Source organism: Aedes albopictus, chromosome 3 (assembly GCF_035046485.1).
Source record: "Aedes albopictus strain Foshan chromosome 3, AalbF5, whole genome shotgun sequence".
In the NCBI taxonomy this organism is placed as follows: domain Eukaryota; kingdom Metazoa; phylum Arthropoda; class Insecta; order Diptera; family Culicidae; genus Aedes; species Aedes albopictus.
The window spans coordinates 190918369-190974821 of record NC_085138.1 but is presented as its reverse complement, the minus strand read 5'-3'; the positions used below and the strand labels follow the sequence as shown (position 1 = coordinate 190974821).

Here is a 56453-nt window from a genome sequence, read left to right as displayed (position 1 = left end):
ATTGCATTCCCTCCGTCCAGTTAGTAATTATGCATTGCATCGGAGATATTAACCCTTTCCTTCCCACGACTTTGAACGACTGTTTCTATGCCAAGAAAGCGTTTCCGAAGAAAGTGCTGGAACAAAAGTAATTGCAAATTGCCCAATTTTTTCGAAATCAACGAAAAAAAAAATTAGTTGTAAATCAATAGTATTTTGATTGTTTATCAATAGTTCCATTATCGAAACAAGTAGTTGGGAGTTGGGTTTACCTAATGAGATTACAATCATATTCTAAAAACTATTGCATCATATTTATCTGATTCCGGTTGTCTCAAGTTCGTCGAAAATCGATGGTGCTCTAGAGCAACCATGGGAAGTAGAGGGTTAAGGTTTGGTTTCGGCTAGCAGTTTCGCCACTCAAGGGATATTTGACGTTTGAGCGGTGCCGACACCGCTCAAACTTCAAATTTCGTGTGAGAGTAAGCAGTCCATAATATATTCGTGCAGTGGACCATACAGCAAATCTGCCTTTAAAACAGTAGTCAAAATTTGCCAAAAATATTTAATATGAGCAACCACAAGTTAGACAAAAAGAAATATGTCTGTGTGCCATATATCTTAAGTTATAAGAATAGAAATTCAAAATATCGAAAGGCTAAAAGACAAAAAGTCGGAACAGGCAACAAATAATCAAACATAATATTCTGGGTTAAAATTCTCTCTTCTTTTAAAATATGTAGGTAAGACCTTTTGTCCCTAATAATTTAACTTTTCTTCGACCTATTGTCGTTCATTTTTTATTTCATTCCTGGAGCAACATTTGAAAAGGGTCCAACAGGTTGTCGAAATCGCTTCGAGGGCCTAACAGCAGCCCACCCACGCAAATGAACACCGTTATCCAAAAGATCGATGTTTGCTCTATCTGAAAACTGTCTTAGTATGTGTGAATAAGTTGATGGGGGCTCAGGAGCGACTTGTGAAGTCATTGTTTACCAATGCTTGTATGCCCTTTTCAAATGTTGCTCTAGATTTGTACGATTTATCTTTTAAGCTTCAGCATTTCAGAAGGGCGTAACTGGTTGATGATACGGCTCCTTCTTCTATGGATGTAGATTGCATGTCACCCCTCTAATGTAAGCCATCGGAGGAGGAGCATTTTTTTTTTGTCTAGAAGTGCTACGCCACAGCTTTGAAAAAAAAGGTGTTGTTTTGGCAAGCAGTTATGCGCTCTTGAAATGCTGAGGCTGAGAAGACAAAACGTAGATATGCAAAAAAAATCGAAGACAATATTGCGCGTTTCGCCGTACATTATCGCACAAAAATGTTCAAAATCGCTAATAGATCGTCGCAAGTACATCATATCGTGTTCGTGTCTTCTACAATAAATGCGGAAAATAGCTAATGATTGACCAAGCAGAAGACGCCGAAACGATTAAATGTAACCGCGCATATCTATTTACATTTTTGCATAACTTTGCGCGATATTTTTGTGTAATGTATAATAGGTTGAAAAAAAAATAAAATTAGTAGGGATAAAACGTCTTACCTACCTACATATCAAAAAAAAAAGAATTTTCATGCAGCAATTTATGTGTGATTATTTGAAGCCTGATTCGACTTTTTGTCTTTTGGCCTTTCAATGTTTCGGTTTTCTATACTTTTAACTTAAGCCGTTTGGCACACAGCATATTTCTTTTTGTTTACCTTGTGGTTGCCCACAGGGGTGGTATTTCCTACCCTCTACGCCCACCCAAACATGACCACCTGCGCGCCATCTGCTGTTGGTTCTAATTTTTAAACATCTTTTGTTTAGTTGTTTATAAACATCAACAATAGTAAAAACATGAGCGTTTTTCTCTTCCTTTCGGTGCTGGTGCTCAGTTTTTTAGGTAATTATCGAAATTTCTTGAGTTGTAGTGTTAAATTACCCTCATATCAAAGCACCAGAACCGCTCTGGGAGTTTTCAATTTTCAACCGTTTCCAAACAAAACGAAAACAGAAACAAGCGAAAGTATAGGCAAATATTTCATAATGGCGAAAACAAAACACTGATTTTTTTGGAATATTTTTTTTTTCAATATAATCTAAATAAAATGTGTGGGATTATGCTTGAATCACATGCTGACTTGCTTTTAGCATAATAAAACGGTGTTAAAATCAATTTTGCGAACGAAAATAGATATTTTATTGGTTGGCCGTTACGTCCTTGTAATGGTACTAAAATTGAATAGAGGGTAGGCGCAATTTGTTCCCAGTTGACAGCCAGCTTACTCCCCTGGGCCCTGGTTGCCCATACATGACTACCCAAGTAACCACAAGCATTATATCGTCCCCTTAATGCTAGAACTAGGTAACTCGAAATTTGACGTTTTTGAGTTGAATATACCATTATATCGAGCTTTTTGAGCTCTATAATATATCCAAAGACCAATGAAATACGATTATAAACGACGAAAATATTCACCATTTTCAAAACTAGGTATCTCAGTGTAGAATACATGAACTGAGTGCTATAACTAGGTAACTGAGAAAATCAAATCTATTTCCAACCGCACAGGTTAAAATCTATCGGACGCTTGGACGTGGAAATGTTACTGGTCATTCTTTTGTTAGTAGATTGAAAATCTACTACTGTTTTTCATCTTAGGCTTGAAATCTTAAAATATTTTACTTGCATTGATTTAGCTAAAAACTGTGATTGTTCGTAGACGATTGTTTTATGAACATTTTGAGGTGTCATGTGGTGATATAGCAGGCATCTTAGCAAATTCAGTAATTACACGTTAATTTCAATATGTAAACCCTTTTAAATTTGCATACTGAAACAAGAAAACTGAAAAGAATGATATCAATAGTGGTAAAAACTAGGTATCTCAGAACATCTTCTCCATTATTTATGTTGCATTTTGAGTGCTATAACTAGGTAACTCGACAATTTTTCAACCATTTATTATTTTTATCAAAGGTTTAAACCAAAATAGTTCAAATGTTTTTCTTGTAGCAGAAAGAGTAGAAGCTAAATTAGCATTCAAAACCAAAAAAAGTGTTGTTTTAAGGCTCCATACCTCTGAAACAACTGCATGAAAAAATGTAAAATTTTCAAAGTCGTTTTTCTCGAAACTATGATTTTCGAGTTACCTAGTTCTAGCATTAAGGGGACGATATCATAACATTAATTCAATCGTATTATAGTTTAGCTAATGCAACATAACTTTTATTTTACATCTGCCAAGTAATGAAGCGTTTAATCTACATTATGAAAGCATTGAAGCATTACGAGATTTTGACAGTTCTGTATAGTTCTATAAAGCCGTTGTTAAATGCTTCATTACATTACCATGTTAAAAGCTTTATAGCAATCAATAATGCAAGCATTTATTACTTTATGTATGCCTTTACTAAAGCTTCCATCTTTGTTAACAGAAAAATATCGCTCAGTTCGAAAAAAAAAAACTGTAAAACACTTTTAGAAACAGAACCATTCAAAACAAAAGAAAAGCAAACCAAAATTTTTATGGATTGCTGCGTAGCACTTAGATTATCATGCTCAGATGTTGCTGTTTGAAAATTTATATTATGTATGGTTTTTTGGGTTTCTGGTTGGGACATGAAAACAATCAAATGCTGAGGGAACAAAAAGTATGTGGGGTACAGGTTTCCTTATTTAACATAACGCCTCGATTTCAGAAAAGGAAGGATTAAAGCGCCGTCTGTGTTGTTTCTTATTTATTGTATTTTAGATAGAAGTGAGCACATATGTATGAAAACAAAAAAAAAACAGAATCAACACAGACGAATTTATATTCGAGAGTAACAGAACTGATGGCATTCCGACCCCAGCACACTCAATAATGCACGAGCTAAGTATACTTTACTTTATGTTGCACATTTTTCCAGGTGCAAAATACATGGTATCGTAGCACACAGAGCGTTAGCGCGTCCGAGTTTCATCGTGGTTCAGTTTCAGCAGTCTAGGTTCAATTCCCGAAATACAATAAAAAACATCAAAGTGAGAGTATCGGAAGATAAAAATAGATAGAAAAATGAAAAAAATACTTTTTTTCTTTTTTGACATGATGCATTAAGTATGCATTCCATACGATTTAATTGCATTAGCTATAAGGTACAAGCATTTTATATGCTTTAGCAATCACCACAGTAAAGCTTGCTTTAAATCAACAATAGTAGCGCCACTTTTGACTTTAAACCTACTTTAATGGAGCCTATATGACAAAACAACTTTATATCGCATGTCATATAATACACTATAACACGAAATTAATGCTCTATATACAGCGTCATGGTTACTTGGGTATTGTTTTTAAAGCAGATTTTCTGTATAGAGAGTGTATGCTCTTCATATATCGGTGCTAACATTTCAAAATGGCGAAACTGCTTGCCGAAACCAAATCTTTGTCTCTCCGTTGTAATGTACAACCACTACTGGAGGAAGGAAATGCAATTCTTTCCGATAGTGGTTGTTGGTGTCCTGGGAAAGATGAGATACGATCTACAGCTATGGGAGAAGATATTGTTTAAAAGATCAGTTACGTCCTTTTGAAATGTTGGTGCTGAAATGCATGTGAATAATTTCGCTATGACTGACAGTAATATGAACATCTATTGACATGTGGAATCACAATACAATATACTTTTAATTGCAAGTGTTACACCAATGTAATGTTTGCTTTCTATAGGCCCTAAGAACTTCTACCGTATATTGACGTAATGACAAATTTTGATACAAAATTCGCTCCACCGATATTCATACGGATGCATACTACCAAATTTCAATGTTGTCCATGATAATTGCTGTAAGGAGTGTATCGTAAAGTAGTTTAAAATAGCCTCAAAAATAGTTTAATACAACTTTTAAGTAATTTTATTTTTGGAGATACTGTATAAATCCTTGAAAAAAGAAATGGCTTTTATGATTTTCTAAAAATGTTCTTTTAACTGGGTTTTTAAACTAGATTACTGAAGGCATGTTTTTAAATTTTTGCACACCTTCTAAAAAAATCAAAATGCGAAAAAAGTTCGATAATGTTCGAAAATTGCTAACTTTTTTGTGCAAATATAATTAGCTCCAGAATCCTCATGATATAGGCAAATTATTTTTTTCAGGAAAAATCTCCACTGCATTTAGGCGCAATTCTTAAAAATGAAAAAAAGGCCATTTTTGAGGAACCCTTTTTTTACGCATGTTTACGCAAATAAAAAATACATAAAATGAAAAATTCGCATTTTTTTTAATAGGGTATGTTTTTTAATATAAGAACGAGTTAGTTAGAGCAAAAAATAGAATTTTATAACCTTTTAAGATATTAAAGCTGAACTTCAAAGTTTTACCAAAAAATAGACGTTTTTTGGAGTGGACCATTTTGTAGATATAGGAGATTTTTCTATCGAAAATATTAATTTCAAAACTCAGTGTTGAATGATATGTTATGTGTACATAACTGTTAACAAGCATCAATATTTTCCAGATTTTTTATCGTACAAATTTTACTCGCTACAGATTTTTGAAATGTTGAAAAATCTTAACAAAATTGCATTTTGTGCAGATTTTTATTTTGTGAGGTGTTTTCATTTAACCATATTTTCAATAATACTAAACATTTTCCAAATTTTTCCAAGGTATTCTAAACTTAACTATATTGCGAAGATTTCATAGAAGAACCGACATGAAAAGACCAACCCAGCTTCGAGATAGAGCATTCTGAACATTTTCAACTACTTTCCGATACACTCCTTAATTGATGCCTTTAATTCATGATTCTGTTATGAAATGTGGTGTTATTCTACTCGATTTTTCAGAGGTTAGGCCCTTTAAAAGGGCGTAACTTAAAATTTCGCCCAACGATGATTTTAAAAATTTGTCCAGAGGTGTAGGATAGATAAATAAAGAGAATGGCGTTTCAGGTTTTGATGGTATATTTTATTTTATAATAACGGTAAATGGAGCACCGTGACAGTAGAATGCGAGCAATTGAATTTTGTACAGCCCCTGGTTTAGCTTTTAGCGCTGTAACTTTTGAATTTGATAAAGGAAATGGTTGAAATTTTGAACACAAACACAAAATTTCAAAAAAATCGATGCACTATCAACAATTTTATAGAAACATATATTGGGGCTGACCGTGATTTTAGCCCCACCAACAACAATTAGTGAGTACCCCTTATTATATCGATTGTATTGTTGAAAGTACTACACCAATAATCATCAAATTTTGCAGGCATAATATACACATAATCAACAACCTTCAGTGAAAATTTCATGAAAATTGGCAGAGACATTCAAAAGTTATGAATGACCAAATATCGAACATGAAAAACATGAAACATTTTCACTAACACTATCCCCTATCAACACCAGTAACTTTCAATCCAAATGATAAAAGTTGATGAAATTTTGCAAGAATGTGTCTCTATAAGTATCATAACTGCTTACGAAATTTCATAATTATCCTCACAGAACTTTGAATTGTGGCAGATGATTGTACAAAATCTTAAAAACCACGTCTGTTTGTTTCTCATCCACAGTTAAAAGTAATGCATCGATTTTTATGAAATTTTGCACAAATAATAAACATACATCAAAGAGTTCTCAGTTAATTTTAGGCCAATTTTTATTGATTCACTACAGAGTTACTGCCGTAATTCTATGTCCCAAATATTGCGGATACAGGCTTTACTCCGCAAGCGCTTCAAAGTCAATACGACGGTAGTTCAAGCGTCGCATCTCACCATGACCAAGAGAAGTGCGCCGAATACGAGGGGCTGCAGCTGCAACCTCCAACGGAGAATGACAAGGATCGATGGTCAACAAAGGACAAATTTCTCTCGTTATGCTGATATCCCTCACACCTGAAAGTACACCAAGTCGAGAACTCTTCGAAGGTGGTTGTTTTCGAACCGAAGCCATAAACTAGTGCGGCAGTTGCAGGAGGCAGCAAGGTAGATCTATTGAAACGAATACCCTTATCCACCCTAGACCATTTTAAGCGTTGCTGATTGTAATCCCCACAGACGATAACGATATCATTAGATGACCCCTTCTCACGGAGCTTTTGGACAGAAGCAATGTGTGCGTTAATTGTCGAAACATCTTTACTACGATCTGGCGGAATGTAGACGATGCGCTGACTTGTTGTAGTGATTGGCTACAGCAATGAGAACACTTCCTAAACGCGATTTACGACCGTTCACACATTGTAGGAGTTACCGAAGATCTGCAGAGAAGTGATGTATTCATCTAGCCCAGTTCAAGCAAAGGCGCGACGGTGCTTGGTGGATTGGGGCCTTCTATAATGCTTGCTGTAGTGTGCCCCGTATATATTTCAGCAATGGTATTTGGTGAACGATGGCACAATTCCCTAAGTTGAGTGTTACTACGACATGATTTTATTTCAGGGTGGTTCATCACTGCATTCACACATCCGGAGTTTTCGTCGATGTTGCGGTCAGTTTTATAACCGATGGTTTTCGTTTTTTTCTGCGCAGAATGGCCAGAGAGGACCTGATGCCTGTTGACCAAACTATCTACCCTATCCAAAAAGTTGAGGATGGTGCTTTCGAGCGAGCACGTCCCCTGCAGTATTGAGTAACATATTGGACTATATGCCGAAGGGTTATCGGGTGGTTTCCCCGTCTTTGACAATAGGACCAGCCTCAGCCGCTTCCAAACCTCTGGGAAGACTTGCTCGTCTAGACATTTTTGCATAGAAAATCTGAACATCCCAAGAGCTTCTGCAATAATGGCTATCTTTAAGACCAGGTTCGGAACTCCGTTCGGACCTGGAGTCTTACTTAAGCTTAAAGGATTTCGCAATCCCCGTAAGTTTCTCATCATAGGGGCCATTACACCAGTTGTCTTGGTCATCACGACCCCGTAGACATCACCCCAGGGGTTCATATTGGCATTCTGATAGAGACCCTCATTGCAGACCTTTGAGCCTGTCCTTATCGCGGTCTTAAGTGCGATTTTTGAACGCCATCTGTCGCTCATTTCATCAGTATGCCGGTAGTCTCCCATTTCTTGGGTGGTTTATCCTATACGATAGCCATGGTAGCACCGAATGCGTACCTCATAGCAAAAAGGTATACCTATCATCACAGAAAAATAGACGTTACACTTTTAAAAACGGCTTGGCACATGCATTTAACGATCAATTCAAATTTCATTTGAGGGGGTTAGAAGCAAAGGGGTGTAAGTGACAAAAACCCACTTTCGAGTAAATGAGGTTTAAAGTTTTTGACCAAGTTTTCATCACATACAAAATGTATGGAGCACCAAAATCAACCCTATTTTCTTCGATTTATTGTAATTTTTCCAATCATCGCAGAAACAATCTTAAAAAAGTTCCTGAAAGCTTGAAATCTGAAGAATTTCATAATATGCTTAGCTCAAAATCGACAAAATGGTAACTTACACCCCGTTGATTCTGGGCCCCTCATTTGTTTTCCGCGATCCTTCCACCAGAGGCGCTGGTGTTTGATCGCTTTGACTTTTGCCAGTGTACACGTTGCTGAATGATGCAAACGAAAATTACAGTCGATTTGTGTAGTAATGTGCGTGATAGACAAACGTCAAATCGAAATCCATCATGGCTGACAGTGTCTCGCGCGGTCACTGTCGACTTTAAAACGGATAACAGCTACATAAAAAGACCCCAGCGTTGATTTTGGCGACCACGAAATTCTCATTAGATAGGTATATGTAGACACCAACTCAACCAACCAAACCATCAATAAGGCAATCCATGACGACTTTTAGCGAAAAGTGTAAACACAGTGTGGGTACAACTTGACAAAGTTTCTTCAAGTGTCATCGGTGCTTAACAAATTCTTTTGTGTTCAACTGTCACCCCGATCATTGAATGTCAAAAATCCTTGGTAAACAAAAAAAAATCAGCTGATTACATCTGTCTCGTGGATTGCCTTATGCTTAGATAATGCAGCTCGACAAAATTAAAAAAAAATCTGAAATTAAAAATTAAATTAGGTAAAGGAATCTTACATATTTTAGGCATAGTGCTTCCATTTTCATCCTTCTTAATATAAAGGTATTAAACCATTTGTTTTGCTTGGTTTTTAAATATGTTTTGCAATATTTATTAGGAGTGAGCACGCATGATACCAAAAATACCCTTAATGAGCATTAGAATGCATTATATTTGTAAACGTAGGCTTGGCAGCAATTGTCATAAATAAAAAAAAAAAGAAAATAAAAGCAAGCAATTCTTACTTCAGCAATTCGCCATTCGATTCTCATCTTTCAGCGGTTTTCCGTTCGATCTTCAATCACGAAGGAGAACAGTCCCAGACGATGAATTTCTTTCTTTCTGCTGACGTAGGACGTTTACCGAGTGGACGCCAAACTGAAAGATCGTTAGCTACACGTAGATATGTTATTTCGTTGCTCTTGGTACTTATTGCTGAAAGCGCATAGTCGACGGACGTTGGCTGATTGAGTTTTGAAAATATAAATAAACTTTGATTGGATGTTTCTGTATCGCGTGTACACTTCTTGGTAACGCTGCCAAGCCAACAGATGCTTTTCGCGTCTTTTCGAACGCCGTCGCATCGGTAGGAGGAAGGTAGGTAGGTGTGGGAAATAGCAAGTTATACACTTGAAGGTCCCAATAATATGTATCGAATTTGTTTTGTTTTCTATGCCAATGCGTCGTCCCCGCCGTTGTCAGTAATCACGAGTGGGTAGTAGTTGATAATCAATTACCGAAGGAAACCGAATGGTTTGAGTATGTTTAGACATTGAGTTTAAGTTCAAAGTTGTATTAGATTTTCGAGTGTCAATGCTATAGCATATAGTGAGTCAGTACACTACTCTACAATTTCTATCGGTTCAACTGACTTATCTTACCAGGTTGCATGTTACCCAACTCTCCGAACAGGGTCATTATAATTTCCAAACATGTAGCTGCGTTACAAGGTCCAAGGAAAGAAGGCACAGTTTTAAGACTCATCCAAAATTTTGGACGTTATTTCGTATTAAAATCTGCCAGGAGGAGCAGATGAAAAGCAGGCAGGCATTGTCCCAGTGAAGACGTTACGCCAAGAAACGAGGAACCAACAGAAACAGCCCAAGCGAACAAAAAAGAATTTGTGATTGGAAACTCGGAGCTTGGCACTGCCGATCTCTCAACTTCATATGGAGCACCCGCATACTCGCCAAACTAGTGAAGGACTGCAGATTCGGAATCGTAGTGCTGCAAAAGGTGTGTTGGACAAGATCCATGGTGAGAACGTTGAGAAGTTTTCATACCATCTACCAGAGCTGCGACAACACTCGAGAACTGAGAAGAGCTTTCATCGCCATGCAGAGGCGCGTAAAGACGAAAAGATCAAGGGCCGATTCTTCAACCTCAGCATAATCAACGTGGACGCATTCTACGTGCAACTCGAACGCGAATACGACCGTTGCCCTAGTCATGACGTCAAGATTATAGAAGCAGGAGCTTACCAGCTCACCAACGAAAAAGGCCTACTCGTCGATTTCGCCGCCTCCAAGAATATGACCATTTGTAGCACATTTCCAACACAGCCTTTTTTATTTAAACGTTACACCTGAAGATCACTACGACAGAGGGAATTGCAAATCAACCACGTTTTATCGATGGACGGCACTTCTCCAACATTACCGACATCAGGACCTATCGTGACCACTATCTGGTATGGTTAAACTGCGTCAAAATTTGTCCGTCATCTTTTTTTTATAAATGTTGTACAATGTGTCTAATGGCAAGAGATTGCTCAAACATTTCCATCATAAATGATACCAAAACTCTCTTAAAAATTCAAGGGTCCGATTCGTAATTGCCCAGACCGACATGATTCTTTCTCGATTTGCTTCCAGGATTTTTCCTTATATTTCTACTGCAATCTCTGAAAAATCCTTCGCTTTTTTGGTAATCTGATTGTTGTAGGCGAATGATTGGACAACGGTGTGTCCTTTACAGAGGTTCATTTCAGAATAATGTTAGCTTGTCATTTTGTTAGAGTTATAGCCTATGTAGGGTGGGGCGGGGCAAGATGGGTCACCTAAGGATGGATCATCATAACTTTGTAAATACAAATCGTACTGATTTGTATTCGACCGCTACTCTTTAACCCTTTGAAGCCGGAGGGGTCAATATGACCCCGACGATGAAACCGAGCATAACAAACGTATTCAAGGCCAGCGAGGTTGCGGCAGCAGTGGCGAAACTATCCGGCTCTAAAGGGTTAATACACTAGTTAGCTATGCTAAAAGTCGATAGAAAGTTTATTAAATACAAAATATGATGTTGAACAAGCAGTTTTGAAAAGTGATCGATTTGGCGCCGTGAAAAAAGTGCGGGGCAAGATGGGTCACCTTTTAAGTAATTCACATTTAATACGATTTTAAAGTTTAAAAAAAAAAAAAATCATAATTTTGTGTTATAATTTTGAGCGTTCATTCCGCTTGATTGAAGTCATTTATTAAGAGACGAACCAGCCAAGGGCTGAAAGTCTCTCTAATAAAGACAAATCAATCAAAATGAAGTCATTTATGAGATAGGTAGTCTTGTAATAAAAAATAAATAACTTTTGAATGCTCCAAAAATACGATCAGAATTGAAGGTGACCCATCTTGCCCGCGACCGTTTATATAGAGATTAGATGGAATGTATCGCATAAGAAAAATGGCTAAAAACCATTTTATTTTTTATTTCCAATGAGAGTGAATAATTTTTCAATCGATGCCCCAAACTTTTGTATATTCATGCTGGTCATCTAACAAAATTAATAATATAATCAAAACATGAGTAATGCGTTCGAAAATGGCACTGATCCATCTTGCCCCGCGACCCATCTTGCCCCGCCCCACCCTACTTAAATAAGTCTACGCTCCATACAAATTTCGAAAATTTTGTGTGAACAAAAGCCTACGGAGGGGGAGGGGTGGGTCTGAGATGGCCCAAAATGAGTCTACGGTAGTTTATGGACAGCACCTATCAGTAATAGTTCCTGCAGAAATCCTAAAGGCACTCCGTAAAAAAAATGTTATGCGAAAGTTCAGGGTAAATTAAGAAGAACTCTGAGAGATATCCCAGGACCAACACCGGAAGGAATCTTCTGAGCGTAGTCCTGGGAGAAACTCCGAGAAAAATAAAAACTACTGAAACTTTAAAAGAAATCCCCCGAGAAATGCCGCGACAACATCAACGATTATAATGAGAGACACTCTTGCGCAGATCTTGGGATAAATCCTGGCACAAATCCCACAATAATCATTGGGCAATACTCAGGAAGAACTCCAGGAGAAATCGATCGTTTTTCAGGAATTCTAGAAAATTCTCAAGAAAGAATCCCGTAAATAAAGTTTGAAAAAATGCTAGTAGAAATCTGATGACTCTTCGGAAGCAATTCAAAAAGGAATACCAATAAATATGACATGAACATATACGGAAGGCACGGTAAAGGCTGGGTATGCTGCGCAATACAGATCCCATTGCGATCCACTAGCCTCTTCCCAGCAACTCCTATCCCTACCACCTCGTGGTACCGGCCGGAAACTACGAGCAACCTTAGGGAAAATCGGGTAACCAACCCCGGTGGGAACTTTAGTCGTAGGCTGACAGAGAAGAGGGGGTTTGCTTCTGCAAACCTGAGCATCTGTTCTCCAGGAGGAGCGGCTCACAACAGCGTCTGATCCCCATGTTAGGGGCGGCTGATCAACGTCCAAGTGCCAGGGAAGGACTCTAAGCTCAACTGTGCACTATGGTCCTCCGGAAAGTAGGGGGTTGGTGTCAGGCCCTACGAGCCAGCCGTAAAAAACCATTGTAACGGAAAATCAGCAACAGAATAATACGAACCGAGACCAACGGCAACGACCCCAGCGAACAAAAAGGACTTGAGATTGGAAACTCGGTACGTGGAACTGCCGATCTCTCATCTTCATTGGGAGCACCCGCATACTTGCCGATCTACTAAAGGACCGCGGGTTCGGCATCGTAGCGCTGGAAGAGGTGTGTTGGACAGGATCCATGGTGCGAAGGTTTAGAGGTAATCTTACCATCTACCAGAGCTGCGGCAACACACACGAGCTGGGAACAGCTTTCATCGTGATGGGTAATATACAGACTGCAGAGGCGCGTGATCGGTTGGTGGCCGATCCACGAAAGAATGTGCAGGTTGAGGATCAAGGGCCGATTCTTCAACTTCAGCATAATAAACGTGCACAGCCCACACTCCGGAAGTACTGATGATGGCAAGAACGCATTTTACGCGCAGCTCGAGCGCGAGTACGACCGCTGCCCAAGACACGACGTCAAGATCATCATAGGAGATTTAAACGCTCAGGTAGGCCAGGAGGGGGAATTCAGACCCACGATTGGAAAGTTCAGCGCGCACCAGCAGACGAACGAAAACGGCTTACGACGCTTTGATTTCGTCGCCTCCAAAAACAGGACCATACGTAGCACCTTTTTCCAGCAGACGGAATCTCAAATCGACCACGTTCTGATTGACGGACGGCACTTCTCCGACATTATCGACGTTAGGACCTATCGTGGCGCCAACATCGACTCCCGACCACTATCTGGTGATTGTCAAACTGCGTCCAAAACTCTCCGTCATCAACAATGTATGATACCGGCGACCGCCACAGTACAACCTAGAGCGGCTGAAGTAACCGAATGTCGCCTCAGCATACGCGCAACGCATCCTGCAACGGCTTCGTGCCGCGAGCCGAAATGTGCAGGGATAAGGACTGAGGTCTCTTGACGGACGGACGTGAGGGGATCGAAATGTGGAAGCAGTACTTCGATCAGCACCTGAATGGCGTGGGGAACGTAGGCACGGAAGACCACGACGACGGAGGAAACGACGACACCAGTGCAGCGGAGGACGGAAATGAACCAACTCCCACGCTGAAGGAAGTTAAGGATGCCATTAATCAGCTCAAAACTAACAAAGCAGCTGTTAATAATGGTATCGCAACTGAACTCATCAAGATGGGCCCAGAAAAGTTGGCCACCAGTCTGCACCAGCTGATAGTCAGGATCTGGGAAACCGAACAGCTACCAAAGGAGTGTAAGGAAGAGGTAATCTGCCCCATTCACAAGAAAGGCGACCATTTGGAATGTGAGAACTTCAGAGCAATCACTATTATGAATGCTGCCTAGAAAGTGCTACCCAGATCATCTTCTGTCGTCTTTCACCTAAAACGAATGAGTTCGTGGGAAGTCATCAAGCTGGCTTCATCGACGGCCGGTCGACAACGGACCAGATCTTCACCGTACGGCAAATCCTCCAGAAATGCCGTGAATATCAGGTCCCAACGCATCACCTGCTCATCGACTTCAAAGCGGCATACGACAGTATCGACCGCGCAGAGCTATGGAAAATCATAGACGAAAACGGCTTTCCTGGAAAGTTGACTAGACTGTTTAAAGCAACGCGTTGCTCAGCGATGGACGGTGTGCAAAACTGCGTAAGAGTTTCGGGTGAACTATCCAGTTCATTCGAATCTCGACGGGGACTGCGACAAGATGATGGGCTCTCATGCCTACTGTTCAACATCGCTCTGGGAAGTATGAGCGACGAGCCGGACTCAACAGCCGGGGAACAATTTTCACAAAACCCGGTCAATTTGTGTGCTTAGCGGACAACATGGACATTATCGTCAGAACATTTGGAACGGTGGCAGAGCTGTACGTACACCCGTCTGAAACACGAAGCAGCAAAGGTCGGACTGCTGGTGAATGCCTAAAAAACAAAGTACATGCTGGTAGGCTGAACCGAACACGACCGGATTCGTCTGGGTAGTAATGTTACGATAGACGGGGATGCCTTTGAGGTAGTGGAGGAATTCGTCTACCTCGGATCCTTACTGACGGCTGACAAAAACGTGAGTCGTGAAATTCGAAGACTTATCATCAGCGGAAGTCGTGCCTACTACGGGCTTCGGAAGAAGCTGCGGTCTAAAAAAATTCACCCACGCACCAAATGCACCATGTATAAAACGCTAATAAGACCGGAGGTCCTCTACGGACACGAGAACGGCAGGAGAACGATGTGTGGCGGAAAAGGATGAACCACGTGCTCGCTGCACCTGGCATCCAGAAGGTGACCAATGCCGGAAAAATACGATAGACAGGGCATGTTGCAAGAATGCCGGACAACAACTCTGCAAAGTTGGTGTTCGCGACAGATCCGGTTGGCACAAGAAGGCGTGGAGCGCAGAGAGCACGATGGGCGGATCAGGTGGAGCGTGACTTGGCGAGCATCGGGCGTGACCGAAGATGGAGAAGGCAGCCACGAACCGTGTATTATGAAGAAATATTGTTGATTCAGTTTTATCTTGAATATGATGTAGTACTAAATAAATGAATTTATATACGGGAGGTATCCAGTGAGAAACCATGGGAGTCATTCCAAGAATAAGTTCCAATCCAACAATAAATCCTGACGAAATTACTGAAAAATCCTTGTAGCAGAATTTCTAAATGGATATACATTCGAAAACTTTTTTACTAATCAAGTCAGTTAGGACCTAACGAAAAATCATTGTCAAATTTAATGTTCTTAAAAGCTTAGAGTTTAGCTATCTAATGGTGAATTCGAATTTGAAATTGGTGCCTGCGAACACAGCGAAAATCCCGATTTGATTATAACATTCAAAATGGCGGACAAATCCAAGATGGCTGCTAACAAATTTTCAAATTCAAATGAATGATCTATGCTTTCCCCATTCCGCAATAAATTAGGTGCAATTTTATGAAAAATCGTGATTTTTGTTACCTTGTCAGCCCCTTGACAAGCGAGGGGTCCATCAATTAACCCAACCAAAAAGGTTTTCATCCTTTTTATTATTTTCTAGCGCATAAGCTAGAAAAAAAAATAAATCCCAGACTTTATGTGAATGGTATCTGGTTTCAGCAAGAATTATCCTAATTTAACAGCTAGATTTAACTTCAAGACAGTTTGGACGACCCTGAATATCCCAAAAGTATATAACAATTTTTATCAGTCTTTAAGGTGTCTTACTGCATCACTAAGTTTTCAAACGAATCATTGACTTTTTGCTTTTCAATGATTGTTTGCCTCGCATTTTTGAAGTAATAAAAAACTGTCAATTCTGCAGCAACGCAGCAGAAAAAGTATCTTCGCAATCACTGCGAGTGAGCATATAGGGTGATACTTTTTCATACGAATGTTCCCATTGGTGGCAGAGAATTATCACTTTGAAATTTTGAGGCTCATATCCAACATGGCTGCCAATGCTGATGATGCCGTAAAAAGCCTTAAGGACAAACGTCTTGAAATCCCGCTTCAACAGTGCATGAGAACTTCAAACGCACAAATCTCAAGAAGCAAGCTTCAAACAACAGTGCGTTTTATTATTCTGTTCTTGCTCAATTGTCATTAGCTTAAAATAAGAAGCTCAGGTGTGTTGGTTTTGTTTACGAAGAGATTTCTGGCCTCGAAATCGTGAGTAGGTGTCAAAGTCGGCCATTGTGGCGACCATTTTGGGATTCTAACAAGTCTGTCCTTAAACAATTCAAATAATTTTAGTTTATGAAACGTTACTCTTTATAGAAGATATGACAGCTGTTAAGAGTATAGATCTCAAGTTATTAACTCCGAGTAAGTTTGGACGATCTGCGATCCTAATAATATAATTTAGTGGCTTCCGAGTTCCCATAAAATTCACAAATAACAGCAGGTAATGCACAATGTTTCAATTTGTGTACAAAAAACGAACAAACTTACCCCTGTAGATTTTAAGTACACCTAGAACATACCAATATATGAAAAATTGTTTCATATTCATTAAGAAGACTTATGAATTTAATATCCAAATTACATCCAAAATCAGCATTTATCGCTACTTCTAAACTTCTTGGTGGTCAAGATGTTCTAGGATGCTTAATGCTGTCTGAAACCCAAATAAGAGTCCACTTTCATCAAGTGGGTGAATTTATCATCCATTTTTGTATGACATGTAAAATATGTCAAGATTATTAATTTCGAAAAACCAAATCATAATCTCACCAGACGTGAAATGTTATTTATTTTGGCATTACCTATAATCAAAGTTAGGTCGACGTACAACAACGCGCGACAAGGTCGCGAAACGGCTGCCTCCTGCTCATGGCATAAAAGGAGGCAAAGGTGAGAAAATACATACGAGAGCGATATTGAACCGCAGATCTTGTCGCACACCATAATAGGAAGCAAAAGGGAGGAATCATCAACTGCGAAGGCAACCACACATAGGCGGGTACAGGTTTTTACGTTAGGACAAATGCAACTGATTGATTGATTGAATCCTAACATAATATATTCAGTGTTGGTAAACTCACACTCAAAGCACACTCATGAACCGCTCCTGCGTGAGCAAACTCGCGCGCGATTCTGAATCGTTTTCTCACGCGCGAGAATTTCATTCAAAATTTCGCTCTCACGAGTCAAGCGCCGAAATCTCGTTCGCATGTAAAACGAATCCAAATCAATTTTAACTGCATTCAATGCTGTTGTACGCTAGATTTGCTTTTGTTCTATCATACAATCCTAAAAACTTTGATGTAAATATTAAGAACACCAAGAAATAAAGCAATGAGTGAAATCATGAGTCTACTCATGCATGATTTTTTCGGCGGTGATTTTGGCGAATTAAGAATCGCGCGTGAAACAACTCAACCATGAGTTTTGAGAATTTGAGTTTTTAACAACACTGAATATATAAGGTCTGTACACTTCTTCAAAAATGTAATCTGATTCTCATGTCCATCCCCATATTTTGATTGGCATCCAAAAAGGAGTAACTGGTCTAAATTTCAGTCAAATCCGTTGTGTTTTACGACTATTTTCTGACTTCAAAGAATCTTCATCTTTATGGCTCGACGTCCCCACTGGGACTTGACCTGCCTCGCTTCAACTTAGTGTTCTTTGAGCACTTCCACTGTTATTAATTGAAGGGCTTTCTTTGCCTGCCATTGCATGAATTTGTATATTATGAGGCAAGTACAATGATACAATGCCCAGGGAGTCGAGAAAATTCTCCCGACTGAAACGGGAATCGAACCCGCCGTCTCCGGATTGGCGATCCATAGCCTTAACCACTAGGCTAACTGGAGACCCCATTTTTTTAAATCATAACTATACTAAAACTTGTCGAAACTTAATAGTGCTTAATACGTCCAGCAGAAATAGAAAGATATACTTGTTTGCTATACAAATTCTTCGAACAACGTATGCCTATAAAATTAAAGATAGCATATGGGTCATTCCATATGAAGTGACCGAGAAAAAGTGGAAACGGGTTATCGACCATCACGGATTTTGACCAAATTTTGTTGGAATGTTTGTTTTAATGGAGGAAGAAAAAATCCAAATTTCGGTGCCGATTGGATCATCCCTCGGCCCGTGGCAGCACCCCTCGTCTTTGCCAATACAAGAAAAATCCAAGTTTTCCAAGCCTTTTCGTAATGTCTAGCTTTGAAACTATAACATATCCACATTTATTACCTTATATGCTTTTATGAAGAAAATTGTTAGAGAAATCCAGGAAAAATATTATTTTCTCGATACAGTGTTGCCAATCATGTTATTTCTCAATTTTAAAATTTAAAATCGATTTTTCGTCGAATGAGTATATTTTGATTTGAAAAAAAAAAATGATTCCATCGTGTTTATCAGACATTTTCCTGTCGAAAAAGCTTAACGCCCGAGGTCTTTTTGACCGTTCCAGAGATACAGCGTTTTTTGGCTTGGAAAACGTTTTTCTCTAATATATCAAATTAGTCCGACTTACAAGTTTCGCTAAGAAAACATTATTCAATGAAATTAAAAGTGATTTGGGCTGGTTTAGACCAAGGAGAATAGAAAACTATGTAAAAATAATAATATAACAGTGTTGCCAATTTATCAATTAGCATAGCATAGCATAGCCGACCGTACACATCCTGGGGTGGTTGTCGATAGAGAAGTTTAATGCGACAGAAAAGTTGCCTGGGACTTGACAAACCTTTCATTTAACGAACTCTCGACACCTGGCCAGGTCCTTACGATCAGCGGGGATGGGGAGGAAATGTTGATTAGATATCTACTCAGAATATGTCCAAGAACTTGGCCTACTTCATAGACATCTGGAGTTGGAAATTGGATAGGGTTTAATGGGGTGCTTTCCAGCCATATAGACCACAGTTATGAGGAATGCGTCCATCCCGTCGGATATCAAAACACAAAGATTGGAGAATTATCTCTGACTTCTCGACAAGACTGACGCAATCCTCCAACAGTCGAGAGTTGTCCTGGCCTCGTCCTTGCGACTGCTGAGGAATATGAAAGGATGGTTAGTTAGACCCCTAAAGAAAGATGTACACGGTAAGATACAAAAATGCTAAAATGCATAAAATATTTACTAAAACCATATTTGATCTGCCCACCCCTTGGAATGCATATTTTGTGATTTAATAATTCGTATCTAAGAGACGTTTATGCATTGGAATGCATACATCGATTATATTCGTTGTACAATGCATATTTGATTTTATTTTATTTTTTTACCGAAATTAAAATTAAAAGCACAACACAACAAGTTTGGCGGATGCAGACAAAAGAAAAAAACTAATTTATTATCTCCTCTATCTTAAAATACAGTCAACATAAATACATAACAGCATAAAAAATCACTGGTTATATGCAGGCGAGTAAAACCCAGCAACATCCGGAACCGAGGCAAACTTGATCGTTGTCATCTCACCACCGTTTAATAATGTTCCGCCCAAGCTTCCGCCTGTACGTTCTTCGTGGGGCTTGCCGTGAAATCCTCCGGATCAACTGGGTGTCTACATCTTTTCGGTAACAATAAAATCTGTTGAGAAAGTATTACAATTTCAATATCCTAAGTCTATTCGGAAAAGTTGGCAAGATTTACTTACTGTGAATGGAAATCGTGGTCGGTGATGCTCCATGGATTCCGGTGAACCGAAGGCAGGAAATAAACTGCTTTCTTTCGAGTAACTTGTTGTGTAGCAGAAGTTATTAATGATTGTAGATGATAATTTTCACTTCCTAGCCAATTCCTAGCAATGGCGGTTGACGAGTTAAATTGTTTTGAAGTCCCAAGAATAACTTAAGTGTTGCTATATTCATGGAAATAAATAAATATCAGAAACGCATTGGAGTGCATACTATATATTAATGTAATGCATATTTTTTATGCAGATTAAAGTTTAAAACGTTAAAATGAAAAAAATATATTATATATTATGCTAAAATGTATATCCATTTTTCTCCGTGTAGAAAGTTCTACGACCTCTCAGGCCTCCCGAATAAAAAATACAGTAGAAAAACCGAACGTTGTGTTGTAACAGTACTATTTAGAATTATATTTTTACAATAGACACCACTGTCAAAATAAAAATACAAAAGCAATAAAATGTAATGTAGACACCATACAGTAAATTGTAAATAAGATTTTTACAATATATTATACAGGTTGTTAAATCGTAACAATACAAAAAATATTATTCTCCATGTATATTTTTTTGCAAAACCATACATTTTATTGTAAATGAATTGTTCAAAATGGTTGTGCTACTTTTCCTCGAATGACCCATTTCCCCGAATCACACCCTTCTTTATTTTATAGGCGGTTCTTTCAAGTTTGATTGCTCCTCAAACCTGCTGTAACCCTGTTGTATGAAGAATGGTAATATGACTCCTTCTTTCAATTGCTGCTCGTTCTTTGTAGAACCAAATTGGTACCTACGACCTGTCAAACTATGGTAGGATATCTTTTTGAATAACCTAGATCCCAGGACACGAACATGTTGTGGCAAGTGACCATTTCGAACAAGAATGCAATATATAGTATTTTCGGGGAAACGGGTCATTCGGGGAACTGACTTTCGTGGAAACGGGCGATTCGGGGAAACGACATTCGGGGAACCGGCATTCGGGGAAAAGTAGCACAATCGTTGAAAATACTGATACGTGGGTTTTAATATACCGTGCATTGTATGGTACATGTATAGTTTCATACAATAAAATGTAATTTCACTACTTGCTATACATTTAGTCAATTGGTTTTGGAATGGTTCTCTTTTGTTAGTGTATTGTTTTACATTACATAAACCATATCATGTTATATTATCTCGTCATGTTCCTTTTGTTCATGGCATCTTAGGCTTTCTAGCCAAACTAACCTAAACTCGTCAAAGTCTTACTAGTCTCTGATTGCATTAACAGTTGAAGCTTAGGCTCCCATGTCCCACCAGCCAGATAACTTGGTATTGCAAACTAAGCATTATTTGTGGCAACACTTTGAGCGGCGTGATGGAACTATGCTGAGCGCGCTAAGTGTTATTAGACCACTAATGCAGTTGCATGAAGTGAGTGACGAGGTACATAAGTATCATTACAGCGTGCTTAACCGTTATTGCAATATTGAGGCTCCAGTTTGACTAAAGTTTCAAATACATTAAAACTCATGAGAAAACTGTCTAGTTCGATTCAAATATAAGTTAGGTTAAAAAGCGAACCCGCAGACGAACTTATATCAGAAGTTGTATCAGTGTCCAGTCCAGTCCATATGTTAAAGATGGCTCTATATCAAAGATAAACCGCATTTGATTCGGTTGCGGCAGAAGGCAAGTTCGCATGAGAGAAGTGGAGAAAACTCCCCTAAATGCAAATACAGAAAGATTACACCCTTAGAATAAATTAATACAGTATTCGGTGAAAAAATCACCGAAACTGGTCTGTAAACAAGCAAACTACAGTATTACGGCGAAATCGATGACATTGCAGGCGAAAATCGGTGAAATCTAAGAAATTACCGAAGAACCGGTGAAATCAGACAAATTTATTGTCTATCCGGTTGGAATCAAGACAGACATTCAATCAAAAATTGTCATTTTCTTGGTCCACGAGTGTCGCAACTGTTTCGCATCTAGTGCGCTGTGTTGCTGACAACAACGGGAAGGATGCGCACTACTTTTGACATGATTCAAAAATGTCGCGAGTTGGGTCACGTCGCGACTTGATTGTGCGAAGTCCGGTTTGGTGGCGGCCCGACAATACAGGAACAGATCGGTGATGGGACTATTTCACCGTACTACTGTAAAATGCGTTTGACAGCCACGCCGGCAGCTTCGAGCATCAGTTCTATTAGAATTCGCGCATCATCTCCAAGCAAGACTCTCTTGTACAGTGGTAGCAAGTGTGGTTTCTGATCAGAAGGTCATGTATTCAATCCCATCATCGACGTTTTTTATGAAAATATTGTTTTTTTGTGCTCGCATAAAATCGCCGTAAATTTGTAAAATTTACCGTACGATTTGTAAACAAACATACCGAACGTTCTGCGATTTTTACGGTAAATTTGTAAAAAGTACCGAACGTTCCGGTAAGTTTGACAGATGCATTTTCCTGAGATTCACAGTACGTTCGGTAGTTTAAAAAATCACCGAACTTTTTACCGTACGTTCAGCTTAAGTGTGTAGTGTTGAACTCATCCACTGATTTACGGTAATCTGACCTGCGTCTTTCCGGGTTGACCTACATTCGTATTCCTCTCATCGCACTCTACATACCTAGCCCGTCATTTCTCTTGGATCTGCAGTCCATAACTTATTTAAACATTTTATTGACTTTAAATAGATGTTTCAACTTATTCACTTTTTTCTTTTTCCTTTCCTTTGCAACAAAAAAGTCACGAACATCAACAAAATAAAGCACCAAAAAAACTAAAACCTAATAAATAATTAAAAATGCACGGAAAATAATATTTTGGAATAGTGAATGGTTGAAATGTAAGAAAAACAGTATAATATATTGTTACATAAAGATAGTATGTAAATGTATAGTAGCTACAATGTGCACAGCTTTTAGCGAACCATTCCATTACAATACACTTTATTGTAGCTGGTATGGTTTTCACCAAATACCCTATGGTTAGTTTTTATCCGGGCTAGGTGTCAAGGGGATATGGGTGTTGTTCTAGGTGTTGTTAGTGGAAGGGTACTCCATAGGATGCGGTTGGTCAACATTCAGGTGCACCATTATTAGACTGCTCCGACTGCCCAATACGTCCTGGTTTCCTCGTCATCTTAAGGTGAAGATATGACGAAGCCACAGCTCAAATTTTCAAGAGCACAAATGTGAAGAAGTGGATGTCGTATTGCGTTGGAAAGTTGATCGATTGGTTACCCGCTGGAGGTGACCAATCGATCAACTTTTCAGCGCAATCCGACATCTGGTTCTTTAGATTTGTGCTCATGAAAATTTGAGCTGTGGCTTCGTCATATCTTAATGGCATTTATTTGTATTGTCGTCGCGGTTGAAACCCGAAGATTCCCCACACCCGACAATCGAATTTCCTCAAAATACATACGTTAAACCTAACGTCGGACGTAGTGCGCTGGACAGCGGACCTGGTACTCTATCCAGCGCACTGTGCCCGACGTACGTCCGACACACGGTTGAGGAGAAAAACAGATTTTCGCGTGTCAAAAAATCCGATTTTCAACTGCACGAACAATATTACTTGATTTTTCGGTTGAGAATCCAATTTTGAACCAATTGACACAATTTTTGGAACGCGGTTAGATACGTATAGTATCTAGCCGTGTACAAAATTTTAAGTCAATTGGTTTGGAATTGACTGAGCTATAGGGAAAAGTGCCCTAAATACCGGCCACTGTCCAAGTGGCTCGCTACCCTATTTCAAAGAACTTCATGAAGAATTCATTTAGAGATTTTACTTAATATCCATTTACTATTTTATTTAATTTGCGAGCTTGTCGTGGATACCGCTATGAAATCCTCACTCAAGATTACCTTAAACATTTTTCAGCCAATAATTTTCAAAAATTTGATCAGAAATTCCACCATCGGAAATTTATTCAAAAATTGCATTACTTTACAGCAAAAGGCATGTGCCCCTTCCTTTGTCCTAGCACCGCCTGCGCGCATCCGCGAAGTAAGCGAAATAATGTTCGAAAATAGATTATGGCGATCGTCCGTCCGTCAGCGCAGTCAGCAGTCGAATCAGCACGGAAGCAGAAGCAGCTGTTCCACTCGAGCTTGCTCATGACCAGACGATAAAAAAAACTTTCTCTTCAATTTATAATGATGTTATAAAAGCTGGCGGTGAGTCACCGAAGTAACTGGAATCAAAACAAAGAAATGAATCGCCCTTGACAAGGGATTCTACGCAGGAGTTATCCCAACCGGAAGGAAATAAAACCATGACGACTTACCTTTTGAAATCTCGCATCAGACGTCTACGGGCAGGAGTGGACATTCTGCTTCGTCACACGCACACAGGCAGTGCCCTTCCTCTTGGGTTCCTCAGAGAATTTGCCGAACGGGAACGCGACGGAGAGGATAAACTCCGGCCAGTCCTCTTGCGGTTCACGCAGTTGAATAACCGGTCAGCTGTTTTAATCCGTTTTTCCCCGCAACCGCGCGAACCAGGCAGCACCTCGCAGAAAATCCTCCGGGTTTCCTATTCGGTTTTCTTTATGTAATTTTCTCGTGTTTGCTTCCTTCCTTATATTTTTCACAACGCTGCTGCTCACTCACACACTGCACAGTGGTCCAGAATGGTGTTGTTTTGGTGATGAATGGAAAACCTTTTTGAATGAAAAGTTGTCAATGGGGCGAGTCAAGATCAGTTTGGGGTTGTTCGTATTTTAGCGTAAAGTTTCGCTATTATTAATTGCTAAGGTGAAGATATGAAGAAGCCACACCTCGAATGTTCAAAAGCACAAATTTGAAGAACGAAATCTCACGCTGGAAAGTCGATCGTTTAGTCACCACCAGCGAGTAAGGGAACGTCCATAAATTACGTCACGCTTTGAGGGGGGAGGGGGGGTTCAGCAAAGTGTGACGACCCATACAAAAATTTCAGAGGTCTCATACAAAAAGTATGACATAGGGGGGAGGGGGGATTGAAAATGAACAATTTTTGCGTGACGTAATTTATGGACGCTCCCTAACCAATCGATCAACTTTTCAGCGCAAACCGACATTCGGTTTTCCAGATTAGTGCTTTCAAAAATTCGAGGTGTGGCTTCGTCATACCTTCACCTTAGCAATTCGAATATTGGAGATTGCATGAATTTTTAAACTCTAAATAGGGCATTTTTGTTTATTTGCACACTACAATATATCGAGATATCGAGCTGGTCTTATTGTGTAGTCATGGAATCTTCAAAGATCTTTACATATGTGACATCTAAGGAATTTGTGGAGCGGACCTTGTGTGATGGTTAAAGCACGTGACTATCACGCCGAGGACCTGGGATCGAATCCCACTCCCGACAAATTGTAATTGTAATTGTAATTGCTCAGTCCACACCCAGGCCGACAACTGTCAACCCATCTGCTTGTAGGCAGATGTGGACCTACTAAGCCTCCCCCGTTAACATGTCCTACACCGAATTAGCACACCGGGATCTTCCACAGGCAGGCGCTGGCGTTACCAGTCCCAACAAGTGTCAGATACATTAAATAGATGGGGTAGAGGATATAGGAAGATGTGGGAATAGGATGGGAAGAGGCAGAGAATGAAGAGATAGTAGAGAGGTTTCGATTTTGTTGCTTTCTTTGGAATCCCGACAAACTCACACAAATGTGAGTTCTTTCTTCGGAAGGGAAGTAAAGCGTGGGTCCCGAGATGAACTAGCCTAGGGCTAAAAATCTCGTTAATACAGATAAAAAAAAATCTAAGGAATTTTGCTAATGATTTGTCAAGGAATATATATACGAAATCTGGCTAGGATTTCACCAGAAATCCTGTAAAAGTTTCAGAAGATTGTTTATTTGACCATTTAGGCGTCATGTAAAACTTCTCTTACTTTTCAAACAAAATTTTTTGGCAAAGTATTGTGGACATTTGATAACACTTTTAAATGTAAATTTTTGAGCAAAACTGAACAGAGCCGTTTTTTTTTATTGAAAACATGATGATGAGTCGAGTCAAGTACGAGAAACTAAAGACGACCTTGCACTCTTGTAGTTGAGGTCGAAATATGTATTTGTCATGGGATGCAAACACTTAGCTGGAATTAAGGAGCAATACTTAACCCGATTTTCTTTTACTTTTTAGAAAGCAGTTTTAAACACGCAAAAGCATAAAAAGGCAGCTGCTAATTACCTAACTCTTGTCTCTATCCTAAAGGGCTTTAGTTTTTAAGATCCTAAAAAAGTTTGTTTTGACAGAATAAATATTATCGGCCATTATTATCCTCTTTTCGAGTTACCTTGTAGTAAGTTTAAGAATGAAGGGTTTGTTGAAAAATGTGGGAACATTTTTCAGCATTTTCTTCAAAGTATCCATGATCCTTTTACACAGTTACATATCAAATAATACGAAGTTCCATAATCGGATTCACACCTATCACTCACAAATAAATCAACTTGCTGAATATTCGCCATGTGACAGCTGAGGCGGCAGTGGTTAGTCAATGCTTTGACCAGCATGATGTAGTTCTGCTTAGACAGATTTGTATGACACTCAGTCACCCTTGAAGATGGCTCAGTGCGATCAATTTTGCACTGTAGGTAGGGTCTTGTACCATTTGGGCAGGTGTACCTGTTTTGGGCGCTTGCCGCTATAACAAAGTCAATTTCAAACCGATTGATTTGAATTTTTGTATAGAGTTAGGCACGTACAGAATCTAGCTCTGTACAAAAATTCAAATCAATCGGTTTGAAATTGACTTAGTTATAGCGGCAAGTGCCCAAAATAGGTACACCTGTCCAAATGGTGCAAGACCCTACTGCCTCCAAACTATCCCAGTATTATTTGTGCTGAGTGACAGAACAGGTTTCAGCTTTACCCAACACTCCGATAACGGAATAGCTCAGATTATGCTTTATGAATGAAGCATTATAACTTTGCTCAAAACGTGCTGGATTGCATTCCGCACATAAGAGCAACGATTTCGGCCTGAAAAACGGTGCAGTTTCTACCAAGTGAGTAAAACTAATGTAGCCTTAGCTCACGAGCGTGGACAACACCAGCACCTGCTGAACCTTTTAAAAGGGGAGTCATCAGCGTAACATACAATGCCCTCAGAAATACTTCTTTCTAGATAATCAGATGTCCACTCTTCTCGGGAAGGGAATTTCGTGGAAAATGTCATATACGGAAAATCATTTGGTCCAAGGACAACTGTGGCGCAATTTTACCCTAAGTGGAAACAACGAGGTGTGTGTTGATCAGCGGTTCACAGGAATTTCCTCTAGTAAACGGAGTACCGATAGACGGTAAATGCAAGAAAGTGCTCCTTGTTTAAGATGTATGTGTAGTATGGCAACGTCAAAGAGAACTTCGAGCGCTGCCGTGGGAGTTGAAAAGAATGCTCCAGACATCGCCATTAAGCACATCCTTTGGAGATGGTATAATTTTGATTGGATTGTTTGCTTCGCCCTTTTGTCACCACACAAGACACCCATAGGCCAATAGGTTCACCGGCATTGCACGAAGCCCATGCATCATTTGTTGTTGCTCAATGTGAGGTGTCCAGGAAAACTTGGACTTAAGAATAACTCCAACGTACTTTACCTGATCAGTCACATTGATTTCAGATTCAAAGAGAAGAGACGTAAAGGTCGAACCCCATTTACGGTTACGCCTTTCAGTGAAAAAGGACATAGATGTTTTACTCGGATTAACCGAAAGGCCATATTGGCGACAGCACCCCTAAACTGTGTGGCTTCGTGGTCGTGCGGCTAGTGTCACCAAGCATTTAATCGCATCGTGCTAGGAAGCATGGGTTCGATTTCCTCCGCAGCTGTCAGGAAAAGTTTTCGGCTGTGCCACTGGGCGTTGCATGTTAGTCCGTTGTCTAGTGTCGTGCTTCCTTCAAAGAATGTATAAGCTCACTGTAACCATTGAGCGTGTCCGTGTCTATTAACTACCTGGAGGGCGCTTTGCATCAGATCGAAAACGGTGCTGATACACATACCGACTAACAATGTTAGGTAATCGTCGGCAAAGCCATAAGTAGGGAAATCGCTATTGTTGAGTTGCTTCAATAGCGTATCTGCTACGAGTTTCCACAAGAGTGCTGATCCACAAACGCTCAATTTTCTAATCGCTGCTTGACGCAATGTCGGTTTTTGAGCATTTGGTTAATCCTATTTTAAATCATTGGAGATATACCATGACTCCGTGCGACTCCCAATATGGCATCGAAAGGCACGTTGTCAAAGGCACCCTCGATATCTAAGAAACACCCGAACAAGATTGCTTTTGAGCGAATGCTTTCTCGATATTGTAAACAACCTTGTGTAAGAGATACAGTGGAGTTAACAGTTTGATATGCATGTTAATTTACATGAAGAAGCACGTTGACCAGATGAACATCGCTGATGTGATGATCCACAATGTGTTCTAAGCATTTCAGAAGGGGTTCATTCTAATATTACGTAACGCAAAATTTGGCAATCCTAGACCCCCTCCCTCCCCCACGTAACAAATTTTGTATGGAAAATTTTGAAACTTTGTATGAAGCGTAACACGGAGCCAGACCCCCTCCCTCCCCCCTTAGCGTTACGTAATATTTGAACGAACCCAAGAAGAGGTCAAACTGATAGTTCTAAAACTCTTTGTTTCTGAATACGACACACGACCCACTTTAGAAATAAACTTTACAGTATTATCCCGACAAAATTTGGTAATACCTATACTGCCCCCACTCGCATAACAGTCCCATTCGACTTTTCATCACTTTTGAGTTAACGATATGAATAGTAATCATTTTTGATGTACTTCCAAAAACAACAATAAAAATTACGAATTTTTATGTCAATGTGTAAAAAAAATACCAAGTTATGAGCGTCCCATATCAAAAGTACCCGCATAACAGTCCCATCATGGATTTTTATGTTACGTAACACAAAACTGAACAACTTTGTAGTGATTGTAATATTTTTTACAGTTATATATTCATGTGCAAAGCAATCTGTAAAAGTTTCGAAATGATCGAAATATTTTTCAAATTTTGGCAATTTTTTCAAAGTTTTATATGGAAACAAGTTTTCAAACTTCAAATGCCGTTTACTCAATTCCTACTTTTTGCAAATGGGACTGTTATGCGAGTGGGGGCAGTATACCCTGTAGCAAAACTGCAAACAAGTATTTTTTTTCCAAACACGTTTGAAATGAACAAATACTTTCTGAAGCAAAATGGGATCGATCCCATCTGCCCGGGAGATTTGAGAGGAGCAAAGCTGTTTAGTGCCCACGCAATCGTTTCAATAGTTACAATGCTCCGCGCCGAAGCCAGAGATCAGGTTCATCTGAAGATGTAATATTCACACATCCGAGGAAGTGTGTGCTGATAAGTATCCCGAAATTTCATCATCAGAGGAATTGAAATCGCCATTTGGCAACCGAAGTTCGTTCACTCGGAAATACTTAGATTTCTCAAGGATTTTGTTTAATCGACTGACTTCACTCAAACTGGAAATATTTGTACAAAGGCTTTTTTAGCCGGATCGTTTAGCAGAGAGCTTTCCTGTAGGCTTTGCGATCCGACCTAAAAGCCTCCGAACCAGCCGAACATCGTCTGTCCCAACTCTTTCTACATTGTCTACAATGTAGAAGAGTTGGAAATTTACTCGAAAGGGCTTCTAATCCCGTCAAGTAATCCAAAATCTACTTTAGTATTCTATCCAATGCATTATACTGCACTGTACATAAATTTTCCCGCAAAACTTTATCAATAGTTTACAACCCCCATTCGCACAACAGTCCCATGTGAATAGGAAACGCAGCAAACATGGGACTGTTATGCGAATAAGGGCAGTTTACCAGAAATTACTTCTGTTGGAATAGAGCTTGCTGACGTTTATTCACCTCTCTCTTTCAAGCATGCAGGCGGGATAGGATTTGTTTTCATCGGGAAACCTTTCCTGATGACAACAAATCCTATTCCGCCTGCATGTTTGAAAGAGAAAAGTGAATAAACGTCAGCAAGCTCTATTCTTTACACTTCAAAGATAGTGTTGTGTTAATTTATTGTTACGATATTGCGTTACATGTTATACATTTGCTAGTAGATCCCTAAACGTTTGTAGAGCTTAGGTATAACACAGGCTCATGAAATGTAGCTTCAATCTAATATTCAGCCTGTAACTTTCAGACCATTTCGAACGAGACATATAAATGGATCCCTAGCACGGACATCCAAACGTAGAAGTGTTACATATGTTAATATTAAAACACGAATCGGGATGCCCAATTGGAATTCAACAAAATCTTAAACAAAACACTAGGTATGTAAGCAACATATGTTCCGAACAAAAAACAACCTACGAGAAAAAACTCAAACACAGGATCATGAACAATTATGAAACCTCGTCTAGTACAGTCGGAACCCGCTCGTTGAGCCACAACCTCCACCCAACCAACGAATTCGATTCGCTAGTTGGGTGAAGTGACAGCAGCACAAGGGGCGTGCGCATTGTTTTTTAAATCATGTTTAGGGTGGAAGCAAAAAGGAAAATTTTTCAATTTGTTTCACATTTAGAGCAAAATTGATACGTTTTGCTAGATACATATATGGCCAATGCGAGAAACATTTTATTTTCACCCATTTTTAGTCGGTGAAGTGAAAATATAGATGTTTATGAAACCACCCGGACCAAAAGCAAGCACAAAACGCTTTCAATGATCGACAAAATAAAGATTACCGATGTTTTGCATTTGTTTCGAAGTAATTGTACATATTTTTTTTTTGAAGAAATATGAAATAGAAATTCTTTTCGATTATCAGTAAAGTTAAAGAAACCAAAAACTCATTAGCTCGCCCCTCGGAATTACAGATTGGTTGTCATTTTCAGTTTGACATTTAATTATGACATCCAGGTACTTTTTAGTTGGCTGACAGCTCAACTAACGGGGCCCCAACTAAAAAGTCACCCAACTATTAAGCCCCCAACCAGCGAGTCATGACTGTATTAGATTTTGCTATCCATTGATATGCATGTTCCAAATATGATAAATGTACACACTAAGATCAGCTCGGTATTTTTCCCATCTTTTTACTGAGTTCTCAACAGCAGATTTAACTCGGTACGCTCGGTTATTTATTTTGCGGATATTCTGTAAATGAGTTACCGAGCTCAGCTCACAAACTGTCAAAAGTTACTGAAGCACGGTAAATATCGTTACTGGTGAACGGTAAATACGATTACCGAGTGTACCGAAATAAATCTGCTGTTGAAAACTCAGTAAAAAGATGGAAAAAATACTGAACTCAGTGAAAAAATTACTGAGCTGGAACATCTGAATCTTAGTGTGTATACCTAATTAAAAACCATGTATAAATTTTGACAAAAATAAGTTTAAATAATTGGCATCTTCATAAATAATGTAAAAAAGCAGCTTAGTCCCCTCATTTACATCCTTTTCATTCATGAAACATTCTTAAAATTTCTGTGTCAAAACAACACCACCCTGGACCACTGTGCAATTGAATAATCTAGTGTAGCCTGTGAAGCTTTTTTTTTTTGCTCTTCTCGGTTATTCACGGACACGGGAGAACACTGCTCTGCACCTTTCTGCTGCTGCTCCTCCGACCTTCCGCGCGCCTGGCTAAACGCTAATATCACAAAAATATTCGGACTCTGGGGGGATCGGATTCCAATCGATATCAGCACATTTCGCGACTACGAGCGGTTGGCAGACCGTGGCGGACACCCGGGACGCAGTTTAACTCCCGGAAAAGCACGAAAATTAACACTTTCGGTAGGCGACGACTGGTTGGTTGGAAAAATATAAAGATGAGAGTGAATGACGTTTTGTGCTGCTGCCGTTCCGCGAGACTGATGAAGAAAAACGGTGAGCCCTGCGGGAAAGTCACGCGCACGACGGACGGGAGTTTGGTCGATCTTGACGCGGATGACGTTTTGCTCGATTTTGACAGCGCACTGAGCGTCAGACGAATGTCGACTCGGTCATGGGGCGTTCAGAAAAAAAAGTTGTCTCGATTGCGCATGATTTTAATGCATCATCATGGCTAGTTAAGAACTATGATTTTGGATTCAAAGCGCCAACTATTATTGTCATACTGATACTGTAATGTCATAACACTCACGTATGAAAATCATACCGATGACGTATAAAAGCCGAACCTATGTCTTATGACTATCATACATATTTTTATGAAATATTTCGCACAAATTAAAAAAAAATCGCAACCTGGAATCGAACCAGGAACGTCAAGGTTGGCGAGTACGTGCTTTACTCATTCGCCCATCGACGCTTCGGAAGTTGAAGTGGTTAGAAGCCAATAAAAGGTTTTGTTACGTTTTAGCAATGGTGTTTCATAACATATCTTATGATTTTCATACGATGCTTCTTATGAGATTTTTCATACGACATGTCTTATGGATTTCGCTTTTCAATGTATGAAAAGCATACGAGAACTATGAAATGATGAAAAAATAAATATAACTGATTCATAAGATGTAAACTATGAAAAACATACGAACAGTGTAGGAAAAATTTGGCGTTCGATTCGAAAATCTATGAGTTACAGCATTTCCACCCACAGGATCAATTTCGCAGATACTTACTTTTTTTTTGACAGTTTTGTTCTCTTCGTCTAAGGTTTTGCTGATCTGCTGATCTTATTAGATTTGGTCTCAAATCCTTCGCAATCACAGATTAGAAGCTGAGTTGTAATACCCAAATTTCAGGCAAATTGGCCCACAAAAACACTCCATGACGAAGAGAACAAACCTGCCGATAATACCCTTAGGGGTGATTTCTTCACCCTGGCTTAAGCGATAAGCCAGGTTTAACAATAGAGTTAATAAACTATAGAGGACGAATGTCGCTGGTGTTCCTTTTGTTCTCGCTCGGGAACATGTCTGGTATCTATCTGTCAAACTGCATACTTTTTTGCTTTGACACTTATATCCCTGCCTATTTCCGCCAGCAAGAGATGTTTCGGCGGCGACGCCAGCGACATTCTTCCTCTATAGTTTATTAGCTCTATTGGTTTAACTATATGGGTAAGCCTGGCTTACCGGTTAAGCCGAGGTGAAGAAATCGGCGGTTAGTCACCCTAGTACACATATAAATAGTGTAAGATCGAAGACTACTTTATCAAGAAGACATGCAACTCTGTTATTTTCCATACTAACGATGAGCGTCACCGACGGCACCGCCGCCTGGTGAGCTAAGGTGGTACCTTTGTATATAAGTGTAAGAGTGTATTGATGCGAGTATGAAAATTTACACACACTATCATGAATAGTGCCACCTTCATCCGGGGTGGCGCTGCTAGCAGTGACTCCCGATTTTCAGCAGTGTTGCAAGTCTTCTTGATAATGTGGTCTTCGGTAAGATCGTGAATAGCGATTTTGCATCGAATCTTGTTTTGTGTTTCAAGATGGGCCTAGTAGGGTGGGAATCGCAGTGGGGTGACACAGCTGTCAAACTCGGTACATCGCCGCTTCACCCATCATCGTTTTTGGTACGGCGCGTTTTGGTACCCACTTTCTGGTCGGTTTACCCTAACTTGTTCCTGATTTTCGGGTGTGTGGCTCGTGTGTTGCTAGTGCTTATTTCGGAAATTACACATTTTGAACGAACTCGTTGTTTTTGGTGATTGTTTCTCTTTCTTTATCACTTTGCACGATATTATGTATAGCAGCGAAGCAGTGTCGATGTTTCCAGCGCATTTTTTCCATGAATTAAGCAATCAAAACAAAAACATTGGACGCCATGTTTAATCGAATGCTGGGTAGATGATTTTGGCCCCTCGTCATCCCCCTGGGGAATCGCGCAATATTGATGTTAAAAAAGTGTTACGCTGAATTCATCATTGCACAAAGAAAATGTTTGACAGATCTCAGGTCACATTGACAGTTAACGCATGAGCGAAAAAAAGGACAAAAACGAAGGACGTCTTTGTCTAACTCGTGCAGAACTGTCAGAGTGAGTAACCTATTGTCAAGTCGTGTAATGAAGAATGGTAGAAATTGTCTTTCAAAAGAAGATAAAACAATCTTATACTTCTGATTTGAATGTTTTATTTATTCGCAATAAAAGATAAACGTTGCGGATATTGTTTTGTTTAGGACGGTACACTGCCTGTGATCGCATAACTGTCCCATATGAATAGGAAACCCAGCAAATATGGGACTGATATGCGATCATAGGCAGTACAACTGAGATTCAGTTCTATTATCGAGAGATTACTAAAAATCAATGAATCATATTTAAATAGTCCGTACATAGAGGTACAAAATCGTTAATGATAACATCATTTGAATAATCTCCATAAAATACAACTATGGATTGATATTATAAAAAATCATTTTGATCTTGATTACATTAATCCTATATATTAGTGTCAGCTACTTGTAAAAAAAAACCTACATCTATAAATACCATCGACGGAATGAATGGTCCAAGGCACTTCGAGAATCGAAACTTGAAAAACGCATGTCCAAAATGGGCCACAAACGTTTTCCTCCAGTTGTGCGCATTACTACTCCTCTAAACGATGTGAGTAGCATTAATACGTATGCACGTAAGTAGTTGCTACATGTTTGGTCAAATCTTGTAAATGAACTGGCTGTTTGTGTGGAAGTGTGTTAAATCTCTAAGGCATCAGCAGTTCAATGTTTGGCGACTGCATGTCGACGAAAATTTGATACTGCGAGTATACGCACATCCAGCAGTAGATCTGCAAAAAGGAAGGGTAATGGTAATAAAAATCGTAATTTGATTCAGCGGATTCTACTTACATTGTACGCCATCCATACCCACAGGATCAAACTGGACAGTGTTTGTTGAAGCTGCAAGAAAAATGAATTTAAGAGTTATATATTTTCAAATATAATAGCTAAATAAATAAGTAAATCAAAATCTAAATATTATATAGGTACTCTGAGAAACCAAACTACTGAGTTCTCCAAGCAAAGTCTCATGAAACCTATTGCCATAAGTCCGTGAACGGGCAAAAAAAATTGGCATTTCTGCAATAGTTCCAGAAAATTCTCAAAGGATTTTTTTAGAAGTTGTACCAGAGGGTTTCCCAGAAGATTCTCAAACAGAACTCCTGCGTTATAAACTAACTTATTTCACAGACAAACAGACGTAACACTTGCGAAATTTCCATCGACCACGCTTTTAACGATCATTTTAAATTTTCATAGTTGTGGCTTTCACAATCAGAGGCGCGCGCATCGTTTTTCTTCGCGTTTGACGTTTCACACTAGCGCCTTCTGTTGGCGATATTGCACAACACAGTGATTCGTGCAACTTTTCCACCAGGTGATGGTAGTGTGAACTGGACGATGGATTTCCATGAAAATCGTTCAAGGTATTACGTCTGTTTGTCTGTGCTTATTTGTTTAAGCCTTTCTTCGGGGATTTTTAAAGAAATTTTTCCGGAGACCCTTCCAGGAATCCTTTTAGAAATCACTTTGGGATTTATTTCTTGGCGTTTCTCCTGAACTATTTCAAAAAATTTCGTCTGGAATTATTGTTCAATAATTCGACGTATTCCCGCGGTTAGAAGAATTTCTTCATAAATTTCTCCAAGGTTTCATTGAGAAATACCTCAGGGATGGCCTTTAGAAATCCCATCAGAGAATTTCTTTGAAACTTCTCCATGCATTTCTCATAACATTCTTCTATAAATTCCTACAAAGTTATAAGAGTTCCTTCAGGCATTCCCCATGGATTCCTCCAGGAACTCCACCAACTTTAGAAATTGCTAATTTTTGTTCAGGAATCTCTTCAGAAATTTTCATTTTTTTTTCTAGGAATCTCCTGAGGTATCTTCAGGGATTCCTTTAAAAATTCCTTCAGGCAATCCTTGAAGAATTACTCAAACCAAACTCCATTATTTATGTAATTTCATAAAGTACTTCTGTAAAAATCAGTAAAAGAATAGGTATCTGAAAGAAATCCTGGAGGAATTTCTGAATGAATCCCAGGAGATATTACTGAAGGCATCGCAAGAGGAATACCAAAAATGAAACCTTCTAAAAAATTCTTCGGTAACCCCAGGCGAATGAATCAAAATAAGTTGTTATCTAACCCGACGTTTCGACACTTTGAAGGAAGACACCATCCAAAGTGTCGAAACTTTGGGTTAGATAGTAACTGGTTTTGATTCAATGAGACTGCGTTGCAACGACATCCGAGTTGCACATGCAAATTTTGATGAAACCCTTGCTTACATTCATGATGAAATCCTTATTGAACTATCGAATGAGTCTGGTGGTATTTCTGAATGAATTCCTGATGAAGTTTTAGATTGCAACCGTGGAAGAATTTTTTAACCCTTAACCCTTAAATGCGCAATGTTGTTTTAAAACAACATACCTAAAAACGCTCCAAAATAATTGACCTTCACTTTTATTATTAATTATTAATTTATTTTTTAAATCAGTTTTTTATTGTCGTGCGCCTTTAAGGGTTAAAGGCGCACGACAATAAAAACTGATTTAAAAAATAAATTAATAATTAATAATAAAAGTAAAGGTCAATTATTTTGGAGCGTTTTTAGGTATGTTGTTTTAAAACAACATTGCGCTTTTAAGGGTTAAATAATGTTTGAGGGATTTTTTGAATAATTTATCTATCTTATTTCTGTAAAAATCCCTGGAGATATTCTTAAAGCATTCCTGGAGGATTATTGTGAAAGAAACCCAGGGAATTTGCTAAAGCAATTCTGGAAGGAGTTGCTAAATAAATTTCAGAAACTCTCCGTCAAAAACCGTTAATAAAACTCCTAAAGAGATAAAAAAATAAATGTTTAGAAAAAATCTTGAAGAAGTCGCTTGCCAAAATTCTCGTGAATGTTTTTTAAAGAAATCTCTGAAAGAATGTCTGGAGAAACGCTTAAAACTTCTGTAAAGATTCCCAGAACAATCTCATGGGAAATTTCCTAAGGAATTTCTGTTAAACTTCTTAGGAATTATTTCTGAAGAAATTTCTGAATGTTCTTAAGGATTCGAGTAAAAATTCTTAAAGGTATCCTTCGAAAATAAATTAGAGGAATTTACTTGGAAATACCTGGAGGAACTCATGAAGAAATCTCTATATTTTTTGTACAACATATGGAGGAACTCAAGGCATCCCCAAAAAATATGCCTGAAGGAATGTTGGATATGGGTTTCTATGAGAAATCCCTAGAAAAAAAATCTGAACTCCTAATTTGATAAAAATAAATAGCTGTAAAAATGTTTGGAATCCGGTTTGGTTTTCTGAAAGAATCCCGGGAGAAATTGCTGCAATAACTCATAATGGAATTTCTTTGATATTAAAGGCTTTCTAGATTGGTGAAATTTCTGGAGGCTCTTCTAAAGGAATTTTTAGAAGAAAATTTCATAATGCCTTCCAGAATGTCATGCGTAAATTGCCATAGAAATCTTCCAAGAAATATGCCAAGAATGTGTTTGTGGATCTCATGAGAAAACCACAACAATTTTTGAAAATCTGTAAAGTTTTACCAAAAAAAAAAAACTCGCGTAGTTTTACAAAAATACTACGCTCAGTACGGTCCACTTTTGGTTAAATCTAAGAAGGTCCACTATTGCCACCGATTTAACATAGTAAGAGAATACGATCTACCCGGGGGGTCCACTATAGGGTAATTTTATCGAGATTTCAAATTATTATTTTATTTTATCGTTCGGGTTTTGTGTGCAATGTGTATGTATGAAAGATATAGAACTTGTTCTGCAACTATTGGTATAGACAATTCAATTAGAATATCATTATGCTTTTACGATCATAGCAAAATTCTACTACTAAGGAGCAGGGATACCAGATGATTTTCTGTATCACTCGTTCAAAAATCTGTATCCCATACAAAATTTTGATGAAAAATCTGTATCCTATACAAATGAAAAATCTGTATTTCATAGAAACGCAATCTGTACAGATGCTCAAAAATCTGTTCAGGATGGCCACACAAAATCAAAAATGAAATTCCCGCATTTTTCCCGCATTGATTTTAATTTCCCCGACTTTTCTTTATATGCTTTTGGAGCTTCCAAAACATCCCAAAATTCAAACCTTTAAGTGAATCTGTAAAATTTACTGGAATATTTATTTTATAGTGTCAGTGTCATACTGGGATAGCAACGTAATTTTTCGAAGACGTTAAAAACATATCAAAACAATTATACATGTAACGTCTCAGCATGTAACATATGATTGAAGTTTGTTTTTTATTCCACAGGTCCCATATTTGAATTTATTTGTATCGAATTCTCAAAAGATTTTTTGCGAACCCCTCAATCCTTGTAGGATGTTGAGTTTAATATGACCCAGACAGGCTCGCTGAACGTGCTCTACACCACCGTGGTGCACTTAGCCTAGCATCTTAGAAAAGTTAAGAAAAACATTACATACAAAACAAAACATTCCAGTTACAAATCTGGACAGACAAATGAAGCACTCTCTGTGAATTCCTTAAAGCGATTTGTTTTCACTATCACGGAAATTCTGAAGATGTGAATCATGGAACTCTTGATGTAATTCTAATATAATTCCTATAGGTAGTTCCATTAGAATTAATGGATTATGGTGAAATTCTTTGAGGAATTCTGGAAGAAGTTGAGTGCAAAAAAAACGAATAAATGTATGATTTTTTTTTTCAAACACTGCTGATAAATCAGGAAGCCTATGAAATAATTAAGTTTACACCTAATTTATCAGGAAAAGAAATTCCGTAAGAGTTACAGCGTCATATGCAAACCATTGGACTAAAAAATAGTCAAAATCCATTAACTTATACATAGTTTAATGTTTTAAATATAGGGAGGGTTTTTGAGGTCTCCCCAAGGTCTCCCTGGAGATTTATATAGCAAAACTAGGTGAAAATCTCTAAACCAGCTTCTGGAAAAAGAAAATGCACTCAGAGAAATTTATGTTGGAGCTTCATGAGTGATTGAGGTGAAGTAATTTCCCTCAAAACAATTTAAAATAACTGGGGATTTTTTTTCCTAAACAATTTGTAGTTGAATTTGTGGAGAAATCCTCAATCCCTGATAAACAAAACTTTGATTTAATTTCTAATCTTAGTTTTAAAGAACTTTCTTGGAAACTCGCGAGTAATTTTGAGTGGAAACTGATGAGTAGGGGTTACATTAAAAAAAAAATAATAATCATAGTGCAAATCAAAAAATGCATCCAACTATTTATCAAATTGCTCTATGAGTTTAAAAATAATCATGTACAGCCATTATTATGTTGCATTCAGAACATTGGATTAACCTTCCATTCGAAGCTGAAAGAAATCAAGAAATGGGCTTAAAATTTTTCCAATACTGGCGTTCTTCTATCTTTTGACCTTATAGATTTCAGTAACAATTCTCGCCAGAAAATCCTACAGAATTGCTTCTATACATAGTTTCAAGAAAGACATAAAGCAATTCTTTAGATTCGCATTAGGTAACACAGCGCAACATTTTTTTGCCTCAAGAGCAAACTTATGTGTCTCCGAAGGATTTTGGGCCGCTGAATCCGAATCCGGGCTCAGATTTGCTCTAACACGTCACAATTTTGAGCTATACCTCAATTTATAGAGCAAAATATGCGATTTTGGGCTTTTTTGACAGCAAGCCATTAAGCTAGGAAATATATTTTTTAAGCAATCAAAAGGTTAATTGGTCAATTAACATCTAAATTAACGACTCATGCAAAATATTTCGTTTTACTTAATCAAATTTCATAGATTTTAGCATTTTATGTTAGTATGAAAACTTGCATGCAACTTTTGGAGGGTGACTTGTATGGGAAATATCGTACCTAACATATATCGCTTAAAACTATCAAATTTGATTAGGTAAAACGAAATATTTTGCATGAGTCGTTAATTTAGATGTTAACTGACCAATTCACCTTTTGATTGCTTAAAAAAAATATTCCCTTGCTTAATGACTTGCTGCCAAAAAAGCCCAAAATCGCATATTTTGCCCTATAAATTGAGGTATAGCTCAAAATTGTGACGTGTTAGAGCAAATCTGAGCCCGGATTCGGATTCAGCGGCCCAAAATCCTTCGGAGACACATAAGTTTGCTCTTGAGACAGACAAAAAGTAAATTTTTGTTACGCTGTGTAATAGGTAAAAAACCTCTACATTTCTGTTCAAAAAATTCATACGAGCAACTTTTCAGATTTTCCGATGATAATATGAGCAATTCCTTCAGCAGTTTTTCTTGAAATTTTGCGAGTAATTCTTTGAAGGGTTCCATAAAAAATCTAAAGAATCCAGTCTTCCATTTGCTTCCATTTTTATGTCTATAATTGCAAAGATAATATCTTCAAGTAAACTAAGATGACCGATTTATAGATATGGTGGTTCAAAAAATCAAGATTTATAAAAACTAAAAATTTACAAAAAATCATTACTTTTGAACCAGTTGACCGATTTATTATTATTTGTTTGAAAGATATTGTCGTTTTCAGGAAAAATCGCTGAGAGGGCCAAACTGTATTTAGAAAATTCAGAAAACTCGACGTAACATATCAAATAGCAGAGATGTATATTTTTTAGTTTTTGGGATATGATTTTTTGTATCCTCATAAAACTATGCGTTGTATTGTTTATTTGAGTTATTTCTGTTTTTGATATACATAGTTTTATGAGGATCCAAAATATAATCAAATTCAAAAAAGTGTCTTTTATTGAAAAAATGGTAGTAATTTTCCGAAAGAATTGAAAATGTCGCTATCGAATATTCTTACTATGATGGCTTCTGTGATTGCAGAAAGCTTTTCTGTAAACTTATTTAGAGATTTCACTAGAAATACCGTTAAAAAATCCTACAAAGCAATAATTTTAGGAAGTCCTTCACTAACGAATTCAGGGAATATTGAAAAAATTTTGTTTTTTACATTAATTGAAACCTTGGCCCAAAACTTATTCACATTGGCAAAATTCCACAAACCGTACCAGCAGGAACTACTACGGAAACAATCTTATTTGTGCTTATTTCATGGTTTAGTCAGAGAATCTTCTTCAAAGTTCACCAAATTTGTTATATAAGATATACCCAGTCATATCGCCAGAATGCCAGTAAATTTCCACCTTAATAGAATTACACTGATAATTCCAGACACCCTGCAAATCTACGTAATTCCTCGATAATATTCGGAAAGGATTCCTCGGCAATTTGCGTTGTGTATTCTGCGAAAAATCATTAAATTTATTATTGAAAAAAAAAAATCGAGTGCAATTTCCTATGGAATTCATAGACCTTTCTGGTATATTGTGGAAATACTTCGGAGAAGTATTTCTTTGCATTTCTGCTGAAATCATTTAAAAAGCTTTTCTATCAAAAATTCTTTATTTTTTTGCGATATTCTTTGCGTTTTTAGGGTTCAATTTTTTTCAAACTAGTTCGAATCGTATTTTTAAAAAATGTGATTTATAATACATATCCGGACAATATAAAGCTGTCATCCGAATAATATCTACCAAACAAGAAATCACTCACTGTGCAGCGGTCCTGGTGTGATGGTTAAATCTGGGAGCGAATCCCAATCCCGACAAACTCATGAGGAAGAATTTTGAAAGGGAAGTAAAGCGTAAGTATAACGGTCCTGAGAGGAACTAGCCTTGGGCTAAAAATCTCGTTTAATATAGATAAAAATCACTCATAATTCAGAAACCAATAATGATCATCATCAAATGTTTGGATAATGTAATTTTCTTCATGAGATAGAAGTATAGTATAATTGTGAAATTGTTGTAAGAAGTTGGAATTTGAAATGAGTAAATCTAAGTTTGGGTTTACAGTAGACGTTCGATAACTGCAACATGTTTACGTTTCACTTACCGAATAAATTCGATAACTGCAACAACTGACAGACGTCACATAACTGTCAGTTGCTGCAATATGCAACCAATGTGCATTCGGGAAACATCGCATTGCAGCCAAAGAGCATGCGAAAAACATCGCATCGCTGTTGACATTTCATTTTGACGGATAGCGGTGCGATAACTGCAAAATTGTTGCACTTAGCGGACTTGCAGTTAAAAAGCATTGCAGTCAAAGCGTTTGCACCGAGCGAACGTCTACTGTATATTCTGAGGACATTACACATCAATTAAAAATTCCCGATCATAAATTGAATTCCCGACTTTTTCCCGCATTTTTCCCGATGAATTTCTATTCCCGACTTTTTTCCGCATTTCCCGAGTCTGTGGCCACCCTGTGTATAATACAGAAAAATCGGTATATATGGCATCCCTGCTAAGGAGTCCCCTATTGATTAACATATCCTATTTACCAGTGATTTTCAGGTTCACTGAATGGTACAAATGAAACGCAAGAGTTTCATCTCTAGCATAACGAGTGTTAAATAGATTCGTTCAGTAGGAAAGAAACTGTAAACGTTTATAATCTTTCACTGTTCACATTTTTCATAAGTTTCATGTAAGATTAAGATCAACAGATTATTCTGGAAATGTTCTACGGATTTCTAGCGAAATGCATCTATAAATATATAGCGGATCACTCTGCAAGATCCACTAGTAAGTCGGACAAATTATAACCGAAACTCAAGTCAAAACTTCTCTAACAGCTTCTGATGGATCGAAACCCTGGAAACAAATTCAATTTTTAGAAACTTATGTTCTTTGAACGTTAGAGAAAGATGCACATCATATCCGTAGTGGAAGTATTGGAGGAACTGTCGCAGAATTTCTTCAGAAAAATATCTTGAAGTTTCCGCTACATTAAGCGCGTTCAATTCAAAATTTGTATAGTTTTATCAGAAACTCTTTCAAGAATGTATAGAGGTAATCACATTAATTATTATACTGGGTAACCGAGAATACCTAGAATTGGAACCTTGAAAAAACATTAGGAAAGATTCAAAAAATGAGAATGATTTTGCTAAAAAAGTTGGTGAAACTTCTTCTCAAGCAAAAATTTTACTGTAGAACTCAAGCGCACAATCCCGTGTCTGACGTTTTCTATTTCAAAAAAAGGAAATGAATACAGATGTCTGGAAAAATTTCCGGATGAGTTCTAGGAGAAAATACCAAACACTTTAAACTCTTCGAATGATAGTGTTATAAGTTTTGAAACATTCAACAGTGGAATTATTCCGCCCTCTAATGCTTATCCTATGACCATGCCAAATTAATAAATTACGGAATTAAAAGATATAGTACTGATTACATTCCCACCAAAGTTCCCATGACTCGATAAATATACAAGATGGTTTACGTATGATTAATAAATTCAATTACAATTACATTCATTCGGGTATTTTGCTTAGAGGGTTTGAACCGTCGGTACATGATTTAAATTCTTAAAATATGTTTTTACCACCTGTCCATACCATAAAAATTTATCCTGTATACTTACGTAGATATAGTAACCACCGATCAACCACAGTCCAAACACGAACTGGAACAGAATGGCCACTCCGAACAAGGTCAACCAGGGAAGCATCCAGCCTCGGGTCGTTGTCTTCAGCGAGTAGCAAATACCAAAGGCCGACAGGATCAGCAAAAGGAAGTACGCAATGAAGAATCCTCCAACGACCTGCATCGAGTCGCGAATGTCTGTCTCGAACAGCGGAGAATAGAGCTGTGAAGAGTCTCCGCCCGCGAGCATATAACCAGTCTGGAATAGAATGAATTATAAGTACATACGAGAACTTCATGTGTGTTTTTCTTTACTTACCATGGTTATTAGCACAATGCACATTGCCACAGTGTAAGCGGCAATCGCGTAGCTTCCGGACTTAACCGAATTGGACCAGATGCATGGAGACCAGCACGATTCCAGCCAAACCATTTTGAGGAGTTATCTGAAAAATATGAAATTCATAGGAAGGTAAATTAAACACAAGCCTGAAAGCCTTAATTAATTAATATATGGATTAATATTCCATTTTAGAGCCGTTTGTATGGCTAGTCGACTTAAGCTACGTGACGCGTTCCAGAGATGCATCATGAGGAGGCACGCCCATTTAAATCATTTAAATCCCATTAATGAAAACAATGACCAAACACAAATGCAATTGCGCTCAGGAACCATATAAAGCAACGCAATTATGGTTTTGCTTGAACATAATACTTACCTTGTGTAACTGATTAACTACTTGAAGTTTAAAAAAGTTTAGTCTAAGAAATAAGCGCATAAAACGAATAAACAAAAAACTTTTACTGCCGCCGCGACGAGCTGATGGTCAGAAATCTCACTCAAAATATTTATGTCGACTTTGTTGACAGACAGGCATAGATATATATTATGCAAAGATCGGCGCACACGCCACCTCTGCTAAATGAGCAGGAAAATTCGAGCAGGAAAAAAGCTCACCTAAAGCGCCGCCTATACCTCACGGCACGAACTTCGAGCAGGAAATATTTTTTTTCCTGCTGACTTCACATTTTTGAGCTTTTTTCCTGCTGGTTTCACAATTTTGAGCTTTTTTCCCGCTAACTTCACAGGTTGAGCTTTTTTCCCGCTAATTAAAAAAAACATAAAATTCCTAAAATTCAGTTTATGATAGATTGAAGGTTGCATTTGCATGGCGATGTTGGTGATGTCCGGGTAAGTTTTTTATACAAAAATGTTACTTAAATATATTTGCGAATATTTATGCTTTGCTTTCTAGAGAAAGTGCCCGCCAAACTCATGAAAATGAAATCAATCCCTACTGGACGTGTGGATTTGAACCGCAAAATGTAACCGGCTAGCGTACGCAAACGAGGCATATAAGAGCCGATGCACACGAGCGTTAATTGACGCTGCGTGAATTCACGCTGCGTCGCCGCAGCGTTCCTGTGGGGCATGCGTTGGTATTGCGTGCCGCACACGGTGCGGCGCGGTTGCGGTGCGGTAGCGTTGCGTTCTCGTGTGCATCCTCCCATTTGATTGTGTGTAACTCAGGACGCACTTGCGTGCACGCTGCGTGGACGCGCCGCCCGTGTGCATCGGCTCTAAATCCATTGATGTGTGAAGCTTGATATCGGACAATCATGACCAGAGCCCGGAGTACCGAGGATAGCACGTTTACAACAGCGTGCCCGGAAGATTATAGGGGAAGGCTGTCAACAATAAGCTCGGTGAGTCAGCAGGAGCGATGTTGTGGATTTACCGGCTACTTGTATTCCACCGGTCACTTCAGTAGGGTAATTGTTCCTTTCATTGTGGTAGTACCTAATGTTGCGGTACATAATGGCAATTGAGCACTTTTTCGACTGAAATGTTACCAAAAGGCATTTTTTAATAGATTATTATTATTAATATTTATAAGAGACACTTTACCACTTATGTGACGTTCGTGTCTGAGGGTTAATAGATGTATTATGCTTAAATTATGAGATTGCGCTTTTTGTGTGCTTTAAGATTTGCCAAAAACCTATTTAAAAAAAAATCCTTAATATTTCGGCTGCTGTCTTCCTATTGTTCCTAATGTTGCGGTATCCCATATGATTTCAATGGGATACTGCAACATTAGAAACCGAAATCAAATTTTACCTCCATAAAATCCTTGACCTCATGTAAAGTGGCAACCAGCAACAAAAGGTTATCGTTTACAATAATTAATGATCGAAAACAGAGAAACGATAGTTTTTTCTATATTTTTCCAAGCAAATTTGAAACTACCGACTAACGTTTTGAAACCCTTCATTAGATGGTACGATCATATTTTTTTAAATTAATTTACCTTATTACCCCCTGGCCAAGTTCGCAGGGGTTGGCGGTATTAAAGTGAAGGAGTTTCATTTTGATTATTGTAATGTAGTGTTCTTTAGTGAAACACCAAATACATAACCTTTTTTTAACACTTCAACGGTTCATCACGAACCAGCGGCTGCAGATGGAGTATGGCTGATCATGCATCAGACATGCCTCGATAAACACGGAGGAACCGCCGAAGCTCAGTAGAGTCTATTCCCAATCAATAGTTTCATGTCGGTTGGATTTGAGAAGGTTTTGATGATCGTTACAAATCCTAAAAAAGTATTATAGGATTTGTGACAGGTTTTGGAACCTTTTACAACCAGCTGTCTTCAAAATGTTGTTTGGACTTTCTTTTCCACGTTTCTCGGTTGATTTTGATTAGTAATGTATTAATGTCATAGTCGCTTTTTCGAATTTTAACTATGTTGGTCATATTTTCTTTAATAAAGCAATTAACCTTTCAGCACGCGCGCTGTTGTAAAAAGTTCAACACTACCAAAAAATCTCACTCGTCGTATTCAGCGCGAGCGCGGTGCAGTTTTGGTTGCTAGATAACGCGCGTGTGAAAGGTTAAAATCAACCGACGATTTAATAGTGGGAAGGAGATTTGCAGCACTTAATTGGCCTCCTAAAGTGAGGTTATGTTTTGTGAAATCCCATTTCGTATTTTAGTGATTGAGTCGTTCCAGATAATCTTTTTTGTGGGATCGGGGTAGATAAAATCGTTTTATAGGTAAATTTACCAAAACATTGATGAATAAACTGATGGGGAACTGGTATTTCGCTAATTGTTGAACACTACCCAAATGTTGAACAGTTTCTGAAAATTTTATTATAAATCTTACTTAAGTAATTTTCGCTCAACGTAAACGTATGATGTAGATGCATATACATGTGTGTCACGATATTGCTCCAATTAAAATTGGTATACATATTTCACGTCAAAAATATTGATTGAAAATTTTGTATCGCTGATGGCAAGAAAACTGCACAATTCTTAAGATTAATGTTAAGAAATTGCTGTTATGAAATAAGCTTTGCGGGCAAATCGACCACAAATATCAAAGACACACCATAGTTACAAGAACTGGAAGGATGTCCTTAACAGTTTAAAATTGTTTAAAATCATATTTTCATTGTAATTTAATTTGAAAAAAAAAATTCTAATCAAACTATCATTCACAGCGTAACAAAAATTAACTTTTGGTCTGTCTCAAGAGCAAACTTGTGTCTCTGACAGATTTTGGGTCGCTGAATCCGAATCCGGGCTCAGATTTGCTCTAACACGTCACAATTTTGAGCTATACCTCGATTTATAGGGCAAAATATGCGATTTTGGGCTTTTTTGACTGCAAGCCATTACGTAAAAAAATATTTTTTTTAATCAATCAAAAGGTTAATTGGTCAATTAACATCTAAATTAACGATATGCAAAAAATTTCGTTTTACCAAATCAAATTTGATAGTTTTCAGCGATTTATGTTAGGTACGATATTTCCCATACAAGTCACCCTCCAAAAGTTGCATGCAAGTTTTCATACTAACATAAAATGCTTAAATCTACCAAATTTGATTAGGTTAAATGAAATATTTTGCATGTGTCGTTAATTTAGATGTTAATTGACCAATTAACCTTTTGATTGCTTAAAAAAATAGTTCCATGCTTAATGGCTTGCAATCAAAAAAGACCAAAATCGCATATTTTGCCCTATAAATTGAGGTAAAGCTCAAAATTGTGACGTGTTGGAGCAAATCTGAGCCCGGATTCGGATCAGCGACCCAAAATCCTTTGGAGACACATAAGTTTGCTCTTGGGACAAAAAAATGTTGCGCTGTGTTATCCATGATCCAATTGTTGAACACTTGCATGTTAGCATGACTGCCAGATTTTTTTTTCACTTTTCCTAACCGTGCAATTCATGGGGTTTCAAGGGCATTCCAGGGATGTTCCAGCTTCAGGAAGGTTCCAGTGGTTTTCAATGGGTTTCAAGGGCGTTCCAGAGGTATTCAAGAGGAATTCAGGGGGTCCCAGGAGTATTTCAAGGCGTTTCAGGAGGTTCAGGAGCAACTCACGGGTTTTCAAGGGATTTCAGGGTCGTTTCATGAGTGTTCCATGGGTTTCCAGGAGTATTTCAGTCGTACTTTTCTTCTGTAACTTCCGCTTCTAATCAAATCTTTTCAGCCATTTTTGCATCTAGTCTAGTCCTGTTTAAAACGATTTCAATCCACTAATTGTCACTAAGTGGGACTAGCTGAGCACAAAACACGAAAAACCCTGAAAAATTCCGCCAGAGTAAAAAAATGTCGCGTCAAATTTTATCAAATGTTGGACCACTGTTGGACTCACATCGGATAACTGTTTGATCTACGTTGGGTTTGGTGTCCAAAATAAAAACAGGTGAATGATAGGTTTATGTCGGGTTACACGCCATCAATTACGAACAAGGCTTCAAGCGTCCAACAATTAGCGAGAATCGTCCAACATTAGGATGAGCTAGCTTGAGGAAGCGTTCAACATTTGGGTTACAGACCTCCCATACAAATGTTCTATTTTCTCTTAGAAAATGGAATTTAAGGGAATACAAATTCAATGGGCAGTAGGGTCTTGTACCATTTGGGCAGGTGTACCTATTTTGGGCACTTGCCGCTATAACTAAGTCAATTTCAAAGCGATTGATTTAAAATTTTGTCCAGAGTTAGGCACGTACAGTATCTAACTCTGTACAAAAATTCAAATAAATCGGTTTGAAATTGACTTGGTTATAGCGACAAGTGCCCAAAATAGGTACACCTGCCCAAATGGTACAATACCCTATAAGAAATAAGTAGATCTAGACGTTCACTGGATATTTTTCAACTAAAGTGAAATTATGCACGGAAAAACAAACGAAAACCAAAATGTCAGTACTAACCGTTCAATAATTGGCGAATTACCCTACTTTGGTATAAAGAGTGAGAACAGGTTTCTTCTGATCTTCCTCTTCCTAGAAAAACATATTCTTCTAATAACTAGGTTTTTTTTCAATGCTTTGAAGTATTTCGTTTGCGATTGCCGATGTTGAATTATTAAAGCTGTAAATGTGTTGTTGTACGGCTTCATTGAGAAATAATCATTTAGTAAACAGAAACCTGTGGGTCTGTTTTACTAAGTATTTTTATGCATGAGGATGAGATGACCGTACAATTCGTAGTTGCTACTCCGTTACTGACCAGAACAGTCAACATTGCACAGGGAATCAAATGGATGGGGCCTGGATGTAGCTTTCCATCCTCAATGTGCAATTTTGAAGGTTCAAAACTTTATATTGTCGGAACCGGTGCCGGCTACGTCCTTACGGTCATCGGGGAAGGGAAGGAATGTTGGTGTGACATCCGTTGCTACTAGAGACCGTGTGTACCTCCGCATCCCCACGGTTGTCACAGGAAGGACGTTTGTTAGTGGGAAGGGAAGGGATAGAAAGTTACATAGATCTGGATTCACATTGGTAAGTGATGTGAGCTATGCAACCCTTGATATGGTTTAGTCTTCCGCCACACGGTGTCAAAATTTCGATTATTATCGAACACGGATTTTTCTTCGAAAATGATAAGTATTTGGGAATATATATTCATAATCAGAAAACTAGAAAATATTTCATCGGCGAAAATTTTTCCATACATTTTGTATGGGACGTTTTTTGGGCTAAAATAGTAATTATTGATTTTTAGTATGGAAAATAGCTCAAAACTCATCTAACTCAAACTTTCCCCGATAGAATATTTTCAAATTTTGTATTTATAAATTGTAGCCGAAATTTTAACATTCTATGAAGAAAAATCCGAGGTACATGAAAGTTCGATAATAATCAAAATTTTAACACCGTGCGCCAGCCGGTGTTGGAAGAATACAATAATTTTATTGTATGTTTGTGTATTAAATTTAATTATATACCAGGTATGAATATTTTTTAAACCATACTGAAATAAATTTTGTTGTCGTTTCCACCGAATCCATGGTAGAATTAAGAACTGTACCAACAATTTTCAACCGAATGCAAAATTCTGTTAATTGTACTGCTGAAACATTGTCAATATTACCATGCGTGTATTACTGTTGACTAAAAACATTCTTGGTTCTACTATTTGGGCATTGTAATTTCGACCATGTAGACTTGAAATACAATGTTGCGCGTCTTAGATAAACATGGTCAAAAATACAATGTCAAAATAGTAACATCAAGAATTTTTTTAGTCAATGGTACATCACGCATGGTAATATTGACAACCCGGATAAAAAATTACCATTCTTTACATGGTAAATATTATTAACAAATGACTGGTTTTATTGTTCACAATAAAACACATAGTAGATATATTGTTACTTTTTACAATAGAAATCAAGCCCATATAGTTCGTACAATAAGTGAACATTAGCTTTATTAGTGACTAATTCATTCGATTGTTTTTCAATAGTTCTATAATAATTTAAAGTTACTATCAGTAAAAATTAATTTAAGTTGTTTTTAAATAGTTGCAAAAGTGCCTGCAAAGTTCTCATGGACTTTTTATTAAAAAAGAGTTTATTTCTCAATTACACTTAAAAATAATTTGTAGCAAATGAATAACAATAAGTATTATTGTTGCTTGGATCATGTTTGTATAATCAAATACAAAATCACTTGACACATTTTTTATAGTTTTCGTTTTAAATTTGAGTACAGTAGATGTTTCGGTTATCGAATGATATTCGCTAAAACTGACAGACGTCAAGCCGTGTTGGCAGAGGAAGCTCTCAATGAATAACTGAGGAAGTACTTACTAGCTGAAAAGCAGGTTTAGCCAAGTGAGGATGTTAAGACAAGAAAAAGAGGAACAATGATTTTTCTAATGTTTTCCAATAAATTAAAGGAATCTAGTAAATAGTAAACTGCCATTGATAACAATACAAATACAATTAGTTTAATGGGGTCAATTGAACCGATGTTAAAATAAACATGCAATAATATTTGTTGTTATGTAAACAGATTTCGCTTTTGAAAAACCAAAGAATTCATATTTCTCGGTAACATTTTTCTCCAGCATTTACAGATACTAATGGCCACATGAATTGTGAACGATTTATGGTATGGATCATACGACCTGAGGTCTGACTTGTGATATTTGGCAGTTATTTGAAAAGATTGAAGATAGATCTTATCAACAGCTGCCAAGCAATACATACCAGACATACATCAGAGTGTTTGATTCTTATCATTAAATGTGCATATCATTCTGGCGGACGTTAGTGCTCGTAAATGCTGGATATAAATGTTAGTGGGAAATATAAATTCTATGGATTTTCAAAAGCGAAAACTGCTTACAAATAACAACAAATATTATTGTATTTTTATTGTAACAACGATTCATTTGACGCCATTCAATTAATTGTATTTGTATTGTAAGAACAATGAAAAAACATTAAGATATATTGTTATCTTTTGAAAATTGCCCTAAAAATGTCTCATAAAAACACAATACATTCTATTGTTTTTCGCGAAGAAGTGTATGAAAATTTTCTCAAAATTTTATGGTTAAGATACATAACGACCAGCATTTTTTATTGTAAAAGTGCCATTTACCATTCGCCGAATGGTATAGAACAATAGGGGTGATGGTGAGTGTGTTGTGTAAATTACAATATGTTTAATGGTGAATATTTTTCGAAAAAATGGTGTTGTAACAATAAAATTTATCGTATTTTTATGATACTTTTTATCAGGGAATGTTTCAGTACAATTAACAGAATTTTGCATTCGGTTGAAAATTGTTGGTACAGTTCTTAATTTTACCATGGATTCGGTGGAAACAACAACAAAATTTATTTCAGTGCACGCTTATGCGTTGCGTTGCGTTGCGTTGTAACGGAGTAATTCGTAGATTGCATACTGAAAGTTGTCATGTTAAAACTTTAATACTCCTATTCTAATTGCTTATGGAATGCTATTTGGGAAGGAACAGCTATCCAATCAGAGATTGAAGTAAAAAAGACATGACAACTTCCATTGCCGGCCACGCCCATCTTCTCCGTTACGAGGATAGGAAAGGATGTGATGATATGACACCTACTTTATGAAAGGCCAGCGACTCACCGGCACCCCCATAGGTGTCAAGGAGTTGGATATTTGGAAAGGGTTGATTGGGGATTCACTATAAGCGAGTGATGCGGCAAGATTCAGATTGTGTAAGTGTATTTGAGTTGATCATGTTGATGTGTTGATGTGAGTGTAAGTGATTTTTAACACCAACGTTGGGAGTGACATAGCTAAGAAATTTTGTCACTCCATGGGCCTTTTTACTTCCGGGATGGGGCACAGGCATTTGGACCATGTGTCCTGGCTAACAAGCCTAGGCTTAAGCGCCATTGATCGCTCTCTGAAACGATAAGAAACACGTTATGTGGATGGGAAGGGATGATATCTATTTATCGAGATGCCAGCGACTCACCGACGCTCTCGTAAATAGAATGGAAAGGAATTTTGGAACTAGAATGGTCTGGAATTTAGTATGATTAAGTTATGTTGGAATTTGGATGAGATGTAATGGGCGAAAAACACAACAAATACATCAAAAACATAATTTACCTTTATTGCTGAAACAGAAAGTATTAGGAATAATTATTCAAAACTTAAATAAATGATGCCCTTCTTATGGCGTAAATGTTCAGTTGTGATAAAATGCAAATCCCTACTTCCGATTTTTGCTCTACAGCATCATTGAGTTTCTTTAGTTTTAAAAACAAGGTTGTTAACTAATTTGGCAAACTTTAATGCTCACTACTTGCTTCAATAGCAGAACTATTGATAAGCAATCAATTATAATTATACTCAACTTGATTAAAAAAAAAACAAGATCATAAAATTATAGCCACCGCATTAAAGAATCCCCCCATGAATGTGAAGAAGAAGAGTACTCCATTTTCTACATAATGGTTTTAAAGGGAAGTTGGCATCTCCACTCTTCCAACCAAAAAGGGCAAAAACGGACTTGAAAGAAGCATTCAACTTGATAAATATTTCGCTCATCAACATAAAGCAAATCATGACCAACCTTGGATTTAACGCGACGGTTAGGAACGGATAAATGTGGATTTTCCAGTTAGAATAGGATATGACATTCCCCTTGATTTATACTATGTTTCAAAAAGTAACAAATATTTCTAGTTACACGCATTAGGATATTTGATTTTAGAGATCCATTCATTTGTAGCAGTGTGATGAGGCTACAAGCTGCTCTACGAAAATATGATCAAACTAACTGTTTCGGGGTTAGATCGTCGAATGGTTCCACAACGGTAACTAGGCATATTATGTAATCATTTACAAACAGAGAAATGTTAAAAAAAATGTTGACGAAAAAAAATTCCGTTTTTAGCATTAATTGGCTTCTTTAGCGGTGTTGAGATAGTTCCATATTCTGAATCTACATGCAAAACTGAGCCGAAATCCAAATTTTCATGGATTTTGATGCCCGGGAACCTATTTTAAAAACAGTTTGAAGTTTGTATGGGAGCGATTTGTCGAATCACCCCTCGTTGCATTTTGTACTGAGCGGAGCTGTCAAGCAGTTGGTCAGCTGTCAAAAGGTGATTTCGAATAATTTCTTCGAAAACGGTTTTAGGTACCAAAATAAAGTTCTAAAAATTTGAAAAAAAAATCATGGTGGTTCAGAAAAAGGTGATCTTTCGTATAAAATCAAAAAATCAATATATTTTTCTTAATTTAAAAACCCAATTCCGTTTTTGGCAACTGAAAATAAAAAAAATTTAGCCAAAATTGAAACCCCATTGTAGCTCTGTTGGGATCCAGTGACCCGTTTCAGAATGTCTGGTTACTCACGTCCATTCCGAAGTCACTTTCACTTCCAACAAGCCCCGCCTAAACACAGTACAAATACCCAATGGGTATGTATATTGTGTTTAAACTTCCATCTTCAAAACATTATATGTTGTGGAGATGGCCCGTATTTAGTGATGCATTGAAATACAGTGATACATACAAAATCAATCATTATGGACATATCAGGCCAAACATGTCTAAAGGTCCAATCTGCAGAAGAGAGGCTCTCTTTGGTTTCCCTCTCTTTCGTTAATATCTCAGCTATTTATTTGTATTATGATTGTCTCCTTGCATTGGACAATGGTCAAAACAATCGTCTTTTGATTTGTACTGCAAAAATAGTTGAAAATTGTACCATTACATTGCAATAATTGAAAGAGAAATTGAACAAAGAGAGCCTCTCAAATGCAGATAGGACCTATTGAAATGTTTGGCCTGATATGGCTCATCTGAATTTGTCAGCAATTGTTTTACTACCGTTCTATCGAATTCCCAGAATAAAACTAATAAATATTTCACTCATATTGTTGTCAAATTCAAATGAACCCTGTATAATTAGATAGATCTCACCGGAAACGCTTCAAATGGACGCCGAATCGATTTCTCCTACTGCGACGAATATTTCTTCCGTGGAGGAGGGGAGGGAGGTCTTGAAAGCTAAGCCAAAACTTCACTTATTCCCAGAAAAAATCGTCCACATCAAAACTTCTTCCACCGCAGAACGCCAAAGTCCGTGCCACAGCCAAACGATCGTACAACTTCAACAGCTACGCAACCCACCGGGAGCTAGCTAAAGGTAGTGCCTGGTTTTCGCCCGACTTCTAATCCGCGAACCATGGGTTCACCGGTATTCAAACCCATTTTTCTTGAAATTTCACCAAATTCAGAAAAAAAGACTCGGACGCAAGAACTCTGACAAACGCGACTTTTCGCAAGCACGACTTCTTATTTCAGTGCACGCTTATGTCGGATCAACTCGTAATAACGCACGTTTTAAGCTTATCATTTCTCAGTCAGAAAATAAACTGTATGCAATTCCGTTTAGTGTTACTGCCAATGCTGAAAATCCGAAACCCGCGCCGTAGCTTTACGAGAAAACTGGACAACTACTAAACAACTAGAATCGTTGCTTTTGAGTTTCATCTATGTTCTTGTATTACTTTTTTTTTCGCGTTCCCGTGTTAATAAGATTGCGGATAATAAAACCGTTGTACATATTTATTATCCGCGAATGTTCGCAACGCGTAATATAAGTTGAAGGTGTGATGAACAGAAATACATTATCGTGAATGTTTGAAAAAGAAATCGAAATTATGGAACTCGGCACGAATAAATCGACGCGGAGAACGTGGTCTACTTGTCACTGTATCGTACGGTAATCTTGACCTTTCTAAAGAAAGAGATACTTCGCCGTTTTGATCGCTGATTGCCTGCTTGTAAATCTGAAATAGAAAAAAGTATTAAATTGTGATACGTTCTCCACTGTTATATTTTTGTAAATTGATATTTATATATAGTTTAAAACACCTCCATCCCTCTGAAACAAACGGTATATTAGCAGTGAAAAATAAATAGAATAAAAAAGTAAATAAATAAATAGTGTAAAAAAGTACACCAAATCTTGATCCTGGAATGTTCCTGCATTTAAATAAACCAGGCTGGAAGATAGCAAGATCAAAACTTGAAATGGTAAATCTAACACCGTAATGCACCATTTCAAGGTGATCTACTCACGTTACGGGTTACGGGTTGTTTTACTAAGTATTTTTATGTCACATAATCTCAGGCATACTTCAGTGGGCAGAAGGCAATTATCTCAATACACAGGCATGCGATCATAAAACAATGTACATATGTAGGATTTTTAGGTTGTACTTTTATCCAAAAGTAATCCAAATAATCCAAGTGTCACAATTGTAATCATAACAAATGGGAGTGCTATGAAGACAACATCGCAACATGGTGAATGCAAATTATAATCTTGCCATTTAGAATTTCGTTTAATGCTCTCTATTGACCTAACTATTAACGTTAATACGTTTTCCCATTCTAACTTCCATACAAATTTAAATCGCAATGCAGAATGCGAGGACGCAACCAATCGTTTCCAAATTTTGCACAGTTGTTTTGGACGCTAATATAGATTGAAAAAGTTATGGTTGATGCGATCAAATTTAAATTTTCTCCATATAACGATGACCTACTCTAATACATATGTGTACTTTCTTATGACATAAATTCATAATTATTATTTTTTTTTGTTTTAGGCTTACTAAGATATTAAGATTTCCGCACCACGATGACGTAGTGCATGTTCAGCGTGCCTATCTGGGTCATATTGACCCCAACATCCTACTAGGGTTAAAGTAGCTGCATGAATATACCTAGAAGACCATCAATCTAGTATGAGTAAGTTAATTTGTATTTTGAGATACCCTACTATAAATTCTTTCGTCGATCGGCCACCAACAGATCACGCGCACCTCTGCATCGCACCACGATGAAAGCTGTTCCCAGCTTGCGTGTTTGTAGACATTTCTGCTTTTGAAGAGCATAACCTCACCCGTACCCGCAAAAATTTTAAAACCAGGACCCAACCCGAACCTTAACACGTTGAGCTTGAGCTTGATTTACCGCCCATAGAGGCTCAGTAGGTCGGCTCCAGAGGCACGTTCTCCTCCATTTGGGAAATTTGTGCCATAGAGGCTACTCTAGGGCCCATATAGCCGAGGCGGTAAACGCACGGGTATTCAGCATGACCATGCTGAGGGTGACGGGTTCGATTCCCGGTCGGTCCAGGATCTTTTCGTAAAGGAAATTTCCTTGACTTCCTTGGGCAAAGAGTATCTTCGTGCCTGCCACACGATATACACATGGGACAGCAGGGACGGATGTCCTGGGGCCTGACGCACCCC

At 38.0% G+C, this 56453-nt stretch overlaps 1 protein-coding gene and 1 non-coding gene across 3 annotated transcripts; both read right to left on the bottom strand.

The window, feature by feature from the left end:
* Positions 1-24255: 24255 nt before the first annotated feature.
* On the bottom strand, positions 24256-31955 carry LOC115261469 (uncharacterized). 2 transcript variants are annotated; one of them, XR_009998813.1, is made up of 2 exons: positions 31533-31955; positions 24256-24615 (listed from the first exon to the last, which is right to left on the bottom strand). It is a non-coding gene; the product is annotated as an uncharacterized LOC115261469 (transcript). The 2 variants fall into 2 exon arrangements; XR_009998812.1 differs by having other exon boundaries at positions 31555-31955.
* Positions 31956-34143: 2188 nt separating this feature from the next.
* LOC109429114 (uncharacterized) lies at positions 34144-44206 on the bottom strand. Its single transcript, XM_019704961.3, has 5 exons — positions 44076-44206; positions 43676-43802; positions 43355-43615; positions 34760-34810; positions 34144-34698 (listed from the first exon to the last, which is right to left on the bottom strand). The coding sequence occupies exons 2-5, from the start codon at positions 43787-43789 to the stop codon at positions 34615-34617; spliced, it is 510 nt and encodes a 169-aa protein (XP_019560506.3). The 5' UTR covers positions 43790-43802; positions 44076-44206; the 3' UTR covers positions 34144-34614.
* Between the last annotated feature and the right edge of the window lie 12247 nt (positions 44207-56453).

What these genes read in the sequence shown, in the direction of transcription:
- LOC109429114 (XM_019704961.3), bottom strand. Translation starts at nt 43,789, where the DNA reads ATGGTTTGGCTGGAATCGTGCTGGTCTCCATGCATCTGGTCCAATTCG. An exon ending in TCGGTGGTTACTATATCTAC is followed by an intron (nt 34,811 to 43,354) that starts GTAAGTATACAG and finishes TTTTTCTTGCAG; the next exon opens with CTTCAACAAACACTGTCCAG. An exon ending in GGGTATGGATGGCGTACAAT is followed by an intron (nt 34,699 to 34,759) that starts GTAAGTAGAATC and finishes TCCTTTTTGCAG; the next exon opens with ATCTACTGCTGGATGTGCGT.